At 39.5% G+C, this 57,248-nt stretch overlaps 1 protein-coding gene across 2 annotated transcripts; it reads left to right on the forward strand.

The window, feature by feature from the left end:
- Positions 1-18,026: 18,026 nt before the first annotated feature.
- TMEM64 (transmembrane protein 64) lies at positions 18,027-56,394 on the forward strand. Of its 2 annotated transcripts, XM_027561592.1 has the most exons (4): positions 18,027-19,052; positions 37,443-37,598; positions 42,907-43,005; positions 52,402-56,394. In XM_027561592.1, exons 1-4 carry the CDS (start codon positions 18,252-18,254, stop codon positions 52,588-52,590), a joined length of 1,245 nt encoding a protein of 414 aa, XP_027417393.1. In that variant the 5' UTR covers positions 18,027-18,251; the 3' UTR covers positions 52,591-56,394. The 2 variants fall into 2 exon arrangements, with proteins under 2 accessions (XP_027417393.1, XP_027417394.1); XM_027561593.1 differs by lacking the exon at positions 42,907-43,005 and having other exon boundaries at positions 18,033-19,052.
- The last annotated feature ends 854 nt before the right edge of the window (positions 56,395-57,248 follow it).

Here is a 57,248-nt window from a genome sequence, read left to right on the forward strand (position 1 = left end):
GCTTTTCTCCCTTCCTTTTTTTTTTCCTTTTTCATTATTTTTCATTATTTTTTTAATTTTTAATATAAATTTATTTATTTTAATTGGAGGCTAATTACAATATTGTATTGGTTTTGCCATACATCAACATGAATCCACCACGGGTGTACACATCCTGAACCCCCCTCCCACCTCCCTCCCCATCCCATCCCTCTGGGTCATCCCAGTGCACCATCCCCAAGCATCCTGTATCACGCATCAAACCTGGACTGGCAATTCATTTCATATATGATATTATACATGTTTCAATGCCATTCTCCCAAATCATCCTACCCTCTCCCTCTCCCACAGAGTCCAAAAGACTGTTCTATGCATCTGCGTCTATTTTGCTGTTTCACATACAGGGTTATCGTTACCATCTTTCTAAATTCCATATATATGTGTTACTTCACTCTGTATAATAGGCTCCAGTTTCATCCACCTCATTAGAACGGATTCAAATGTATTCTTTTTAATGGCTGAGTAATACTCCATTGTGTATATGTACCACAGCTTTCTTATCCATTCTTCCATCTGCTGATGGACATCTAGGTTGCTTCCATGTCCTGCCTATTGTAAACAGTGCTGTGATAAACATTGGGGTACACGTGTCTCTTTCAATTCTGGTTTCCTTGGTGTGTATGCCCAGTAGTGGGATTGCTGGGTCATAAGGCAGTTCTATTTCCAGTTTTTTAAGGAATCTCCACACTGTTCTCCATAGTGGCTGTACTAGTTTGCATTCCCACCAACAGTGTAAGAGGGTTCCCTTTTCTCCACACCCTCTCCAGCATTTATTGCTTGTGGAGTTTTGGATAGCAGCCATTCTGACTGGCATGAAATGGTACCTCATTGTGGTTTTGATTTGCATTTCTCTGATAATGAGTGATGTTGAGCATCTTTTCGTGTGTTTGTTAGCCATCTGTATGTCTTCTTTGGAGAAATGTCTGTTTAGTTCCTTGCCCCATTTTTGATTGGGTCGTTTATTTTTCTGGAATTGAGCTGCAGGTGTTGCTTGTATATTTTTGAGATTAGTTGTTTGTCATTTGCTTCATTTGCTATTATTTTCTCGCATTCTGAAGGCTGTCTTTTCACCTTGCTTATAGTTTCCTTTGCTATGCAGAAGCTTTTAAGTTTAATTAGGTCCCATTTGTTTATTTTTGCTTTTATTTCCAATATTCTGGGAGGTGGGTCATAGAGGATCCTGCTGTGATATATGTTGGAGAGTGTTTTGCCTATGTTCTCCTCTAGGAGTTTTATAGTTTCTGGTCTTATGTTTAGATCTTTAATCCATTTTGAGTTTATTTTTGTGTATGGTGTTAGAAAGTGTTCTAGTTTCATTCTTTTACAAGTGGTTGACCAGTTTTCCCAGCACCACTTGTTAAAGAGATGGTCTTTTCTCCATTGTATATTCTTGCCTCCTTTGTCAAAGATAAGGTGTCCATAGGTGCGTGGATTTATCTCTGGGCTTTCTATTTTGTTCCATTGATCTATATTTCTGTCTTTGTGCCAGTACCATACTGTCTTGGTGACTGTGGCTTTGTAGTAGAGCCTGAAGTCAGGCAGGTTGATTCCTCCAGTTCCATTCGTCTTTCTCAAGATTGCTTTGTCTATTCAAGGTTTTTTGTATTTCCATACAAATTGTGAAATTATTTGTTCTAGCTCTGTGAAGAATACCGTTGGTAGCTTGATAGGGATTGCATTGAATCTATAAATTGCTTTGGGTAGTATACTCATTTTCACTATATTGATTCTTCCAATCCATGAACACGGTATATTTCTCCATCTATTAGTGTCCTCTTTGATTTCTTTCACCAGTGTTTTATAGTTTTATATATATAGGTATTTAGTTTCTTTAGGTAGATATATTCCTAAATATTTTATTCTTTTCATTGCAGTGGTGAATGGAATTGTTTCCTTAATTTCTCTATTTTCTCATTATTAGTGTATAGGAATGCAAGGGATTTCTGTGTGTTGTATTATATCCTGAAACTTTACTATATTCATTGATTAGTTATAGTAATTTTCTGGTGGAGTCTTTAGGGTTTTCTATGTAGAGGATCATGTCATCTGCAAACAGTGAGAGTTTTAGTTCTTCTTTTCCAATTTGGATTCCTTTTATTTCTTTTTCTGCTCTGATTGCTGCGGCCAAAACTTCCAAAACTATCTTGAATAGTTGTGCTGAAAGTGGGCACCCTTGTCTTGTTCCTGACTTTAGGGGAAATGCTTTCAATTTTTCACCATTGAGGATAATGTTTGCTGTGAGTTTGTCATATATAGCTTTTATTATGTTGAGGTACGTTCCTTCTAGTCTTGCTTTCTGGAGAGTTTTTATCATAAATGGATGTTGAAATTTGTCAAAGGCTTTCTCTGCATCCACTGAGATAATCATATAGCTTTTATTTTTCAATTTGTTAATGTGGTGTATTACATTGACTGATTTGCGGATATTGAAGAATCCTTGCATCCCTGGGATAAAGCCTACTTGGTCATGGTGTATGATCTTTTTAATGTGTTGTTGGATTCTGATTGCTAGAATTTTGTTAAGGATTTTTGCATCCATGTTCATCAGTGATATTGGCCTGTAGTTTTTGTTTGTTTTGTTTTGTTTTGTTTTGTGGAATATTTGTCAGGTTTTGGTATTAGGGTGATGGTGGCCTCATAGAATGAGTTTGGAAGTTTACCTTCCTCTGCAATTTTCTGGAAGAGTTTGAGTAGGATAGGTGTTAGCTCTTCTCTAAATTTTTGGTAGAATTCAGCTGTGAAGCCGTCTGGACCTCAGCTTTTGTTTGTTTGCTGGAAGATTTCTGATTACAGTTTCAATTTCTGTGCATGTGTTAGGTCTGTTAAGATTTTCTATTTCTTCCTGGTTCAGTTTTGGAAAGTTGTACTTTTCTAAGAATTTGTCCATTTCTTCCAAGTTGTCCATTTTATTGGCATATAATTGCTGATAGCAGTCTCTTATGATCCTTTGTATTTCTGTGTTGTCTGTTGTGATCTCTCCATTTTGATTTCTAATTTTATTGATTTGATTTTTCTCCCTTTGTTTCTTGATGAGTCTGGCTAATGGTTTGTCAGTTTTATTTATCCTTTCAAAGAACCAGCTTTTGGCTTTGTTGATTTTTGCTATGGCCTCTTTTGTTTTTTGTTTTTTTGCATTAATTTCTGCCCTAATTTTTAAGATTTCTTTCTTTCCTTCTACTAACCCTGGGGTTCTTCATTTCTTCCTTTTCTAGTTGCTTTAGGTGTAGAGTTAGGTTATTTATTTGACTTTTTTCTTGTTTCTTGAGGTATGCCTGTATTGCTATGAACCTTCCCCTTAGCACTGCTTTTACAGTGTCCCACAGGTTTGGGGTTGTAGTGTTTTCATTTTCATTCGTTTCTATGCATATTTTGATTCCTTTTTTTATTTCTTCTGTGATTTGTTGGTTATTCAGCAGTGTGTTGTTTAGCCTCCATATGTTGGAATTTTTAATAGTTTTTCTCCTGTAATCGAGATCTAATCTTACTGCATTGTGGTCAGAAAAGACGCTTGGAATGATTTCAATTTTTTTGAATTTACCAAGGCTAGATTTATGGCCCAGGATGTGATCTATCCTGGAGAAGGTTCAGTGTGCACTTGAGAAAAAGGTGAAATTCTTTGTTTTGGGGTGAAATGTCCTATAGATATCAATTAGGTCTAATTGGTCTATTGTATCATTTAAAGTTCGTGTTTCCTTGTTAATTTTCTATTTAGTTGATCCATCCATAGGTGTGAGTAGGGTATTAAAGTCTCCCACTATTATTGTGTTATTGTTAATTTCCCCTTTTATACTTGTTAGCATTTGTCTTACATATTGTGGTGCTCCTATGTTGGGTGCATATATATTTATAATTGTTATATCTTCTTCTTGGATTGATCCTTTGATCATTATGTAGTGTCCTTTTTTGTCTCTTTTCACAGCCTTTGTTTTAAAGTCTATTTTATCTGATATGAGTATTGCTACTCCTGCTTTCTTTTGGTCTCTATTTGCATGAAATATCTTTTTCCAGCCCTTCACTTTCAGTCTGTATGTGTCCCGTTTTGAGGTCAGTCTCTTGTAGACAACATATATAGGGGTCTTGTTTTTGTATCAATTCAGCCAGTCTTTGTCTTTTGGTTGGGACATTCAACCCATTTACGTTTAAGGTAATTATTGATAAGTATGATCCCATTGCCATTTACTTTATTGTTTTGGGTTCGAATTTATACACTCTTTCTGTGTTTCCTGTCTAGAGAAGATCCTCTAGCATTTGTTGGAGAGCTGGTTTGGTGGTGCTGAATTCTCTCAGCTTTTGCTTGTCTGTAAAGCTTTTGATTTCTCCTTTATATTTGAATAAACCCTTGCTGGATACAGTAATCTGGGCTCTAGGTTATTTTCTTTCATCACTTTAAGTATGTCCTGCCATTCCCTCCTGGCCTGAAGAGTTTCTATTGAAAGAGCAGCTGTTATCCTTATGGGAATCCCCTTGTGTGTTATTTGTTGTTTTTCTTTGCTGCCTTTAATATTTGTTCTTTGTGTTTGATCTTTGTTAATGTGATTAATATGTGACTTGGGGTGTTTCGCCTTGGGTTTATCCTATTTGGGACTCTCTGGGTTTCTTGGACTTGGATGATTATTTACTTCCCCATTTTAGGGAAGTTTTCAACGAGTATCTCCTCAAGTATTTTCTCATGGTCTTTCTTTTTGTCTTCTTCTTCTGGGACTCCTATGATTCGAATGTTGGGGCATTTAACATTGTCCTGGAGGTCTCTGAGATTGTCCTCATTTCTTTTGATTCGTTTTTCTTTTTTCCTCTGATTCATCTATTTCTACCATTCTATCTTCTACTTCACTAATCCTATCTTCTGCCTCCATTATTCTACTATTTGTTCCCTGAAGAGTGTTTTTGATCTCATTTATTGCATTATTCATTATATATTGACTCTTTTTTATTTCTTCTAGGTCCTTGTTAAACTTTTCTTGCATCTTATCAATCCTTGTCTCCAGGCTATTTATCTGTGATTCCATTTTGATTTCAAGATTTTGGATCATTTTCACTATCATTATTTGGAATTCTTTATCAGGTAGATTCCCTATCTCTTCCTCTTTTGTTTGGTTTGGTGGGCATTTATCCTGTTCCTTTACCTGCTGAGTATCCCACTGTCTCTTCATCCTGTTTATATTGCTGTGTTTGGGGTGGCCTTTCTGTATCCTGGCAGTTTGTGGAGTTCTCTTTATTGTGGAGTTTCCTTGCTGTGGGTGGGGTTGTACAGGTGGCTTGTCAAGGTTTCCTGGTTAGGGAAGCTTGTCTTGGTGTTCTGGTGAGTGGAGCTGGGTTTCTTCTCTCTGGAGTGCAATGAAGTGTCCAGTAATGAGTTATGAGATGTCAGTGGGTTTGGAGTGACTTTGGGCAGCCTGTATATTGAAGCTCAGGGCTGTGTTCCTGTGTTGCTGGAGAATTTGTGTGGTATGTCTTGCTCTGGAACTTGTTGGCCCTTGGGTGGTGCTTGGTTTCAGTGTAGGTGTGGAGGCGTTTGATGAGTTCCTGTTAATTAATGTTCCCTGGAGTCAGGAGTTCTCTGGTGTTCTCAGGATTTGGACTTAAGCCTCCTGCTTCTGGTTTTCAGTCTTATTTTTACAGGAGCCTCAAGACTTCTCCATCTATACAGCACTGTTGATAAAACATCTAGGTTAAAGATGAAAAGTTTCTCCACAGTGAGGGACACCCAGAGAGGTTCACAGAGTTACATGGAGAAGAGAAGAGGGAGGAGGGAGTGAGAGGTGACCCAAATGAGATGAGGTGGAATCAGAAAGAGGAGAGAGCGAGCTAGCCAGTAATCACTTCCTTATGTGCGCCCCACAGTTTGGACCGCTCAGAGATGTTCATGGAGTTATATAGAGAAGAGAAGAGAGAGGAAGGAGACAGAGGTGGCCAGGAGGATAAAGGGGGGAATCAAAAGGAGAGAGACAGATCAGTAATCAGTAATCGGACAGCCAGTAATCAGTTCCCTAAGTGTTCTCCACCGTCTGGAACACACAAAGAGATTCACCGAGTTGGGTAGAGAAGAAAAGTTGGAGGGAGGAGATAGAGGCGACCTGGTGGAGAAAAAGGAGAGTCCAAAGGGGAAGAGAGCAGTCAAGCCAGTAATCTCACTCCCAAGTAAAAATGGATACTGAAGATTGGGTCCTTAAAAGTACAAAATGGATAACAAATACCAAAAAGCAAAGATTAAAAATCTAGAGTAGAGGTTGGATTTTCAAAAATACAATATTAAAGAAAAAACAACAACAACAAAGTCACAAAAATTATAAAAAATATATATATATGAAGTTTGCTTTAAAAAATGGGGTCTCTTTTTTTTGCAAAGTAATAGTAGGTTATAAAAATGAAAATTAAAGAAGTAATAGAGGACTTAAAATTTTTTTAATTAAAAAAATGATAGTAAAAATATATCTAGGACTTTCTCTGGTGTTGTTGTGGGCAGTGTGGGGTCAGTTCATTTTCGGATAGTTCCTTGGTCTGGCTTATATTTCTCAAGGTCTATAGGCCCCTTCCTACGTAGTCAGTATGAACTACAGGGTTTTAATCTATTGCACCTGTCACTTCAAGGCGGTTCCCTCTGTTTTAGCTTCTATTTGCTGGTCTCTTCAGTGTCTGACTTCCGCCCTGACACAAGGGGGCAGTGGTGAACACTTTTTTAGGCTCACTTGTTCAGTCTCGCTGTGGGGAGGGAGGGCCGCTGCAAACAAATAACACTGGCGTGTGCTCCCAGTGTCTCAGCCTCACTGGGCCTGCCCCTGCTCACTGTGCATGTGTCCTCCCTGCGCACACTGCTCAGGCTCTAGGTTGCTCTGCTGGAACCGTCCGAGGCTGGCCCTGGGTTGCATGCACCTCCCAGGTCTAAGCCGCTCAGGTTCAGGAACTCAGGTAGTCCTCAGAGGCGCAGACTCGGTTGGGCCTGCGTTTTGTGCCCTTCCCAGGTCCAAGCAACTCAGGTGATGAGGTGTTTGGCAAGTGCCATCGCTGCAACTTATCGCCTCCCCCGTCCCTGCCTCTCGGTTTTCTGGGTGTACAACTGACGCACCTTCTCAGGTGGATGTTGACTGTCCAGAACCCCAAGAAGCCTTAGTTAGCAAAGAAGCCTGCTTGCAGTTTGGTAGATAATGCCTCTCTGGGGCTGCGATTGCCCACTTCTGGCTCTGGCCTCCTGTCACCGGAGGGGGTTGGTCTGCAGCTGGCTGGCTCTGTTCAGTCCTTTGTTCTGTGAACGGGCCTGAGGTGTCTTAGGTCAGGGTTTTTCGCGTGGTAGCTATCCCACAGTCTGGTTTACTAGCCCAAGTTAGTTTCCTCAGATTGCCCTCAGGACATTCAGGCCTGGTCCTTACTCTAAGCATTGCAGCCTGCGCCTCCCTGCCCAGCCCCCGCTTGCTACTGGTGCAGGCGTCTGCACTGCTTCTCTTCTGGGGGAGTTACCGTTGGGCACGTAATCTGTGGGTTTTAATTATTTATTTTTCCTCCTGGTTTATGTTGCCCTCTGTGGTTCCAAGGCTCGCCGCAGACTCAGCAGTGAGAGTGTTTCCTGGTGTTTGGAAACTTCTCTCTTTTTAAGACTCCCTTCGCAGGATGGAGCTCCGTCCCTACCTCTTTTGTCTCTCTTTTTGTCTTTTATATTTTTTCCTACCTTCTTCCGAAGACAATGGGCTGCTTTTCTGGGTGCCTGATGTCCAAATAGGAAAAGGAGTATGTCAAGGCTGTATATTGTCACCCTGCTTATTTAACTTATATGCAGAGTACATCATGAGAAATGCTGGGCTGGAAGAAGTACAAGCTGGAATCAAGATTGCCGGGAGAAATATCAGTAACCTCAGATAAGCAGATGACACCACCCTTATGGCAGAAAGTGAAGAAGAACTAAAGAGCCTCTTGATGAAAGTTAAAGAGGAGAGTGAAAAAGTTGACTTAAAGCTCAACATTCAGAAAACTAAGATCATGGCATCTGGTCCCATCATTTCATGGCGAATAGATGGGGAAACAGTGGAAACAGTGTCAGACTTTATTTTGGGGGGCTCCAAAATCACTGCAGATGGTGATTGTAGCCATGAAATTAAAAGACGCTTACTCCTTGGAAGGAAAGTTATGACCAACCTAGACAGCATATTCAAAAGCACAGACATTACTTTGCCAACAAAGGTCCACATAGTCAAAGCTATAGGTATAATGCTCAAAGCATTCTTCCAGTTGTGACCACAGGACAATTTGTTGCATTGTTTTAACCTGAAAAATGGCTCCAGTAAATGTTAGTGTTAGTCGCTTAGTTGTGTGCAACTCTGCCACCCCATGGACTGTAGTCCACCAGGCTCCTCTGTACATGGGATTTTCCAGGCAAGAATACTGGAGTGGATTGCCACTTCCTTCTCCAGGGGATCTTCCCAATCCAGGGATCAAACCCAGCTCTCCTTCATTGCAGGCAGATTCCCTCATGGGACATGAGGGAAGGCCCAAATATTAAAAGGTGGATTTTATAAACTGGGATGTGAGGAGGAATTATGAGCAATAATTCCTTCACTTAAGAAAAATTCTCTTTGTTAAACAGTTTTAAACCTTAAATTGGAGATTTTCACTGGTTAGAAGGGAATGTTATTTCATCAACTTGTAAGAACAAATATACAAAAACAGGAGTCCAGATCCACAATAATCCTAACTTCTAATCTTTTGTATTCCATTTTAAAGGAGATAGGTAGGTCAGATTATTTTGTGCAAACCAACAAAAATTTAACCATAGTATTTTATTTTAAACTTCAGTTTTCTTATACATGGCAGTATTAGTTCTTGTACTTATTGATAGTTATTAACTAAATTCAAGACCTATTCACCTTTATTTAACCAATTATTGAAGAAACTGTTTTCCAAAGAAGAGAGGAATTAACAAACATATTAAAAGTGTTCATATGATTTCTTGGTACTTAATAGTTATTGCTAAAACATATAGAATGTTTGCCCTTCAAGTTCTTTTCTTCTTGTTATAAGTTTTTAAATTGAAGTGTAGTGGATTTACAATGTTGTGCCAATTTCTGTTGTACAGCAAAGTTAGTGTTATACACATATATGGATTCTTTTTATGTATATATTTTCCTTTATGGTCTATCACAGGATATTGAATACAGGTTCCTATGCTATACAGTAGGACCTTGCTGTTTATCCATCCTATATATAATAGTTTAATCTGCTAATCCCACACTCCCAAGTCCTTTCTTCCCCTACCCCAGTCCCCTTTGGCAACCAAAAGTTTGTTCCCTAGGAGTCTATTTATTTTGTAGATAGGTTCATTTGTGCCAATATTAGATCCCATGTATAAGTAACATCATACAGTATTTGTCCTTCTCTTTGACTTACTTCACTAGTATGATAATCTCTAGTCATCTCTATGTTGCTGCAAATGGCATTATTTCATTCTTCTTCATGGCTGAGTAGTATTCCCTTGTGTATATTCATCAAAGATATTGACCTGTAATTTTCTTTTTGAGTGGTGTCTTTTTCTGGTTTTGGTGTCAGAGTGATGATGGCTTCATAGAATGTCATTGGGAGTGTTCCCTCCTCTTCAATTTTTTGGAAGAGTTTGAAAAGTATTGGTATGACTTCTATGTTTGGTAGAATTTGCCTTTGAAGCCATCTGGAACTGGACTTTTGTTTATAGGGGTTTTATTATTATTATTATTGCTACAGATTCTATTTCACTTATAGTGATCAGTCTGCTCAAATCATCTATGATTCAATTTTGATGGGCTTTATCTTTCTACAAAGTTGTCCATTTCTTCTAGATTGTCAATTCTGTTGGCATATAATTGACCATAGTAATCTCTTAGGGTTTTCTGTATTTCTGTGGTATCAGTTGAGAGTTCTCCTTTTTAAATTCTTATTTGATTTGGATTCCCTCTTTTCTTGTTGGTGAGCCTGGTCTGAGGTTTGCCAAATTTATTTACCATTTCAAAGAACCAGGTCTTGGTTTTATTGATTTTATTCTATATTTTTAAATCTCTATTTCATTTATTTCCTCCCTGATCTTTATCATTTCCTTCCTTCTACTGTCTTTAAGTTTTGTTTGTTCTTTTTCTGAATCTTTTAGATGGTAGGTTTGGTTGTTAACTTGAGATTTTTCTTGGGTTTTTCTTGAAGGCCTGTAGTGCTATGAACTTCCCTCTAAGAATTTCTTTTGCTGCATGACATAGATTTTTTTGGTTGTGTTTTCATTGTAATTTCTCTGATGGTATTTTTTAATTTCCTTTTTGATTTCCTTGTTGGCTCATTGGAATTTTAGTAGCATGTTGTTTAGTCTCCAAAACAGGCATTTCCCCCCCTCATTTCCTGTGGTTAATTTCTAATTTCATACCATTTTGGTTAGAGGGGAGAAGGAAATGACAACCCACTCCAGTATTCTTGCCTGGAGAATCCTGTAGAGAGAGGAGCCTGGTGGGCTACTGTCCATGGGGTTGCACAGAGTCAGACACGACTGAAGCGACCTAGCATACATGCATGCATTGGAGAAAGAAATGGCAACCCACTCCAGTATTCTACCAGGGACAGAGGAGCCTGGTGGGCTGCTGTCCATGGGGTCACACAGAGTCGGACATGACTGAAGCGACTTAGTATGCATGCATGGTAAGAGGAGAGGCTTGAAATTTCTTAAATTTGTTGAGGTTAGTTCTGTGCCCAAGTATGTGGTCAATCCCAGAGAATGTTCCCTTTATCCTTGAAAAGGTTTGTATTCTGGTTTTTTAAAATGTAATATCCTGAAAATATCAATTAAATCTAACTGTTCTATTATATCATTTAATATCTGTTTCCATATTAATTCGCTGTCTGGAAGATCTGTCCATTGATGTGTTCAGTTCAGTTGCTCCATCATCTCCAACTCTTTGCGATCCCATGAACAGTAGATGTCAGGCCTCCCTGTCCATCACCAACTGCCGGAGTCTACCCAAACCCATGTCCATTGAGTTGGTGATCCCATCTAACCATCTCATCCTCTGTTGTCCCCTTTTCCTCCTACCCTCAATCTTTCCCAGCATCAGGGTCTTTTCAAATGAGTCCGCTCTTCGCATCAGGTGGCCAAAATATTGGAGTTTCAGCTTCAACATCAGTCCTTCCATGAACACCCAGGACTGATTTCCTTTAGGATGGACTGGTTGGATCTCCTTGCAGTCCAACGGATTCTCAAGAGTCTTATCCAACACCACAGTTCAAAAGCATCAATTCTTCAGTGCTCAGCTTTCTTCACAGTCCAACTCTCACATCCATACATGACCACTGGAAAAACCATAGCCTTAACTAGACGAACCTTTGTTGGCAAAGTAATGTCTCTGCTTTTGAATATGCTATCTAGGTTGCTCACAACTTTCCTTCCAAGGAGTAAGCATCTTTTAATTTCATGGCTACAATCACCATCTGCAGTGATTTTGGAGCCAAAAAAAGTAGTGTTTGACACTGTTTCCACTGTTTCCCCATCTATTTGCCATGAAGTGATGGGACCAGATGCCATGATCTTAGTTTTCTGAATGTTGAGCTTTAAGTCAACTTTTTAACTCTCTTCTCACTTTCATCAAGAGGCTCTTTAGTTCTCCTTCACTTTCTGCCATAAGGATGGTGTCATCTGCATATCTGAGGTTATTGATATTTCTCCCGGCAATCTTGATTCCAGCTTGTACTTCTACCAGCCCAGCATTTCTCATGATGTACTCTGCATATAAGTTAAATAAGCAGGGTGACAATATACAGCCTTGATGTACTCCTTTTCCTATTTGGAACCAGTCCATTTTTACATGTCCAGTGCTAACTTTTGCTTCCTGACCTGCATACAGGTTTCTCAACAAGGCAGGTCAGGTGGTCTGGTATTCCCATCTCCTTCAGAATTTTCTACAGTTTATTGTGATCCACATAGTCAAAGGCTTTGGCATAGTTAATAAAGCAGAAATAGATGTTTTTCTGGAACTCTCTTGCTTTTTCCATGATCCACTGGAAGTTGGCAATTTGATCTCTGGTTCCTCTGCCTTTTTTAAAACCAGCTTGAACATCTGGAAGTTCATGGTTCACATGTTGCTGAAGCCTGGCTTGGAGAATTTTGAGCATTACTTTATTAGTGCGTGAGATGAGTGCAACTGCAGGGGAGTTTGAACATTCTTCAACACTGCCCTTCTTTGGGATTGGAATGAAAACTGACCTTTTCCATTCCTGTGGCCACTGCTGAGTTTTCTAAATTTGCTGACATATTGAGTGCAGCACTTTCACAGCATCATCTTTTAGGATTTGAAATAACTCAATTGGAATTCCATCACTTCCACTAGCTTTGTTTGTAGTGATGCTTCCTAAGGCCCACTTGACTTCACATTCCAGGATATCTGGCTCTAGGTGAGGGTGAGTGATCACACCATCATGATTATTGGGTCATGAAGATCTTTTTTGTACAGTTCTTCTGTGTATTCTTGCCACCTCTTCTTAATATATTCTACTTCTGTTAGGTCCATACCATTTCTGCATTTATCGAGCCCATCTTTGCATGAAATTTTCCCTTGGCATCTCTAATTTTCTTTAAGAGATCTCTAGTCTTTCTCATTCTAATGTTTTCCTCTATTTCTTTGCATTGATCGCTGAGGAAGGCTTTCTTATCTCTCCTTGCTATTCTTTGGAACTCTGCATTCAAATGAGTATATCTTTCCTTTTGTCCTTTGCTTTTCATTTTCCTTTTCTCCTTTGCTTTTCACTTCTCTTCTTTTCACAGCTATTTGTAAGGCCTCCTCAGACAGCCATTTTGCTTTTTTGCATTTCTTTTTCTTGGGGACGGTCTTGATTCCTGTCTCCTGTACAATGTCACGAACCTCTGTCCATAGATCATCAGGCACTCTGTCTATCAGATCTAGTCCTTTAAATCTATTTCTCACTTCCACTGTATAATTGTAAGGGATTTGATTTAGGTCATACCCGAATGGTCTAGTGGTTTTCCCCAGTTTCTTCAATTTAAGTCTGAATTTAGCCATAAGGAGTTCATGATCTGAGCCACAGTCAGATCCTGGTCTTGTTTTTGCTGTCTGTATAGAGCTTCTCCATCTTTGGCTGCAAAGAATAAAATCAATCTGATTTTGGTGTTGCCTATCTGGTGTTGTCCATGTGTGGAGTCTTCTCTTGTGTTTTTGGAAGAGGGTGTTTGCTATGACCAGTGCGTTGTCTTGGCTGAACTCTACTAGCCTTTTCCTTGTTTCATTCTGTACTCCAAGGACATATTTGCTTGTTACTCCAGGTGTTTCTTGACTTCCTACTTTTGCATTCCAGTCCTCTATTATGAAAAGGACATTTTTTGGGGGGGTGTTATTTCTAGAAGGTCTTGTAGGTCTTCATAGAACCGTTCAACTTCATCTTCTTCAGCATTACTGGTCAGGGCATAGACTTGAATTACTGTGATATTAAACGGTTTGCCTTGGAAATGAACAGAGATCATTCTGTTGCTTTTGAGATTTCATCCACATACTGCATTTCAGATTCTTTTGTTGACTATGATGGCTACTCCATTTCTTCTAAGGAATTCTTGCCCGCAGTAGTAGATATAATGGTCACCTGAGTTAAATTCACCCATTCTAGTCCATTTTAGTTTGCTGATTCCTAAAATGTCAATGTTCACTTTGCTGTCTCATTTGACCACTTGCAATTTACCTTCATTCATGGACCTGTGAATCAATATTGCAGGTTCCTATGTAATATTGCTCTTTACAGCATTGGACCTTATTTCCATCACCAGTCACATCCACAACTGGGTGTTGTTTTTGCTTTGGCTCCATATCTTCATTCTTTCTGGAGTTAGTTCTCCACTGATCTAGCAGCCATAATGAAGTGTCTAATCGAAGGAGTATTACAAGGGATGAAGCATCAGGAAACCATTACCAGAGTTGGGAAAGAGCTAGAAACTAAAAGGCCACTCAACAAGACCTTTGGACATGGAAGAATTCAGTTACTAAGAAAACATAGTGAAGCTGGGTTAGACAGAGATAAATACCTTGATCACCACTGTACTTTCTTCCAGTCTTCTGGTGCCTCTCATTGGTCAAACCTAACTGGAAACCCAGAGCACAATGAAGATTGAGTGATGGCAAACTCCAGAAGTCAACCCCTGAGATTCACATCAAGGCAGGAAAGAGTAGAGAATGAATCCAGATGGAGGATCAGCAACAAATAACCAGCAGACAAGCACAGTCCCTATCATCTCCTTCATTCACTTAAACAGTATTTTGCATACCAGGGACTATTCTCAGGATATAGGGGATCATAAGACAGGAAAAGATGCTCATTTTCATGGTGTTTTCATTCTCCTTGGGAAGACAGATGGTAACACATTATCCACACAAGACTGTCTCAAATGGTAGATGCAATGAAGGAAAGGAGTATTATGACTAACATATACGAGGTGATGGCAGAAGAGCTTAAAGTGAATAATAAGAAGAAAGGAATAATAAGAAAGCTTTTTAAGAGGAAGGGGAAGAATACTGACACAAGAGAGATCAGCCAAGAAAGACTGTAAGCTTCTGAGGTTGAAACCAGTTTGGTTTATTTAAGAGAGAGAGAGAAGGCCATTGTGACTGAAGGAAGGGTTGTAAGAGAGGAAGTAGGAATGTAGGCAAAGGCTAGATCATAATGGTCTTTGTAGGCCAGGCAAGGAGTTGGGTGTTTTTGCAAAAGCAACAGAAAGGTTTTAGGCAGAGGGTGGGAAGTTAGGGTGTTTGCAGGTTAAGACATATCTAATTTCCATTTGTAAAATATAACTTTCTTAATTTCACAATTTATTGAAAAATAAATTGTAGTGGGACAAGAATGGAAATGTCCCATTATAGTTTACACTGCCCTGACCAGAGTTCCCATCTTCAGAAGTGGTATTTCCAAAGTGGTGGCACTGTCTGGATCACGATGGGCACCTGATACAAGAGTGGTTCAACCACAGGCTTGTTGGCAGCCCATGACATGGCTTAGAGCTATGAACTCTTGCAACTGAATTGTGCTCCTATGAAATGCAGATTATAGGATAAGAAAAGGGTTAACTAGCACTCAGTAGAGTGAGAACTGATCAAAGAGGCAGAGAAAAACAGAGATACAATGGGAATAAAAGAACAGCTTTTCTTTAGAGGTGCTTCAGTTCCTAATAGCTGCTCATATATGTATATAAATACTCCTGCTTCCAACCCTTTTAATTAAAGTGGCTTTTTGGTCTCTCTTTCTTGCATGCAAAATAATTTAATGAGTACAATAGTGTCCCCAAGGTTTCACTCTTCTCATTCACTAAGAAGTGACAAAGATTTACTCTGAGACAAACAACAACAAAACCCCTCAAATCTCAGTTACTTAAAACAACCAAAGTTGCCTTCTCACTGACTTTAAATAGCCCATCACAAGGTGGATGCAACACTATTCTGCATTATCCTTCCAAGACCAAGATTAATACAGCAAATACTATGGAACATTGTTGATTGCCATGGCAAAGAGGAAAAGGGTTCTGGAAGGTCTTGCATCAACAATTAAATGTTGTGTTCATAATTCAAGGGCAGAATGAGTCATGTATCTCATCCCAACCACAAGGAGGCTGGGAAATGCAATTTTACCATGAACCTGAAAGACAACAGAAGATATTTGGCACATCCACCACCATTGACTCACGCAAACCATGGCTTAACTGCTGTCTATATACCAATGTCAAAATTTCTAGGAGAGATGCCCCATTTTCTCTCTTTATCCACATTGTCAACCATCTACCAACATGTCACAACTGGATGATATCATAGACATTTCCAGTTTCACCTTTCTCACAACTTTCTGTACTTTCACCTTTCTCAGAAACTTTCTGTACTTTTTCTCTTGGTCATTGGCTCCATTATCTATCCACTACCTCAAATAGAAAACCCAGGTATTAGCTTTGACTCTTTCTCTCTCCTAACACCCAATCGGTGGCCAAGCCTATAGCTTCTAATTTATCCCCATTCTACTAACTCCATGACCATTACCTTACTTTAGTCCATCATGGATTCTTGCCCAAACAATTCTGTTAGCCTCCTGTCTGGCTTTCTTATCCTCCCCTGTAAACTGTAACTTATTCATTCAGAAAAACATATAGAGTACTTACTGTTTCTTTACTTATTAAGATTAAATAAGTAATGGGCCCATGTTAAAGAAATCCAGTCTAAAGAGGGAAACAGTGATGCAAACAAAAAATCTCAACATAATGGACAAATATAATAAGTAGAAAGAAGAATGAGAATGGGAACGAAACAACAAACTGGGTGTGACTGGGTAATGGGAAGGTAGTGTTGGAAGTTTCTAGAGAGGAAGTATAACTTTAGCTAAACAAGGAAGCTGCTCCTCCAGGTGAACTACAGGAATTAAAAAAGGTGAAGCAGCTTGTGCCTGATACCTTTGAAAAGCTTTAACTGACTCTGGCCAAACCCAATGGCTTGAGAGGAATGACATGAAAGAGAAAGCAGGTACCTAATCAGTAGGTCTCAAAGTGTCCTGGTGGCTATTTGGCGGGTAATTGGAAGATCGTCCACTGAGACAAGAAACTCAAAAGAAAGAGCAAATCTATGGGGAACAACACTTTAAACTATGAGATACCTTCTCATGGCTGAATACTGATTCCAGGAATAGTGTCAAGTATCTTTATTATTTTATTTAATCCTCACAACAGTTTTATGAGGTAAAATTGTACTATGATCTTCATTTTGCAGTTTAAAAACAAATACTGAGATTCAGGGGTTAATGACTTGACCAGTTCAGATCAGATCAGATCAGTCGCTCAGTCGTGTCCGACTCTTTGCGACCCCATGAACCGCAGCATTCCAGGCCTCCCGGTCCATCACCAACTCCCGGAGTTCACTCAGACTCATGTCCATCGAGTCAGCGATGCCATCCAGCCATCTCATCCTCTGTTGTCCCCTTCTCCTCCTGCCCCCAATCCCTCCCAGCATCAGAGTCTTTTCCAATGAGTCAACTCTTCGCATGAGGTGGCCAAAGTACTGGAGTTTCAGCTTTAGCATCATTCCTTGACCAGTTCCTACGTCCTTTTTGCACCAGAGCTATGCTGAGTTTGAGGTACCTACAGAAATTCCATCTAGGTGTGTCCACAGGCTGGAGTGCAAGGGAGGGACGGAAGAGATAGACTTGGGGGTTATACCAAGTGGGATCAAATCTATGAGCTCAGATGAGAGGGCTCGGCGAGCTCTAAATAGAAGGAAAGAGCGCCTGAGGAACACTAACCTTAGAGTCTAGGCAAAAAGAAGAAAGGAAAGCAGCATGAGAAGGAGTCATCTGGTACGGCTAATCCTTAAGAATGTTCTTCGGTGTATCTTTTCGAGAAGTCGCTAGCCCAGGTGTCTGGCGCTCAATTAAAGACTTCTGGGTCAGAAGTGGCATTCTGTCGAGGTTGGGCTTTTATACTTAATTCCTTAAGTTCCTTAAGTACCAAACGACGACCTGAAACCTGCACGGAGATTTCACTACCTGGGGAGGTAAAAATGAGCAAAGCCTCCTTAACGCAGATGAAGAACTCTTTTCCCTCTAATATCACCACAGTGGCTGTGGATATAAACGATCAGAGGTTACTGCAGAAACAGCCAACAGGTATTGGGCGAGAATCCAAGCGGCTGGCTGACTGGGACCGGGCCTGTCACTGCCCTGACAGGCAGGCACGCCTGCGCCTCCTAGGAAGGCCGGGAAGGCCCCTGCAGGGTTCCTCGCGCATTACCCAACTCTCCACCTCACTGCAGCCCCTGTCCTTCTCTGGCGCCCCCATAGTCTCTGCGGTTTCTCTCCTCCCAGAGGCTCCCTCAGCGCGTCAGCCCTCCAGACGCCGCCGCTACCCAGCCTCCTCATTACCCTGGCGGGGGCGGGGCGCTGTCCGTCACGGGGGCGGGGCCAAATATAGCTCGAGCCAGGCCCCGCCCCCGCGTGCTGACGCCCCGCCCCCTCGGCCCCCGGAGAGGCGGCCTCCACTGTGTGGCGTCGGGAGTTTTCTCCCTCTTCACGGCGTCATCCTTCCGTCAGCGAGCCCTCAGCTTTTTTTCCCTGAGGCCCTCTCCTGCCCCTCGAGAGAACGCGGCGAGTCAGGCCACGCGCGCGGGGCGCTATGAAGGTCCGCCGCCTGACTAGCGCGGCCGCCGCGGCGGCGGAGCCGCAAGCCGGTTGAGGAGGGCCCGGCGCTGGGCCGAGGCATGTGGAGCGCCGGCGGCAGCCTGCTCCAGTCGCTGCCCCGGCTTCTGCAGTACGCCGCCGCCCTCCCGGGCCACACCGAGCCGCCGCCGCCAGCCGGCTGGGCCCTGCCGCGGGCGGCCGGCGGGGACGGCCCGGCGGAGCGTCTGCCCCCGCGCGGGGGCGGGGCGAGCGCGGCGGCGGTGGCGGCGGCCGCCCCGGGGGCGCTGCTCGGCGCCTGTCTGGAGCGCCACGCTCCCTCCGACGCCTCAGAGCTGCCGGGGCCGGGCGGGGCGTTAGCGGGCGGCCCGGGGGGCGGCGGCGTGGTGGTCGACGTGGCCGAGGTGAGAAGCTGGCGCTGCTGCTGCCTCGGCAGCACCTGTTGGTGCCGGAGCCTGGTGCTGGTCTGCGTGCTGGCCGCCGTGTGCTTCGCTTCCCTGGCCCTGGTCCGCCGCTACCTGCAGCACCTCCTGCTCTGGGCCGAGAGCCTCGACTCGCTGCTGGGGGTCCTGCTCTTCGTCGTGGGCTTCATCGTGGTCTCGTTCCCCTGCGGCTGGGGCTACATCGTGCTCAACGTGGCGGCCGGCTACCTGTACGGCTTCGTGCTGGGCATGGGGTTGATGGTGGTGGGCGTCCTCATTGGCACCTTCATCGCCCACGTGGTCTGCAAGCGGCTGCTCACCGCCTGGGTAGCCGCCAGGATCCAGAGCAGCGAGAAACTCAGCGCCGTCATCCGCGTCGTGGAGGGGGGCAGCGGCCTCAAAGTGGTGGCGCTGGCCAGGCTCACCCCCATACCTTTCGGGCTGCAGAACGCAGTGTTCTCGGTAAGTGGCGTGCCACTGGGCTGTTCTCCCAAGTCTTTTTGTTTGTTTTGAGCGATCTTGGGGCGGCCCTGGGAGAGTGCTCCGTCCTGTGGAATGCCGGCAGAGGAGTGACATTAACAGAAGAGGAAATTACTTTCTGACGTACCCTGAGACATTTCAAACAGATAAAGCCAATCTGTGTCGGGCCCTCTCAATAGGAGATTTGGTAGAGAAAGAACTACTCCTTTTTTGACATATGAATTTGGTTAGAAATGAGCTCTCTCAACTATGAGAGGAGAGGAGTAGAAATATCTATTTTAAACATTTGTCATCTTACTCTGTAGCAGCTGTCGCACCAGTCAGGGAATAAATAAAGGCTGGCTTTCCCTCTAACTTGCCAAAATGCATCCAGTATTTTAGCTCAGGTTTTTAACAATGTGGGGCTAACGGAAGAGTTTGGGTAAATAGAGGAGAAAGTAGACTCTATTTTGGAGTTTCCTAAAATTTTTAATAGGATTTTTTTTCATCGAGTAATTTGCTTTTTTAATACAGTGTAATAAGGGGGGAAGCCTCCTTTTTACCTTTCTTTGGAGGAATTCATTTTAAAATCACTTGGTAGTGGATAAAGCAAAATTGGACAGGTAACCTTTTTCCCAATTGAGAATATATGTCTTTTTATACACCTTGTACACTTTTTTTTTTGTCTTGTATTCATATCCTTTGCTTATTCAGTTAAGGTGGTTTTAACTAATGTACATCGCGTTGTAAATGATTGAGTAATGGAAACACTGCTAGTAAATGATTGAAGAATGGAACTCTGCTACTGAGGACCATCCCATTGGGGAAAAAAAGGATCCAGTGTTTACAAACTTAGTGTCTTCAGCGCATGCTGTATGCTAAGTCACTTCAGTTGTGTCCATGGACTGTAGCCCACCAGGTTCCTCTGTCCATGGGATTCTTCATGCAAAAATGCTAGAATGAGTTGCCATTCCCTTCTCCAGGGTATCTTCCTGACCCAGGGATCGAACCTGTGTCTCTCATGTCTCCTGCATTGGCAGGCAGGTTCTTTACCACTGGCTATGTGCCCTTGCTTTCCTCTTTTTTAAGGTGAAGGGGTTAAACTAGTTACTGTGTTCTTCAAATTCAGTGATTCTGAAGTTCAAAGAATTTTCATATACATGCCCAGAAACTCAACCCAACTAGACCTAAAAAAAAACTCTGTGTGAAGAAAGAGTTTTAGCACTCAAATCCACAGGAATCATTAGTGAACCTGACAAATTTGTTTCAAAAATAGTTATCTCTAGAAACTTTCTCATTTTGTTTTATGTTAAGAATATTTCTAACCAACCTACCCTTTTCTTTTTAAATGCCTTTTGCAAATCTCATGTTGATTCTAACCAACTGCAGCAATGACTAGAGTGAGGCTTGAGGCGACATGGAAATAGATAAGGAGTTTTCTGTACACGGAAAGTTTGATGTTTACAGGTGGTTTAGTAAGTTCTCTTCCTTAAATTTTTACCTTTTCACAGCTTCCTATAAGCTTGAATTTTGACCCAGCCTTGGCTAATAATCGATCAAGTATCCTTAAACTTTGAAAGAGGGTTGGAACTAAGGAACCTGAATAGTTTCATTCTGTTAGTTTGCATCCTCTCCAGTATAGCTTATTTCCTTGTGCATTTTCTTGTCTACCAACTGTGTGCCTACTGTCCTGGACTGCTTCCACATATTATTTCTAATCTTTAAACTAGTTCTATGGAGAGTGATTATACGTATATTATAGATTATTATATAATAGTCCGGAACACAGGGCTGATGATCTGAAATTCTGCTGTCTCCATAGAATTCGCCATAGAATCTGAATCTGTTGCCCCTCGGTCAAGTTGCTTATCCTCTTTATGGTTCACGTTCTTATATGCAAAATGGGAAGGTAATGTTACCTTCTTTATAGGATTATTGAGACAATTGCTTAAATAAATGCTACTAAGCCTGGAATAACAAACATTCTGGCTTTTGTCGTCATTCAGTTCAGTTCAGTTCAGTCACATCCAACTCTTTGCAACCCCATGAACCGCAGCACACCAGGCCTCCCTGTCCATCACCAACTCCCAGAGTTTACTCACGTCCATCGAGTCGGTGATGCCATCCAGCCATCTCATCCTGTGTCATCCCCTTCTCCTCCTGCCCTCAATCTTTCCCAGCATCAGGGTCTTTTCAAATGAGTCAGCTCTTCGCATCAGGTGGCCAAAGTATTGAAGTTTCAGCTTCAGCATCGGTCCTTCCAATGAACACCCAGGACTGATCTCCTTTAGGATGGACTGGTTGGATCTCCTTGCAGTCCAAGGGACTCTCAAGAATCTTCTCCAACACCACAGTTCAAAAGCATCAATTCTTTGGCGCTTGCTCAGCTTTCTTTATAGTCCAACTCTCACATCCATACATGACCACAGGAAAAACCGTAGCCTTGACTAGACAGACCAAGTAATGGTCGACTAAGTAATGTCTCTGGTTTTTAATATGCTGTCTAGGTTGGTCATAACTTTCCTTTCAAGGAGTAAGCGTCTTTTAATTTCATGTCGTCATTACTGTTGTTATTATCCAGGATCACCTAGGTACTAAATAATTGTTTGCAGATAGAGTCTTAACCCATGACTCCATTTCTTCATTTTATATTTTGTCCTGGGTATATAATGTGGGCTCATTATAATTTGTTAATTAAAACTATATAAGTTTTAAAAAATAATCAAATATATTAAACATGTAATTTATACTTTGTACTTGGAAGTAATTTAAGGTAATTAATTGAAAACGAACTTGACAAGAGGCAGATCTCAGTTTGGCCTTGTGGGGTCAAGAGAAAAGAAGGAAAAAAGAAAACTGGCCTCTTGAAATAGGTATTATTGGCATAGTTTAACTGAGGAAGACATGGAGGCATCCGGGAGCTTGTTCAAGATCACCCAGCTACCAAGTGGTGATGGTGGTGATGGTTCAGTAGCTAAGTCATATCCGACTGTTTGTGACCCCACATACTGCAGCATGCCAGGCTCCTCTGTCCTTCACTATTTCCTGGAGTTTGCTCATATTCCTGTCCGTTGAGTCATTGATGCTATCTAACCATATCATGTTCTGCCATCCCCTTCTCCTTTAGCCTTCAATCTTTCCCAGCATCAAGGTCTTTTCCAATGAGTTGGCTTTTCACATCAGGTGGCCAAAGTATGGAAGTTTCACCTTCAGCATCAGTCCTTCCAATGGATGTTCAAGGTTGATTTCCTTTAGGACTGACTGGTTTGATCTTCTTGCAGTCCAGAGGACTCTCAAGAGTCTTCTCCAGCACCACAATCCAGGTTCCTATGTAATGCTGTTCTTTATAGCACTGGACTTTACTTTCACCACCAGACACATCCACAGCTGAGCATCGTTTCCACGCTTTATTCTTTCTGGAGTTATGAGTAATTGCCCTCCTCTCTTCCCAGTAGCTTATTGGACTCCTTAAATGGCAACCCACTCCAGTTCTCTTGCCTGGAAAATCCCATGAACAGAGGGGGCTGGTAGGCTATAGTCGATGGGGTCGCAAAGAGTTGGACACAACTGAGTGACTTCACTTTCTTTCTTCTCTTTCTGACCTGGGGCGCTCATCTTCCATTATCCTGTCTTTCTGCCTTTTCATACTGTTTATGGGGTTCTCATGGTAAAAATACGGGAGTGGTTTGCTGTTTCCTCCTTCAGTGGGCCACGTTTTGTCAGAACTCTTCACTGTGACCCGTCCATCTTGGGTGGCCCTGCACAGCAGGCTCACAGCTTCACTGAGTTACATAGGCCCCTTTGCCTTGACAAGAGTGTAATCCATGAAGGGTCTCTAAGGACCAAGTGGTGGAGCTGAGTTATAAACCCCAGATTATCTGAAAAAGTTCATGGTACTGTGTCAAACTCTCACTCTTGGCCTTAAGCAAGGTGGCTTGTGGACCTATTGGATATAGTCTATATCTTGTTCATTTCTTGTTTTTAACTATCTACATAATAGCTTCTGCAACTGAAACTGTTTACTGAATTCACCCAGGGTATGTGAGTGAAAAAAAAGCTTAGTTAATGCTGATTTTTATTTTAGCTTGGCTTTTGCTTCTGCCTTCTAGAACCTCTTTCTGATTCTATCCTTTCTGTCCTTATACCCCTATGGCTACCCAAAGCTGCCCCCTTTCCAGGCATATTTCTTTTTCTTCTTCCCTACCTGTCTTTTAAAATTGTCCTTCCTCCTCTCCATTCCAGTTAAAACTCATCTTCAGTGTCCATGATTGACTGACCTTTAATCAATGCTCATGAGGAAAGGTAGTGGTCATGAGAGGCACAGGGTTTGGAAATAGACAGTCCTTGACAATCTATGCTGAGTTATGAGGCTCAAATAAGCTAATGCAGGGAAAGCATTGAGTATTTGCCTGGCACATGCTCATTTCTCAAAAATTAATAGCAATTATTATTATGGTGGAGGTAGTTTTTATATTTTAGAGGCAGGAGCCGATTGTAAAAGATGAATATATAGAAGAAGGAAAAAGGCTCTCCCTTGCTTGCTGTCTGTTCTTAACTTTCTTTCCTGCTCCCATGTGCGCTAAAAAGGGATGAACAAATTGACACTTCACTTTTGAAATGGAAATTAAATACATAACACTTTATAGTATGAATTGTTAGATCATAAGAAATATAATTTCTGAAGTACATTTTAGAATCATTTCTACTTTTTAAAATGTACTCATTTTTCCTGTGGGAAATAAAGGCCCCCATCTACCAACGTTTTTGATGTAATCTTGAATCTGTAGGTATTATTGTACATTAAGACAGATTTCTAGATGTGTTGTCTGTGAGTGTTTCTAAGTACTGTTCTTATCTGGGCACATATCTAGAATGACTGTTTCTTACTGCTTCACTCAGGATAGGCTAAATGGCGCTACAACAACAACCCCCAAACCTCACTGGGTTGAAAAGCAAAAGATTTGTAAAAAGTGCAGCTTATATTATTATTTATAGTGAAGGGAGATAAATTTAATTTATATTTTGAATTCCACTTTTATGATTTGGAGGGCTATATATGCTCCTAGCATTTATGATATATCCTTTAAAAAATGTTTTAATTAAGTAGACTCTATATTGCATATGATGCCATATTTTTCCTCATGATTTCTCATAAATATATGTTCCTTAAGTATTAAAAAAAAAAAAAAAAAGCAAAGGTTTGTTTCCTTACTTGGCGCAGATCCAGGTTCAGCTTTGGGGAAGGAGTCGGGAGTCTCTGCTTTATGTTATTTTTATTTGGGGATCCAGGTTGACGGAGCCACCATCTTTCACTTGGTGTATGTGACATAGTGAATTCTGTACTGATTTTTAATGCTTTCACCTAGAAGTAATCTCACTCTTTACTAGCCTGAACAAGTGACATGGCCACAGCTGACTTCACAGAGGCAATGTGTGTGCCGGGAAGGAGCGAGAAGTTGAGTGTTTGGCAGTAGTCTTTGACTCTGGCCCTTGACTTCTGGATCCTGCCTCCCAGATCCTTCAGTCCAGTCCACGCCACAACCCTGGCAGCATTTCAGCCTCAGCCTCCTATCTAGTCTCCAGTAAGGATTTCCAGTTTTTTCTCCCTCCAGAATGATCTTTGTAGAATGCAAATCTAATCTTGGTACTCCATGTAGGGAAACCGTCAAGTGGGTTTCCCAACCCTCAGCTTACTTCTAGCCTGTCTCTTGCTGCTGCTGCTGCTTGCTAAGTCGCTTCAGTCATGTCTGACTCTGTGCGGCCCCATAGACGGCAGCCTACCAGGCCCTGCCATCCCTGGGATTCTTCAGGCAAGAACACTGGAGTGGGGTGCCATTGCCTTCTCCAAGCCTCTCTCTCTTATCATTCCACAATTACTAAGTACCCCTTAATATGTTAATGTATTTCATCCTCAACATTCTAAGAGGTAAACATGATTATTTCTGACTTAAACATAGCAGATTTTGTCTGTAGCCTCAAAACTTCAGGATTTCCTTTTTGTTGATAAAGTTGAAAACTGTAAGCATTCATAAAAATAACTATTTAGAAAGCATTAATGCATCATTGTAAAGTCTCTTGTAAGATACTCCCGTGGAGATATCTGGACTTCAACAGTTTAAAGCTACCACCTGTGAAATATCAACTTTAATCCAAATATGGTGGTTTGGTGGCGGTTTAGTTGCTAAGTCATGTCCAACTCTTGTGACCCAATTGACTGTAGCCTGCCAGGCTCCTCCGACCATGGGATTCTTAAGGCAAGAATACTGGAGTAAGTAGCCGTTTCCTTCTCCAGTGGATCTTCCTGACCCAAGAATTGAACCTGAGTCTCCTGTATTGCAGGCAGATTCTTCACCGCCTGAGCTTGGAGGGAAGCCCCTGTTAATCCAAATATATTACGTAATAAGTGGTTCTAATGGGTAACAGTATGCATATTGGTGCTTGCAACTTCTAAAAGGGTTTGATGTTGTTGTTACTGTTGTTCCACAGGAGAGCCTAAAAATTATTCTATTTTTTCACTTTGATCATAGAAAAACTTAATTCCACATGGGAAATGTTTTCATCGTTGAAACCTCAAATAAAAGCATAAAACATAGCATGGAAGATCCTCTTGATCATATGTTGTATAGCACTTTACAGTATGTAGAGAAAATTTACATATATTTTACATATATTCTATCGCTTAATCATCACAACAGTCCTTTGAGGAGTTACCAGTGACTTACAGGCAGTTACATAGAGGACAAAATATCACATACTTGAAGTCAGACTTAGTTCTGACCTTTACTCTGACATCTTGAGCTACTCTTCGAGCCATGCTTTCTGTTGTGAAATGTGTTTGCCATTACCTGCTGCATAGCTGTGATAAAATGTATAGCTTGCTCATTACTTACTATTTCCTTCTCTCCATTCTCTGCATTCCAAGATAAGGACATTGAAACTGAGATAATTTTTTTTTCTTCTTAAGTTAACCATTTTTTTATGTTGTACTTAGGTAGTTGCCAGGCACTGTTGTTCTAACATGTACACATTACTTACTTAATGTTCATATGAACCCTAATTCTCATATTAAACTAAGGCAGTTGAGGCAGAGTGGTGAAATAAATAGCCTAGGACCCATTTACCTAGCAGCTGGTAGGTACCATTTACCTAGCAGTTGGAAAATGGTAGAGCCATGAACTTACCTGAGGCTCTGTTGTTAATCTGAGAAGATCAGCAGAGAGCTTTCTGGTTTCTCAGAGATCTCCTGGTTCTAATTCCAGAGCACTAGCCCTGGGACCTCCCATGTGTCACGCACTGGGCCAGGTTCTCCACAGTTGAATCAGGCATCATCCTAGGGAGATAACTGGAAAAAATATCAAAAGAATAATGTTTTGTGTGTGTGTGAGAATTACATGAAATTCAGATTTCAGCATCTGTAAATAATGTTATTGGAATACAGCCATGCTTATTCGTGGATGTATAGTTGGTAGCTCTTTTTAAGCTAAAACATCAAGGTTGAGTAGTTGTGACAAAAACCCTATGGCCTGCAAAGCCGAAAATAGTTCCTACCTTGGACTTTACAGAAGTTTGCATTAGAGCTATAAACAGTCACTGTAGTAAAATAACCACCAAGTCCAAGCCCCTGAAACTGTAAGAAGAGTCCCATAAGCTCCCATATATATCTTTTTACCTTTGTATTTAACAAAAGCCTTTAAATAAATATATATATATATATATATATATATGTATATATGTATGTATGTATGTATTGTGGGTAAAATGAAAAAATAAATAAAAGGAAAAAAAAAAAGAAATGAGTAAATATAAAAGTGGAAGGCCTGACCCATCAGCCTGGCTCACTTCTCAGTAGAACCATTTTGAAGAATTTTATGTTACCAAACTGTTAGTTACTTTGGCTATTTTTATTAGCCCCGAGTAGGTTAGAAGCAGCAACAGAGAGTGTTTTTGCTTGTTTGGGGGGAGGGCAGGGAGCTGTTAAACTGGTGTAGTGGCTAAAATAATGATGGTAAAATAAGATTAAAAACAGAGTTGAAGCAAATATAACTAAACTGTATTGTATTTCCCTAGAGTTTGCCTTGAGTAATCAAGAAAAAGATAAATTGCTTCTAATAATTTAGTTCACAATTGAACTGAAATTTACTGCAGTTAAATAAAAATATTTTTTTGACGAGTGACTATGAGACCAGAAAAATGGTAAAATCTTAGTCTCATGGACTGTTTGGGGACATTTAGTTCTGTCTCAGGTCCTGTGTGACTTTGGTGAAGTCATTTAATGATCTGGCCTCCAATTATCATTATTTGTAAAATTAGAGAGGTTAGACAGGGTCTCAGAGTTTACTCTTAAAAAGACAAATGTTCTGAGTAACTATTTAACATTACTTTGTATTTAACAGTTTGGTGATGGTATGTTTTATAAAAATGTTTTTTCATCTTAAAGTCTTATTCTGTGTATGAGTCACAATACACACTGTGCCAGCTTAACTAATGATTAGTTCTTCTTGCTGTTAAAGCATACTGATTCTTCTTACTATTAAAGTATCCTGATTCATTGCCATTGGTACAGTTCAGATGGAATAGATGACAGAGACACAGCCTGTTTTGAAGGAGCTTGGAGTCATTAAGTCTGAAGGTTGAGATATAATGACCAAGTTGAAAAATGCCTTGCCACCTCATCCGTAGACCTCACAGAATCACTGAATATAGCTGGCTGTTACTTCCTTAAAACTGTGTTCTCTTTGTGTCTCTTCAGTCATCTCACCAGCTTCTGTGGTTTTCATGGTCGTATATAGGGTTAGAATTCACAAACCTGTATATCTAGCCTATTGTATCATAGTAACAAATAGAGTATATCTTATTACCCCTTCCTAGATTAAAATGGCTTTGGAGGCAGAGAGTCTTATTAAAAATTATTTTAAAAGTGTTTTTTTTTTCTGCCTATGAATAAGTATTCATTGTAAAAACTTTGAAAAGTATAGTAAGTATAAGGAGGAAAACATTCAGCATTTTAGTGTTTATTTTTCTAGTCTTTTCACTTTTAGTGCATGTGTTTTCTTTATATAACATTGTGAGTGAATGTTGTAAATGATTTCTGAGACTTTTTACTGGATGTAATGAACATTTTGATCATTAAGTATAGTACAGAATGACTTTCATGACCGCACAGTAATTTTGTACTTTGCATGTTGATGAATCTGAACTTCATTCTTATGGCAATAGGAAAAAGTTTAAGCGGGATTGGATTTGCCCTTTTTTAAAAGATATCTGCAAAATTTAACTTAGGTTGTGAGTGGTGGTGGGTAGATCTAACGTATCAAGACCAGAGAGGAGGAGACTGAACAAGAATAGAACAGATGACGGGTAGATTTCTCACGGACGTAGAAGGTAGAATCTGTGAGAAAGAGTAGATGATTGGTTGTGGGGATGAGGGAAGAGTGCTGTCTGTCTAGGTAGGGCAGCTGAGATTGGAAACATGGAAAGGAGTATTTTGAGGAGGGAAGAGAATGATAGTGTTTTTCCTTAAAGCAGTTTTTAAAATTTCATGTTTCTAGAAGTGAAAGCTGGTTGCCATTTGTTAACTCTTTCTCCCTCCTTTCTGTTTCTGAAATACTGATAGTATTTTGAGGATATACATTATAAAATATAATTCATCAGTAATAAGTAGATGAAAAGATCAAACTGCAGTCACTTTAACTTCTTTTGACCATTCCTTAAAAATTATTATGGGGATTCATGATTTTTTCTGCATAATATTACTAAATATATGTTTTAATTGAAATTTATACTAATATAACTTTGTCAAAAACCAACATTGCTTTTATATAAACTAGGAAACACACCTCTACAGGAAGGTGTGATTTGCCAAAACTAATGTCGTTTCACAAAACTATGGATAAAATTTGAGGTCTTCCATACACAGATCACCTTTATATTCTTCATTCGATCTGTGTCAAGATATTCTGTGTAAAAATGATAAAGTTTTTTAGTTTGTTAAAGCCTGTAAAGCCATTGTGTAAACAGTTGTAAATGGAGAAGGTAGAGGAACTGTGTAGGCAGGGTTGCCAGAGGAGCTGTGCTTTGTACCGTGTCTGAGGTTCAGTGCGCATTCAAGTGATCATCTGTACATTCAAGTGATAATAAGAATAATAAGAGTTCTCTTATTATCAGCTTCAAAAATGTGTGTTCAGTGAAGAATCAGTTCTTACTCTTTAAGATTAAGGGTTTTTTCCCCTCTTTTTTCTTCCCTTCAGATGGGCACTTTGTTTTCAGGATCTGTCTGGTATGTGGTAATATTCTACAGTAACCCTTACCCACCAAGGCAAGTGAATTACATCTCCAAGTGAATCACAGTACTGCTGGGCATAAGAATGTGTGTGCTTTCACGGTGCTTCTGGAGTTCTGAAAGTATGGGAGGGTGGCAATCAGGGAGCATTCACCATCCCTGAAAGCCACACTGAAGTATTTCTGATCATAGAAGCTAACCAGCAGGATAACACTGACATCCTAGATTGAGATTTCTGAGTCTTTGGAGTAGGAAAACAGTCCTGAGTCAAGTCCCCAGGGTATAATAGGCAGGACTTCCCAGTAGGATTATTCTGGGTTCACATTTAATGTCTTTTGGGAAAGTAGGATAAGGAGACATATTTTTTTAAAGTCAGTGGGTAGGACTTCCCTGCTGGACCAGTGGTTAAGAGTCTGCCTGCCAGTGCAGGGCACACAGGTTCGATCCTTGGTCCTGGAAGATCCCACATGCTGTGGGGCAGCTAAGCCCATCTGCCACCACTGCTGAGCCTGTGCTCGGAGCCCATGGGCAGCGGCTGCTGCAGCCCCCGCACTCTAGAGCCCATGCTCCCCAACAAGAGACGCCCCCACCGCACGGCAAGGACTGCCCCCACTCACCACAGCTAGAGAGAGCCAGTGTGGACGAAAGATAATAAATAAATGATTTTACAGAATGTCCATGGGTAAAGGCTTTCTAGGGAAAGAAGGTTGGATGGATCTCTTTGTGAGATCAAGTGCTGTACGTTAACTATGTTTGTCCAAGATTGGATGCAGATGTCTGAGTATGATCTTGGCTTATAGGAAATGTGATATTAGGATAATTTAAAATTTGTTTATCTTTAATACACTTAGTTTGAAAACTGTGTGTGCCTGTGTACATTATTATTTTGATATATTGGCTAAATTATTTGATGTGCTAGCAAAACAGTTTTACTGTGATTGGCTGAAATTAGTTTCTTTGCTTTATTTAGCTATGCAGCTTTTCAAAAAAGAACTATATGTAAATCATAACACTTCCTTTTTCTGTAGGGTGAGATTTGGTAATGAAAGGTTTGGTAAACTTTCATGTATGCTTTGGACAAAGGTCTCATTAAAAGAGTTAAGTGGCAGAGTTGTTTCAGATTTATAATATCTGTTCTTAAAATAGCCATTTAGATGTTATTGCTGTCATCCATAAATGTCAAATATATATTTTCTTTAGGGAAACTTTAATTACATTTAAAGATTATGAACTGAAGCTTTGCATTCTGACATTTTAAATACTTACTTAGAAAATAACTTGCATAACACATAATATTACTATAATATAATTTTATGACATTGATTTTTGTCATATTTACTTACTTTATACATTGGACATGTTTAATTCTAAAGAAAGTTTTTCCATTACTGCAAGTGCCCCAAACTGGCAGAGGAACTTTCCTAAAACTTAGCCCCGTTCATGTCATTCTTGGATTACGTTCCTCAGAGCTTTTCTGCTGAGTACAAACTCATTCCCCAAGTGTCCTCTCAAAGACTTGCCCTGTCTTTGTTCTGCAGGAGCGCCTTGCACTTTAAACACTCCAGACTACACTGCTGACTACTGATAACCCTGCATTGCCCTCACCCTGAGTGCCATGCTGACCCCATTCATTCCCTTCCTGGAACCCCTTCCCTTCTCCATTCCACCGTCTTCCCCTGTGAAGCCCATGTTCAGCTTGTGACGTTCAGTTCAAATTCCTCTTATCCCACAGTGTTGCCCTTTGGCCCCCACTCCTACAGAGATTTTAGTCCCTGTTTACTCTGTAATACTTCCCACGCAGTTCTTCTCAAGGCTCCCCTTCTGCCTGTGTGTACTTGTCAGTGTGCAAATTCTTCAAGGTAAAAGTTGTGTCATTGTGTCTATCTCTGGCAGATACCTTCCAGAGCATCTTGCAGTCACTGAGTCAGTCATTGTTTAGCAGAATCTTAACAACCAGTCACACTGCAGAATTCTTTCTAAATCAGCAGTGGTGTGTCTGCTACTAATCACCTATGAGTAGAGGTGAATGTAGCTTTACATAATTTTAGGTTAGACTGCAGTTGTAGAATAACCTATAACTCATTAAAACACCAGATTTTAATATTAATAAAAATAAAATTTAATAAAGTGGCCACTAGCTTTCTTATATAACAGCAATACCCAGATAAAGATATGGAAGTTATTCTCAAAATTAATGGCTGTAGTAACAACTATGGGCTTCTCAGTTGGTGCTAGTGATAAAGAACCCACCTGCCAATGCAGGAGACATAAGAGATGCAGGTTCGATCCCTGGGTCAGGAAGATCCCCTGGAGGAGGGCATGGCAACACACTCCAGTGTTCTTTCCTGCCTGGAGAATCCCACGGTCAGAGGAGCCTGGGGGGCTGCAGTGCATAGGGTCACAAAGAGTCAGACATGACTAAAGTGCCTGAGTACACACACACAATATCTGTAACGTAAAATATTTAGAAATAAACTAATAAGAAATGCTTGATATATATAATAAAACCACCAAATTTTAGTAATAAATATGGAAGATTTAAAGTTATTATAAAAACATTTCTTGATAAAAATACTGAATATTCTGGAGGTTGCATCTCTATCCAGATTAATTTATAAATTTATCTTAATCCTAGTATAATATTTACTAGTTTTTTGAATGACAGAGTGATCCTAAAAAGTATTCGCAAAAATGAATAGGTAAGAATAGTTATGGAAGTTTTAAAAAGAAGAGTAAGAAAAGGAATTTGAAAGTTAGAAATTCCTTGTGAGATATTAAACTGATAGTCTTTACAATAATTTGGTTTCAACACAAGATTTAAGATATCAGTAGACATGTTGATGTATGGCAGAACCATCACAATATTGTAATTATCCTCTAATTTAAAATATATATAAAAGATTATCAGTGGACAGTATTAGAACCCCAAATAGGCTCCTTTAAATACAGTAACTTTATTTATAATAAACATCACAAGTTGCTGAAGAAGTTACTGATTATTCAATACATGATACTAGGAAAATTGGCTACTGGGGAATGGGAGGAGTAAGGATATATCATCAACCTTTAATTCTAATAAATTGCAGAAGGAATTGGTGGTAAATATTAAAGAGGAAAATATACTGAGAAAAGAAATATAGGGAGAAATTTAATAATGGGATCTGAAAAGACTTTCTGAAGCTAAAAGCAATGGAAGATCAGAGGAAACAATAATATTTGGTTATATAAATTTAGAAATGTTTGTATGTCTAAACAAAAAATAAGAGACAGTTCAGAGGAAAATACTTGCTACATATTATGGACAAAAGTTGGTGACAGTAGTGGTAAAGAACCTGCCTGCCTGTGCAGGAGACATAAGAGATGTGGGTTTCATCTGTGGATCTGGAAGATCCCCTGGAAAAAAATATGGCAGCCCACGCCAGTGTTCTTACCTGGAGAATCCTGTGGACAGAGGAGCGTGGCAGGTTGTGGTCCATAGGTTTGCAAAGAGTCTAACGCAACAGAAGCAACTTAGCACACAGCATGGGCAAAGGTTGCCTTTTTATACAAAGAATAAATGTCATGAATAAATAAGAAAACACTTTAACATTTCAGTAAAAATGAATAAATGTGAACAAATAAAGCCATCAAAGAAATGTAAATAGAAAAGTGCATATTTAAAACTAACATAAATTAAAATTACAGTAAGGAAGTGTTAGTCGCTCAGTTGCCCCCAACTTTGTGACCCCGTGGACTGCAGCCCACCAGGCTCCTCTGTCCATGAGATTTTCCGGGCAAGAATACTAGAATGGGTTTCCATTTCCTTCTCCAGGGGATCTTCCCTACCCAGGGATCGAACCCAGATCTCTTGCACTGCAGGCAGACGCTTTACTGACTGAGCTACAAGGAAAGCCAGATTAAACAATAATTGAAATCATTTTTACCCCTCTCAAACTAATGCATGTGTGCATGCTCAGTCATGTCTGACTCTTTGCAACCCCATGGAACTAAGGAGGATTAAAATTTAAAACTTTTAATTGGCCAGAGTATGATGAAATGGTCACACATACGTTACTCACTGATAAGAATGTCAGTCAGTGTGAACTTTTTGGGAAAGCAGTTTTTACTGTTTGATCTAGTTACTCCATTCCTAATGATCTATCCTAAAATATGGAGTTGCATATTCTATTATTCTTGCTGTGTAACAGATGACTCCAAAATTGAATAGCTTCAGATCAGATCAGATCAGATCAGTCGCTCAGTCGTGTCCGACTCTTTGCGACCCCATGAATCGCAGCACGCCAGGCCTCCCTGTCCATCACCAACTCCTGGAGTTCACTCAGACTCACGTCCATCGAGTCAGTGATGCCATCCAGCCATCTCATCCTCTGTCGTCCCCTTCTCCTCTTGCCCCCAATCCCTCCCAGCATCAGAGTCTTTTCCAATGAGTCAACTCTTCGCATGAGGTGGCCAAAGTACTGGAGTTTCAGCTTTAGCATCATTCCTTCCAAAGAAATCCCAGGGCTGATCTCCTTCAGAATGGACTGGTTGGATCTCCTTGCAGTCCAAGGGACTCTCAAGAGTCTTTTCCAACACCACAGTTCAAAAGCATCAATTCTTCGGTGCTCAGCCTTCTTCACAGTCCAACTCTCACATCCATACATGACCACAGGAAAAACCATAGCCTTGACTAGATGAATCTTTGTTGGCAAAGTAATGTCTCTGCTTTTGAATATGCTATCTAGGTTGGTCATAACCTTCCTTCCAAGGAGTAAGTGTCTTTTAATTTCATGGCTGCAGTCACCATCTGTAGTGATTTTGGAGCCCAGAAAAATAAAGTCTGACACTGTTTCCCCATCTATTTCCCATGAAGTGATGGGACCAGATGCCATGATCTTCGTTTTCTGAATGTTGAGCTTTAAGCCAACTTTTTCACTCTCCTCTTTCACTTTCATCAAGAGGCTTTTGAGTTCCTCTTCACTTTCTGCCATAAGGGTGGTGTCATCTGCATATCTGAGGTTATTGATATTTCTCCCGACAGTCTTGATTCCAGCTTATGTTTCTTCCAGTCCAGTGTTTCTCATGATGTACTCTGCATATAAGTTAAATAAGCAGGGTGACAATATACAGCCTTGATGAACTCCTTTTCTTATTTGGAACCAGCCTATTGTTCCATGTCCAGTTCTAACTGTTGCTTCCTGACCTGCATACAAATTTCTCAAGAGGCAGATCAGGTGGTCTGGTATTCCCATCTCTTTCAGAATTTTCCACAGTTTATTGTGATCCACACAGTCAAAGGCTTTGGCATAGTCAATAAAGCAGAAATAGATGCTTTTCTGGAACTCTCTTGCTTTTTCTATGATCTCTGGTTCCTCTGCCTTTTCTAAAACCAGCTTAAACATCTGGAAGTTCACGGTTCATGTATTGCTGAAGCCTGGCTTGGAGAATTTTGAGCATTACTTTACTAGTGTGTGAGATGAGTGCAATTGTGTGGTAGTTTGAGCATTCTTTAGCATTGCCTTTCTTTGGGATTGGAATGAAAACTGACCTTTTCCAGTCCTGTGGCCACTACTGAGTTTTCCAAATTTGCTGGCATATTGAGTGCAGCACTTTCACAGCATCATCTTTCAGGATTTGAAATAGCTCAACTGGAATTCCATCACCTCCACTAGCTTTGTTCGTAGTGATGCTTTCTAAGGCCCACTTGACTTCACATTCCAGGATGTCTGGCTCTAGGTCAATGATCACACCATCGTGATTATCAGGATCATGAAGATCTTTTTTGTACCGTTCTTCTGTGTATTCTTGCCACCTCTTCTTAATATCTTCTGCTTCTGTTAGGTCCATACCATTTCTGTCCTTTATCGAGCCCATCTTTGCATGAAATGTTCCTTTGGTATCTCTGATTTTCTTGAAGTGATCCCTAGTCTTTCCCATTCTGTTGTTTTCCTCTATTTCTTTGCATTGATTGCTGAAGAAGGCTTTCTTATCTCTTCTTGCTATTCTTTGGAACTCTGCATTCAGATGTTTATATCTTTCCTTTTCTCCTTTGCTTTTCACTTCTCTTCTTTTCACAGCTATTTGTAAGGCCTCCCCAGACAGCCATTTTGCTTTTTTGCATTTCTTTTTCATGGGGATGGTCTTGATCCCTGTCTCCTGTACAATGTCACGAACCTCATTCCATAGTTCATCAGGCACTCTATCTATCAGATCTAGGCCCTTAAATCTATTTCTCACTTCCACTGTATAATTGTAAGGGATTTGATTTAGGTCATACCTGAATGGTCTAGTGGTTTTCCTTACTTTCTTCAATTTCAGTCTGAATTTGGCAATAAGGAGTTCATGGTCTGAGCCACAGTCAGCTCCTGGTCTTGTTTTTGCTGACTGTATAGCTTAATAAACATTTAATATCTCACAGCTTCTGTCAGTCGAGAATTCCTGTACAGAATAGCTATGCTGTGCTTAGTTGCTTAGTCATGTCCAGCTCTTTGCAACCCCGTGGACTGTAGCCCACCAGGCTCCTCTGTCCATGGAGATTCTCCAGGCAGGAATACTGTAGTGGGTTGCCATGCCCTCCTCCAGAAGATCTTCCCAACGCAGGGATCGAACCCAGGTCTCCCACATTGCAGTCAGATTCTTTACCAGCTGAGCCACAAGGGAAGCCCAAGAATATTGGAATGGGTAGCCTATCCCTTCTCTAGGGGATCTTCCCAATCCAGGAATCGAACTTGGATCTCCTGCATTGCAGGCGGATTCTTTACTAACTGAGCTACCAGGGAAGCCCACAGAATAGCTAGGTGCCTCTAATTCAGGTTGTCTCACAGTACTCAAGATGTTGACCAGAGCTGCAGCCACCTTACAGAGACCTCTCCAAAGAGCTACTTACAGCATGGTAACTTACCTTCCTGAGGGAGAGATGGAGGTCTTGTTATTTTTGTAACCTAATCTTGGAACTAACATCTCATCACTTATGTGATAGTCTATTTGCCAGAAGAAAGCTCTAGGTCCAGCCCACACTCTAGGGCAGAGGATTACACAAGGGCATGAATACCATGAGATGGATTTACTGGAAATAGTTTAGATACTGACTCCCATACAGGTTATACACAAAGGTTTTCATACAGGTTTTAAACAATTTGTAATAGCCAAAGAATACATAGTCACATGTACACAAAGAAACAATTAAGGAAGCAGTTTAAATGTTCCACAGGAAAAGAATGGTTAAATTGTGCTATGTAGTATAAATGTATAATGATACTTTGTACCTTTTTGAGTGCTGATCATGTGCCAGGCATTTGTTAAGATATTTACACATATCGCACGTTTTACAGATGGAAAAACTGACATTCAAAGACTGTACTTAAATGTCATTTTAGAGTTAGAGTTACCTGGCTTCAAAACCCAGTGACCACATTGCTGTTTAGGTTTATGAAGAATATTTAGGGGCTTCCCTGGTAACTCAGCTCGTAAAGAATCTGCCTGCAGTGCAGGAGACCCCGGTTTGATTCCTGGGTCCGTAACATCCCCTGGAGAAGGGTTAGGGTACCCACTCCAGTGTTCTTGGGCTTCCCTGGTGGCTCAGATGGTAAAGAATCTGCCTGCAATGTGGGAGACCTGGGTTCGATCCCTGGGTTGGGGAGATCCCCTGGAGAAGGGCATGGCAACCCACTCCAGGATTCTGGCCTGGAGAAATCCTCGTGGACAGAGGAGCCTGGCGGGCTACAGTCCATGGGGTCGCAAAGAGTCTGAAACGACTGAGTGACTAAGCACAAAAACAAGCATGAAGAATATTTAATGACATGAGGAAGACTTTAAAAACTGTTTCTACAAAGTGATGTGTGTGTGTCTGCACCTTTTTATTTATGTGTAAGAAAAAAACAATAGTCACACATGTCAGCTTTCAATGACAGAGCAATAGAATGTTAAAATTTTTCTTTAACTTTTATTTCATTGTAGATCTTTTACATTCTGTATATATTCCATGTATAATCATGTTTAAAAATCAGAACGCTTTGAAAAGTAGTTCAGCTCTCTCTGCTTCTGAAAGAAAACTGCTAGGAAGACTTGCATGCACAGTTCTATGTGACACTGAAGTTTTACTTGGTAATGAATCATCCCGTTTAATGCTCCTCTAGATCACTGACCTCTCCTTACCCAACTATCTGGTGGCGTCTTCAGCTGGCCTGCTTCCTACCCAGCTCCTGAATTCTTACCTGGGCACCACCCTGAGGACCATGGAGGATGTCATTGCAGAGCAAAGCGCTAGTGGATATTTTGTTTTTTGTTTACAGGTGAGTTTAAGGCCAAAGCTTGCCTTTTTTTGTTGTCTCTTAGTTTAAATCTAAGAAATTTCACTGAAAATAATTTGATTTTTTTCTTTTTCACATCTTTTATTATTCTTTCAACACTATTTCATATTTTGACATTTACATTTTTAATCTTGTGAATATGTGGAAATACATAGAACTGAATTGACACTTATTGAAAATTTTCTAAGCACAAAAAAGGGAATGACAGAAATAGGGTTCTTTTTGCAGTGATTATTTTTAAAATCATGACTAAATCAAATATTCTGAATTTATATGAATTATTGTTAATACTGTGTTTCTAAAGGTAGTTTTAATGAGATTTGATGAAGTTGGGTTTTTAATCTTAGTTACTTTATATCTTTAAATTTTGAAGATACTGAACTTTTCTATTGATATTTTTTAGATTATTATACTGGCAATGTAAATTTCTTTCTAGAATAATTTGATGTGAACAAATTTTTTTAGAAACTATTGCTTTATATAAAGTATAAAAGTATTATTCTATTTCAAGTTCAAATAATATTTATATAATAGATTAGTACTACTGTGCAAATTATAATATAGTTTGAGGTACGTATAATTTCATATAAGAGATTGATAAAAGGGGAAAATCTTGCTAAGTAGGCGGATTTATTCAGTGCCTTAAATTACATGCTGAAGGAGTTAAAACTTCATTTGCTTGTAACACATTTCATTCCTAGGATTTACCAAAATATAAAATTATTATTTTTGATAATTTATTAAGATGGTGATGATGATGATAGCTAATATTTATTGAATGCTTTATATGCCATATATTTAAGCTCATTTAATGCCTACCAAAACCTTAGTAGGTATATACTTATTATTTATTATCAAAGCCAATTGTGTGTTCAGTAATGTTACATTGGTAGCTTGAAATTGGTCATGACAGGGGGTATTTACAATTATGGAAATTGGCAAGTGTTCTAAATCAAGCCTGCCACCTCTGATCCCTAAGATCAGAGGTGTGTGTTTACCAGCACACCATTAGATAGTAATTTGTGCAAGGGGTAGAATTAGGATTTGAACAAAGGCAGTTGGTTCTAGAGACCATGCTCGTAAGTCTACTGAGCAGATAATACCAGTTAGATAGCTGACTTAGTGATCTCCTCAACTGTAAGTTTTAATTTATACTGCTTTTGAATATATGGTATCATGTTACAGATTTACTCTTAATGCTATTATTCTCAAGTTTTTGAGGCACTATATTGTTTCAAAAATACTATGATAAAGTTAGAGGTAATTTTCTTTGTGCTTAGACAGTACAAATTTAGTAAACAAAATGAGCCCAGGAATATTTACATTAAACTATAAATAAGCTTGTCAGAGAAGACTTGCTTTAACATAAATTTTGTAATATTTATGATATTCAGAAAATCAGTTTTTATTTTCCTTTACTGTTTTTTTCTTCACAGCTACATTTTCTAAAAGATAACCTGCTCTACGTTTAGAGTTTTTGTTATAGTTGGTTTATTTTTATTAATGTAACATGCTAATCACATATTAAACTTTCTATGAGTTATGTCAGTCAGTCAGTTCAGTTGCTCAGTCATGTCTGACTCTTTGCAACCCCATGGACTGCAGCACACCAGACTGTGTCCATCACCAATTCCCAGAGTCTGGTATCCCACATCCATTGAGTCAGCTTCCCTGTCCATCACCAACTCCCAGAGTCTACCCAAACCTATGTCCATTGAGTCAGTGATGCCATCCAGCCATCTCATCCTCTGTCGTCCCCTTCTCCTCCTGCCTTCAATCTTTCCCAGCATCAGGGTCTTTTCCAATGAGTCAGTTCTTCGCATCAGGTGGCCCAAGTATTGGAGTTTCTGCTTCAGCATCAGTCCTTCCAATGAATATTCAGGACTGATTTCCTTTAGGATTGACTGATTGGGTCTCCTTGTAGTCCAAGGTACTCTCAAGAGTTTTCTCCAACACAACAGTTCAAAAGCATCAATTCTTTGGTGCTCAGCTTTCTTTATAGTCCAACTCTCACAGCCATACATGACTACTGGAAAAACTGTAGCTTTGACTAGATGGATGTTTGTCGGCAAAGTAATGTCTCTGCTTTTTAATATGCTATCTAGGTTGGTCGGAGCTTTTCTTCCAAGGGGCAAGCATCGTTTAATTTCATGGCTGCTGTCACCATTTGCAATGCTTTTGGAGCCCCCAAAAATAAAGTCTGCCACTGTTTCCACTGTTTCCCCATCTATTTGCCATGAAGTGATGGAACCAGATGCTGTGATCTTAGTTTTTTGAATGTTGAGTTTTAAGCCAACTTTTTCACTCTCCTCTTTCTCTTTCATCAAGAGGCTCTTTAGTTCTTCTTCACTTTCTGCCATAAGGGTGGTGTCATCTGCATATCTGAGGTTATTGATATTTCTCCTGGCAATCTTGATTCTAGCTTGTGCTTCATTCAGCCCAGCATGAATGAATTCACATGATGTACTCTGCATATAAGTTAAATAAGCAGGGTGACAATATACAGCCTTGATGTACTCCTTTCCCAATTTGGAACCAGTCCATTGTTCCATATCCAGTTCTAACTGTTGTTTCTTGACCTGCATAGAGATTTCTCAGGAGGCAGGTAAGGTGGTCCAGTATTCCTATCTCTTGAAGAATTTTCCAGTTTGTTGTGATCTACACAGTCAAAGGCTTTGGTATAATCAATAAAGCAGAAGTAGATGTTTTTCTGGAATTCCCTTGCTTTTTGATGATCCAGCGATTGTTGGCAATTTGATCTCTGGTTCCTCTGCTTGAACATCTGGAAGTTCACAGTTCATGTACTGTTGTAGCCTGGCTTGGAGAATTTTGAGCATTACTTGGCTAGCATGTGAGGTGAGTGCAATTGTGCGGTAGTTGAACATTCTTTGACATTGTCCTTCTTTGGAATTGGAATGAAAACTGACTTTTCCAGTCCTGTGGCCACTACTGAGTTTTCCAGGTTTGCTGGCATATTGAGTGCAGCACTTTCACAGCATCATCTTTTAGGATTTGAAATAGCTCAACTAGAATTCCATCGTCTCCACTAGCTTTGTTTGTAGTGATGCATCCTAAGACCCACTTGACTTCACATTCTGGAATGTCTGGCTCTAGGTGAGTGATCACACCATTGTGGTTATCTGGGTCATGAAGATCTCTTTTGTATAGTTCTTCTGTGTATTCTTGCCACCTCTTCTTATCTTCTGCTTCTATTAGGTCCATACCATTTCTGTCCTTTATTGTGCCCATCTTTGCATGAAATGTTCCCTTGATATCTCTAATTTTCTTGAAGAGATTTCTAACCTTTGCCATTCTATTGTTTTCTTCTATTTCCTTACACTGATCACTGAGGAAGGCTTTCTTATCTCTCCTTGCTATTCTTTGGAGCTCTTCATTCAAATGCGTGTATCTTTCCTTTCTCCTTTGCGTTTACTTTCTCTTCTTTTCTCAACTATTTATAAGGCCTCCTCAGTCAACCATTTGCATTTTTGCATTTCTTTTTCATGGGGATGATCTTGATCACTGTGTTCTGTACAACATCACAAACCTCCATCCATAGTTCTTCAGGCACTTTACCTATCAGATCTAATCCCTTGAATCTGTTTGTCACTTCTACTGTATAATCGTAAGCGATTTGATTTAGGCCATAGATGAATGGTCTAGTGGTTTTCCCTAGTTTCTTTGACTGGGAGCTGACTATGGCTCAGATCATGAACTCCTTATTGCCAAAGTGTTATGTAGTATCTATGTTAATGATTTATGTTTATAATCATCCCAAGGTACTCTAAGATTCTGATGTATGCTACATTCTCAGATACATTTTTTAGTATATTTAAGTAATTTTATGTTTTTCTAGTTTCCTGAAAACAATTTAAAACATTTTTTTATGACATTGCAATTAGAATTCCTCATATTAGTAGCTTTCAGAAGATTTTCACTATTTGATACTTTATATTTCCATGCATCTTAGTAGGTTACTCATATAATCAGTAAAATTGTAATAGAACAAAATAGTTCATGCATTTGTCAGTGTACTTCTTAAAATATAGGATCTTCTTTTTCTAAGGGATTTCTTACCCTTTAGCTTGAGTTGGAAAACTTAAGCTTAGGATACAAAACAAAAGGGAAAAAAAAAACACGTTTCTTAGCCCAGACATTTACAAAAAGCAACCACCACAAAGAAAATGTGAAGACATATTTATGTCTTGATTTGATACATTGATGTTATTTATAGTTTATTTCAGGGAGTATTAAGTTTAGCTTAAAGAAGTATAGAACTCTGAACAAGGAACTCTGCTCAGGGTTTTGTGGCAGCCTGGATCGGAGGGGAGTTTGGGGGAGAGTGGATACATGGATATGTATGGCAGAGTCCCTTTGCTGTCTTCCTGAAACTACCACAACATTGTCAATCAGCTGTACTTCAATATAAAATAAAAGGTTTAAAAGAAAATGGAGAGGAGAAAGATGTCATCTTGAAGGGAAAATTAGCATGGGGGGAATAAAAAAAGAATGAAGCACATGTTAAGGTTGAAAGAGTACAGTATCATGTTGTTCTTGTTGTTCAGTAGCTAAGTCATATCCAGCTGTTTGCAGACCCCTTGGACTGCAGTGTGCCAGACTCTGTCTCCTTTCTGGATTTTCTGTCTTGTTCCTCTGATCGATATTTCTAGTTTTGAGCCAGTACCATACTGTTTTGATGATTGTAGCTTTGTAATATAGTCTGAAGTCAGGGAGCCTAATTCCTCGAGCTGTTTTTCTTTCTCAAGATTGCTTTGACTATTTGGGGTCAAACTTCTTTTCCAGTTTGGATTCCCTTTACTTCTTTTTCCTCTTTGATTGCTATAGCTAAGACTTCCAAAACTGTGTTGAATGAATGTGGCAGTACTGGACATCCTCCTGTTGTTCCTGATCATAGAGGGAATGCTTTCAGCTTTCCACCATTGAATATGATGCTAGCTATCAGTTTCTCATATATGACCTTTATTATGTTGAGGTATGTACCCTCTGTGCCCACTTTCTGTAGAATTTTTACATAAATGAGTGCTGAATTTTGTCAAAAGCTTTTCTGCGTCTATTGAGAGGATCGTATGTTTTTCACTTTTCAGTTTGTTGATACGGCGAATCACATTGATTGATTTGAAGATGTTGAAAAATCCTTGCATCCCGGGGATGAATCCCACTTGACCATGTATTTTAATGTATCGTTTAATATGGATTGCTATTATCTTGTTGAGGATTTTTGCATCTATATTCAACAGTGATACAAGCCTGTAAATTTCTTCTTTTGAAGGTATCTTTGTCTGCTTTTGGTATCAGGGTGATGGTGGCCTCACAAAATGAGTTTGGAAGTTTTCCTTCCTCTGCAGTTGTTTGGAACAGTTTCAGAAGGGTAGGTGTCAACTCTTCTCTCAATGTTTGGTAAAATTCACCTGTGAAGCTGTCAGGTCCTGGGCTTTTGGTTTTTTGGGAGGTTTTTAATCACAGTTTCAGTTTTAGCGCTTGTGATTAGTCTGTTCATATTTTCTGTTTCTCCCAGGTTCAGTCTAGGGAGATTGTGCCTTTCTGAGAATTTGTCTGTTTCTTCCAGATTGTCCAATTTATTGGCCCATAGTAGTTTCTTGTGACACTTGCTTTTCTATGGAATCAGTTGTAACTTCTCCTTTTTCATTTCTTATTTTATTGATTTGAGTCAACTCCCTTTTTTTCTTGATGAGTCTGACTAAAAGTTTACCAATTTTGTTTATTTTTTCAAAGAACCAGCTTTTAGTTTCATTGATCTTTGCAGTTTTCTTTTTCTCTATTTCATCTATTTCTGTTCTAATCTTTATGATTTTTTTACTTCTAGTAACTTTAGATTTTGTTTTTTCTTTCTCTGGTTGTTTTAGGTGTAATGTTACATAGTTTACTTGAGATTTTTCTTGTTTCTGGAGGTAAGATTGTATTGCTGTAAACTTCTCTCTTAGAATGGCTTTTGCTGCTTCCCATAAGTATTGAAGTGTTATGCTTTTGTTTTCATTTGTCTCTAGGTATTTTTTATTTCCACTTTGATTTCTTTGGTGATCCTTTGGTTGTTTTGTAGCATATTGTTTAGCTACCATGTGTTTTGTTTTTTTAGATTTTTTTTATATAGTTTATTTCTAGTCTCAGCATTTTGATCAGACAAGATGCTTGATTTTGATTTTCTTAAATTTACTAACACTTGCCGTGTGGCCCAGCTTGTGATCAGTCCTGGAGAATATGCCTGTGCACTTGAGAAAAATGTGTAGTCTGCTGCTTTGGGATGGAATGCTCTATAAAGATCAAAAAAAGCCCAGCTCATCCGAAGTGTCATTTAAGCCCTTTGATTCCTTGTTAGTTTTCTGTCCAGATGATCAGTCCATTGATGAAAGTGGGTTATTAAAGTCCTGCACTGTGATTGTGTTACTGTTAGTGTCTCCCCTTATGGTTGTTAATATTTGCCTTACATATTGAGGTGATCCTATGTTGGGTGCATATATGCTGCTGCATCACGTCAGTTGTGTCCAACTCTGTGCAACCCCATAGATGGCAGCCCACCAGGCTTCCCCATCCCTGGGATTCTCCAGGCAAGAACACTAGAGTGGGTTGCCATTTCCTTCTCCAATGCATGAAAGTGAAAAGTGAAAGTGAAGTCGCTCAGTCATGTCCGACTCTAGCGACCCCATGGACTGCAGCCTACCAGGCTCCTCTGTCCATGGGATTTTCTAGGCAAAATTACTGGAGTGGGGTGCCATTGCCTTCTCCGGGTACATATATAGGTATTTATAATTGTTAAATCTTCTTGGATTGAACCCTTGATCATTATGTAATGTCCTTTGTCTCTTATAACCATCTTTTTATAAAGTATGTTTTGTCTGATATGAGTATTGCTACATCAGCTTTCTTACGATTTCCATTAGCGTGGAATACTTTCTTCTCATCTCCGTACTTTCAGTTTGTAAGCGTTCCTAGATCTGAGGTGGGTCTCTTGTAGACAGCTGTGTATATTGGGTCTTGTTTTTTTATCTACCCAGCCGGTTTATGTCTTTTGGTTGGTGCATTTAGTCCATTTACATTAAGGTAATTATTGATATGTATGACCCTATTACCATTTTCTTAATTGATTTTGGGTTTATTTTTTGTAAGGCTTTTCATTCTCTTGTTTGCTGACTAAAGAAGTTCTTTAGCATTTGTTGTAAAGCTGGTTTAGTGTTGCTCAATTCTCTTAACTTTTGTCTGTAAGGCTTTTGATTTCTCTATTAGATCTGAATGAGAGTCTTTCTGGGTAGAGTATTCTGGGTTGTAGGTTCTTCCCTTTCATCACTTTGAACATATTGTATCATTCCCTTCTGGCTTGTAGAATTTCTTTTGAGAAATCAACTGATAACCTTACAGGAGTTCCCTTGTATATTTTATTATTTTTCCCTTATAGCTTTTCATATTTTATCTTTATCTTTAATTTTTGATTACTATGTGTCTTCATGTGTTCCTCCTTGGGTTTATCCTACCTGGAACTCTGTGCTTCCTGGATTTTGTTGACTGTTTCTTTTCCCATGTTAGGGAAGTTTTCCACTGTTATCTCTTCAGATATTATCTCTGGTCCTATATCTTTCTCTTCTCCTTGTGGAACACCTATAATGTGAATGTTGGTATGTTTAATGTTGTCCCAGAGGTCTCTTAGGCTAGCCTGTCATCATTTCTTTTTATTATTTTTTCTATATTCTTTTTTGCAGCAAGATTTCCACCATTCTATCCTCAACATCACTTATCTGTTCTTCTGCATCAGTTATTCTGCTATTAAATCCTTCTAGTGTATTATTCATCTCTGTGTTTGTTCTTGAGTTCTTCTAGGTCTTTGGTAAACATTTCTTGCATTTTCTCCATTCTTTTCCGAGATCCTGGATCATCCTCATTATCACTATCCTGAATTCTTTTTCTATAAGGTTGCCTAACTCCACTTCATTCAGCTGTTTTTTGGGAATTTATCTTGTTCCTTCATCTGGGATGTAATCCTAGTTCTTTTCATTTTAATTAGCTTTCTATGATTGTGTTTCTCATTCTGTACCCGCAGGACTGTAATTCTTGCTTCCTCAGTCTGCCCTTTGGTGGATGAGGTTAAGAGGATTCTGCAAACTTCCTTATGGGAGGGACTGGCTGTAGGAAATCTGGGTCTTGCTCTGGTGGGCAGAGCCTGCTTAGTAAACCTTTAATACAGTTGTCTGCTCCTGAGTGAGGCTGTACTCCCTCCCTGTTAGTTGTTTGGCCCAAGGTGACCCAGCCCTGGAGTCTGCAGGGTCTGTGGTAGGGCTAATGGTGATTTCCAAGAGGACTTAACGCTACCAAGGAGCACCTCTCATGACTGCCGCCGCCAGTGCCCTCATCCCCGCGGTGAGCCCCTGCCGACCCCCACCTCAGGAGACCCTCAGATACTCCCGGGTAGGTCTGGCTCAGTGTCTTGTGGGGTCACTGCTCCTTTGTTCTTGGTCCTGGTGAACACAAGGTTTGTTTGTGCCCTCCAAGAGCCGAGTCTCTGTTTCCCCAGTCCTGTGGAAGACCTGCAGTCAGATTCCACAGGCCTTCAATGTCAGATTCCCTGGCATCTCCTAGTCCATTTCCCAGATGCCCAGGCTGGGAATCCTGATCTGGGCCTAGAACTTTCACGGCTGTGTGGGAACTTCTTTGGTATTATTGTTCTCCAGTTTGAGGGTCATCTGCCTGGTGGTTGTGGGAGTTTGATTTCATTGTGATTGTGCCCCTCCTACCATCTCGTTACAGCTTCTCCGTTGGACATGGGGTACCTTTCTTTGAGGGATTCCAGCATCCTTTTGTCAATGATTGTTCAAAACATAGTTGTGATTTTTTATGCTCACGCAGGAGATCTCATTGTTGCTTCTTGACCCACATACAGGTTTCACAGGAAATGAGTAAGGTAGTCCGGTACTCCCATCTAAGAATTTTCCATGGTTTGTTCTGAGCCACACAATCAAAGGCTTTAGCATAGTCAGTGAAGCAGAAATAAACCTATCTCTGGAGCTCCTCCCTTGCTTTCTCCATGATCCAGTGAATGTTGGCAGTTTGATCTCTGGTTCCTCTGCCTCTTCGAAACCCGGCTTATACATCTGGAAGTTTTCAGTTCATATACTGCTTTAGCCTAAAGTGAAGAATTTTGAGCATAACCTTGCTGTCCTGTGACATAAACACAATTGTACAGTAGGTAGAACACTGTCTGGCATTGCCCTTCCTCGGGATTGGAATGAAAACTGACCTTTTCCAGTCCTGAGAGTAGCCACTGCTGAGTTTTCAAAATTTGCTGACATATTGAATGCAACACTTGAACAGCACTCAGTCTAAAACCTTTCAGGATTTTAAATCACTCAGCTGGAATTCCATCACCTCCAGTAGATTGTTCATAGTAGTGCTTCCTAAGGCTTACATGACTTCATATTCCAGGATGTCTGGCTCTAGGTGAGTGATCACACCATCATGGTTATCCAAGTCATTAAGACCTTTTTTGTCTAATTCTCTTCTTAATTTCTTCTGCTTTTGTTAGGACCTTACCATTTCTGTCCTTTATTGTGTCCATCTTTGCATGAAATGTTCCCTGGTTATCTCCAGTTTTCCTGAAGAGATCTCTAGTCTTTCTGATGCTGTTATTTTCCTCTGTTTCTTTGCACTCTTCATTTAAGGGGGTCTTATCTCTCCTGCTGGCTTCCCTGGTGGCTCAGAGGATAAAGCATCTGCCTGCAAGGTGGGGAGACCTGGGTTCAATCCCTGGGTCGGGAATATCCCCTGGAGAAGGAAATGGCACCCCACTCTAGTACTCTTGCCTGGAGAATCCCATGGACGGAGGAGCCTGGTGCGTGGGGTCGACAAAGAGTCGGACATGACTGAGTGATTTCATTATCTCTCGCTGCTATTATCTGGAACTCTGCATTCAGATGGGTATATCTTTCCCTTTCTTCTTTGGCTTTTGCTTCTCTTCTTTCTTCAGCAATTTGTAAAGCCTCCCCAGACAACCACTTTGCCTTCTTGCATTTCTTTTTCTTTGGGATGGTTTTGGATACTGCCTCCTATACAGTGTCACCAACCTCTGTCCATAGTTCTTCAAGCACTCTGCCAGATCTGATGCCTTGAATCTATTCACTACCACCAGTATATAATCATGAGGGATTTGATTTAGGTCATATTTGAATGGCCTAGTGGTTTTCTCTACTTTTCTTCAATTCAACCCTGAGTTTTGCAATAAGGAACTCATGATCTGAGCCACAGTCAGCTCCAGGTCCTGTTTTTGCTGACTGTATAGAGCTTCTGCATCTTTGGCTACAAAAAACATATTTAGTCTGATTCTGGTATTGACCGTCTCATGATGTCCAAATGTAGAATTGTCTTTTGGGTTGTGGAAAGTGTGTGTGCTGTGACCAGCGAGTTCTCTTCACAGAACTCTGTTCGCCTTTGTCCTACTTCATTTTGTACTCCAAGGCCAACCTTGCCTGTTTCTTCAAATATGTCTTGACTTCCTGCTTTTGCATTCTAATCCCTTATGATGAAAAGGACATCTTTTTTAGTGTTAATTCTAGAAGGTGTTGTAGGTGTTCATAGAACTGGTCAACTTCAGCTTCTTCAGCCTCAGTGATTGGGGCATAGACTTTGATTGCTGTGACGTTGAATGGTTTGCCATGGAAACAAACCGAGACAATTCTGTTGTTTTTGAAACTGCACCACAGTACTGCATTTTGGACTATTTTGTTGACTATGAGGGCTACTTCATGTCTTCTAAGGGATTCTTGCCCACAGTAGAACAAAAAAAATCTGCCTGCAGCGCATGCAACCCAGGCTTAATCCTTGGGTGAAGTAGGTCCCCTGGAGAAGGGAATGGCTGCCCACTGCAGGATTCTTGCCTGAAAACTTCCATGCACAGAGGAGCTTGATGGGCTACAGTTCACAGGGTCAAAAAACATTTGAAGTTCATGTGCAATATTGTTCTTTATTGTGTTGGACTTTACTTTCACCACCAGACACATCCACAGCTGAGCATCGTTTCTGCTTTGGCCAGCCTCTTAAGTCTTTCTGGAGCTATTTCATTGCCCTTTACTCTTCCCCAGTAGCATACTGGACACCTTCAAACCCGGGGAGCTCATCTTTCGTTTTGTATCTTTTTGTCTTTTCATACTGTTTATGGGGTTCTCCTGGCAAGAATACTGGAGTGGTTTGCTATTTCCTGCTCCAGTGGACAGTAGTACTCTTCACTGTCATCCGTCATCTTGAGAGGCCCTGCATGGCATGGCTCATAGCTTTATTGAGTTACACAAACCCCTTTGCCATGATAGAGCTATGATCCATGAAAGGGTTAGTATCATAAGCTTCCTCATACTTGGTAGAAGTAAGCCACAAATTTGCCTCCCAGTATAGCCACCTAAGCCACCGAAAGAGAATCCAGAGTGTCCATTAACATTAGAGCAGTACCACATAGATATTCAGAGGAAGGCACAACTCTTCATTGTACTGAAATCCAACATAGATTCCATGGTTTGTCAACTTAGTCTTTTCCATATATTTTTGTGTGTACTCATCAACCAAAACCCAATCCTGGATAAATCCAAGTTTTGATCTGCTCTTGCACCTGCTCTTTTGGGGAAGTAATGCATCTAAGTAGACTGGTGATATTTAATTCATGGTTGCAAGCGTTCAGCTGGTTTCTCAACACTGCTGTATATTCTGTTCCCTTCGTCTTCCCATTTCCCCATTTTCCTTATGACTTTCAAACTTATCCTCACTCCCCTCACAAATTCTTCCTCCTGCCCCAACTTCCTTCTTCATTCACAACAGATTACCTTTCTTGCTTAACAGAAAAATCAAAAGCCTTCAAATGGGAAACCCCTCAATTTACAGCTATGGAATCTCCTAACCTTATGTTCTGCTTATACTCTCGGCCTGCTTTTCAGTTAACAGTGGAAGAAATCACTTTCTTGTATAAGGCTGTCTTTCTACTTATGTTTGATTCTTTTGTTTTAGTAGGGAAACTTTGTAAAAAGGTTTGGTTTTGTTTTGTATTATTTTAACACTTCACTGGGCTGTTAGGAAGAGTCAGTATAAATTTCCAACCCCTGGGCTCCAGAAAGACATCTGGAGAAAATCCCATGTAAAGATGAGCCAATTCACCCTTGCGGGGAACCTGAAAAACTTTCTCACTAGTTGTAAACTTACTTTCTATGGCCTTGCCAAATCCTTCCCTCGAGCTTTCATCACTAACCTTCTGTAAATCAGATACACTTTCTAGTTCTCATCTTAGCAAGCTAAGACTCACAACTATGCTTTTTAAAAATGTTTTCTTCTCTTAGCTTCTTTGACACCACTATCTTGAGCTTTTTCACTGTTTTCCTGGCTCATTTATCAGCACCTCCTCCTTTTACTCCTAACTTGGTCCTCCTCAAGACTCTAGCCAAAGCTTTTTAGTCTCACTCTGAAAACTTTTCTTCTTGGCAAATGCAGTTACTATAGTGGCTACTATTATTAAGGACATTGTGAGGACTCCCTAATATGCGTCTTCAGCTTAGTCTTCTTTCCATACCTTTAGACCTATTCACTGAATTGCTTTGGATATCTAATTGGCACCTCAAATTCAGCATATCCAGAGCAGAACTTAGCATCTCATTCACACCCTCTCCCAACTAGGTAACTAACTAACATTTTTCCATCTCTTTTTATGGTATTACCATCCACATAGTATCAGACTTAGGGTGTTCAATAAGTATAACTTATATTTTCCAGAGAGATAACATACTAGAGAACAATGGCAAGATTTAAAGGCCTACGTTTAAAATAACTGATTTGAAGGGAACCCTTCTGCAGTGTTGCTGGGAATATAAATTGGTGCAGCCACAACACAGAACAACATGCGTGCTAAGTCGCTTCTATCACGTCTGACTCTGTGCGACCCCATGGACCATGGCCCACCAGGCTCCCCCGTCCCTGGGATTCTCCAGGCAAGAACACTGGAGTGGGTTGCCATTTCCTTCTCCAATGCATGAAAGTGAAGAGTGAAAGTGAAGTCGCTCAGTTGTGTCCTACTCTTAGCGACCCCATGGGCTGCAGCCCACCAGGCTCCTCCATCCATGGGATTTTCCAGGCAAGAGTACTGGAGTGGGGTGCCATTGCCTTCTCTGATATTCCTATGTGGAATTTAATTTTTAAAAAAAGATACAAATAAACTTATTTACAAAATGGAAACAGACTTACAGACATTGAAAACAAACTTACAGTTACAAAAGAGGAGATGAGTAGAGGATAAATCAGGAGCTTGGGATGAACACACAAACACTGCTCTGTATAAGGTAGAGAACCAGCCAAGGACCTACTGTACAGCACAGGAAACTACTCAGTATTCTGTGATAACCTATGTGAGAAAAGAATCTAAAAGAGAATGAGTAGACACCTGAAACTAACACGACACTGTAAATCAACTATAGTAACATTAAAGAAAGAAAAATGTTAACTATGGGTGAAAATTAATTATCTTTGTCTCCTGTAGCATAAAAAATAAGATAAAATAACTACTTTGCTTAGAATTGTATTGAGTAATGGGTACTCACTTAATGTACATCCCTTGTACAAGTTCCAGATTCCTTCATCTCCTTAACCTGCCTCACCATCAGTGTGAGGTAGGTCACCACCTTCCCCCTCCACCCTCAACATTTGTACCTGGAGTATTTCTCCCATAAAAATATAGGTAGGCTTAATTGAAACAGTATTGTATTTCAGGATCACTATGCTTAGAGCAGCTTTTGAAAGCATGCTGAAACATTAAACATCTACTGAGAATATTTTGCTCCAAACCCTGAAGAACTGCTTTACAAATGAACTTTGGAATAAATATCATTTAGAAGATGTAGACTGCTTAGACAGTCATTGAGCTGAATTGTCTGTAGAATGTTTTAAGTACAGAGGGAGCACAGCTTCTGGACAGCGGGAGAAGCCCACGTGGTTCCCAGGCGCTTACTTGAAATCAGATCACTAAGTGAGCGGCTGAACTGAGACTAGAGCCTTGGTGCTTTTTCTGTTCCTTTTACTGGAATTTTTCCCCTTATCACGTTTCTGTGTTTTTATTTTGAAAAGTGTAGACAACTTCATGTTCACAGTCTCTTGTTAATTTCTTTTAAAGCTTATTGGCATTTCATTTTTCAAGTGTTTTAATATTTTTCATTTCAGCTGTACCAGGTAGGTCATTTGCAAATAGTAGTGTTTCTAAGTCAACTTAAAAATACCTACAGACATTTATAGTTTTGCACAGAAGTAATACTACATGAATTACATTAACAAAGTTTAGCCAACTTTATTGTAGAAATATATATTTTTTTATTCATTGAAGGAAACTTTTTGATACAAAGAAAGAAGCTTGACATCAAACAAACATCATTTAATATGGACTAAAAGGGATATATGCTTGCTTTGTGTTAACCTGACACTGTTATGAATACTGTGTAGATGTTGGCCCTCTACACCCAGCAGACAAGAAATAAATGACACCTTTGTGTAAACTATTTAAAAATGTTACCTTACTGTATTTGAAAACTGCCCTGTTTGAAACATTTCTGACGATATTTATTGGCTTGGAAATGTTCTGCCTTTTTACTATGTAAAACATTGCTAACTGTAATGTTTTATTTTTATTCACAGATTATTATAAATATCCTGTTTGCAATATTTCTAAGACAACATTTATTGGCTTAGAAAGTTCTCCCTTTTTACTATATAAAATATTGTTAACTGTAATTTTTATTTTTATTCACAGATTATTATAAGTATAGGCCTCATGTTTTATGTAGTTCATCGAGCTCAAGTGGAATTGAATGCAGCTATTGTAGCTTGCGAAATGGAACTGAAAACCTCTCTGGTTAAAGGCAATCAACCAAATATCAGTGGCTCTTCATTCTACAAGAGAACCCTAACATTTTCTGGAGATGGAATCAATATTGTATAATTCTAATGAAATGTGTAATTGTCAAGAGCCTAGTGTGCTGTCCAAGATCTAGCAGTTCCCTTACTACTGGGCAGGGATGCAAGTTTTAATTGTCTTATGGCACACACACACACACACACACACAAATGACTAGTTTTTAAATTGCACAGTTTTTAAAAACAGGAATCATTTTCTGGATATGTAAGTGTAAATGTCGATGCACCTTTGGCTGCAGCTCTTTATCATTTATTATGCCCTTAGTGGCCTATAAGTCTGCACTTTAGGTTTTGGGCCTTTTTTTTTTTTTTTTTTTGTCATTTTCTTTATGAGTACTTACGAACAGAAAAATAATCCAAATATTTTTCTGTTTAGTGTCTTCATTTATAAAGACTATGAATAGTTGTATGTGTCTTTCCTGCTTATAAAAATGAGTAAAAGTATGCAATTTTAAATGTATAATATTATTGGATGTTCTTTGCTTTTGTAGTGTTTCCAGAAAGGATAAATGATGTCTTGTTTTGTTTTTTTTTAATGTTTTAGTTGGAACTACTTTGCTTTCCTTTTCCTTGCTAGTTAGAAAATAGACATGAACTTTTGTTTAAATGTATTTTTGCAAGGATCAAATTGTTACACCTATACACACAAGTTTAAATCCTACATTGTGGGACTGAAGTGCTCTTAAGATACCTTTTTTATTTTTGCTGTGTAATATGCAAAGCGAAAGGGAAATTATTTAATGCGTAGTGGCTCAAATTAGAACTTGTGTTCTAATTTCACATCATTGGCTTTAGCCTCCTTAGGTCTTCCATCAAAGGGCTGTCCTATTACAGTCTTACTGAAGATTTTATTAAAATAAACTTCTTTTCTTTTTGTATTCATTATTAGGCTTTGAAATAAAGATGTTATTCCTTTAAAGTGGTGGGCTTACAATCACTGAAGATGTCACTCTGATGGCCTTGTTTGATCAAAATGCCTATCTAAAAAATTAAGCTTTAAAATCAGGTTTATAATTCTGTTGAAGTACATATATATTTGTCCCCATAGTCTTCAGCTTTACAACTGTAAGTAATGTTATCTTGATGCCCAGATTTGTATTATATATTTGCCCTACTATAGAGTAGGCTTATTTTGTTTGTTTTTTGGTACTTGTTTTCCTCTGATAAGACTCAGGAATTCTGAAATGTGAAATTAAGTCTCAGTTCTTTTTCCTGTAGAATGAATTGAGTGTATTTATTAATAGTACTTATGTGTATAGAATATAATAATTTGGTATATGATTCATATGACATTCATTTATCACCTTATATTTTTAAAGTAGCTTAATTGTGATCTTGATTAGTTTATTTTACAGTGGAGATTATTGATATGAATGCAGATTTTCTGGTATGTATCTGTTTTTTAGCTATGAAGGTGCCACCTTATCAGAGACCTCCCATTTGCCTTTTCATTAGGGTAAAATCTTTACCCTGATTTACTAAAGTGCAAAAGAATTATTTAGAAGCAATTATTTTAATTTTATGCTACAGATACATTTAATCATTTTAGTATATAAATTTTTGCCCTGCTGCAGGTATAATTATTTCCCTTTCCTTCATAATGAATAAGTTTTCTCACCTTTGAATAACAGTGAATTTTGTTTTTATGTCTATACCAAGTTCTTTTGGTATAGTCCAGATGATTTTATAGGGACCTGGGTCTATAGCAGTCAACTGACCTACAAATCTTTCCTTCTTTTATTGATAGAAAAATACCATTGAAATGTTATTCTTTTTTTAAATCCTAATTAATTGTTTCGTTTCTTTAATAATTATTTTAATTATCCTAATAAACAATGATTTGATTTATTCTTGTCTAACTTGAAACTATCTTGTGCTTTCTGTTTGTTTAGTTTTTTTATAAAGAAATTAATAATTTAAGATCACTACTTTCATACACTTGTATTACACTTCATGTATTTTGAAGTGCATTTATTTACTTTGGCATTTTGTAACTTGAATAATTTTGCCAAATGAAAAACTATTGGTAGTTTGTCATGAGTTTTTCCAACTGTTGCATTTTGCTTAGTACTTAAATATGTAAAGGTAAAAGAGAAGTAACTTTTCTATATTCTGCCAACATGATTTTATATAATAAAATCATCCATTTTTACTTAAAATAGTATGGATGTACTATTTTTAAAACATTAATCTAAAACTGCAGTTTTCCTTTTGTTCATTGTTTCCAGCCTCCACATAAACTGTTATCCCTTATAGTCATGCTGTTTGATAGCTGCATTTGGTTGCTGTCTTTTTATTAATATATGTGCTGTCTATAAATTGTACAAAACATGCTGTATTGACAAAACATATACAATGTTATATTCATTCCATCTTTAATCCCACATGCCAGATTTCTGGCAGCAACAAATTTCTATAGGATCCTTTTTATGTTGCCCTAATATTGCCTCCAGTCATAGAGTATATATTAATATATATATTATATATTAGATTTCTTAAATATATATATTTACATATATATAAATAATATATATATATTGGATTTTTTTATTTCTCAAATCATTTAAGATTTGGATTCTCAAATCATTTAAAGTACAGTTAAAGTTGCTTTATGCTTATTTTTAAAAGCTCGCAAAACACTTGTTTCAAACCTTTTGAAAGATATGTGCTGTTTTTAATTCTTTGGACCTTTTTCTTAGTTTTCCACATTTTCTGGTTTATTATTAATGATTTTGTTTACTCTTTGCCAAGTTTTGTCTTGTGAATTATTTTTAAACAGCAACATCCCCTTTTAAAAACATGTACATAATAATTTACTACATGTTTTCATGTCCATTTTCATTTGATCATGTGATTTGTGAAATAACTTGAAATCTATACTTTGGTTTGTGAAAATAATAGAACCAAATCTCTGTCGTTAGAATGTATATTTTGAGTTTATGTTCAGAAGTGAGTTTGTGGATTTGTTCAGAGCCAGCCATACTCTCCTTGTATGTACTTTGTAACCAGTGCAAACCTTTCTAAGAAGACTTTCCCATGATCAGGTCAAGCTTATGACTATAAAGCATTTCCTTCCTTGAGAAGCTATAGAATTCAGTATCTACTCTGATTTACCATTGCTCTAACTGAGCTAAGTGGTGGAGACTATTAGCATATACCAGTATGCATTTGTTAATGTGCAACGCTGATTGGAACTGGTCTTAGGAAGGGTGCTGTGGCTTATGTACATCTACAGTTGTAGGACTGTCTTTAGAATGCTGAAAGTTGCTATGTATATGCTAGGTTGATACAGGTAAATTCTGAGGTACATGGTAAATCCATGCTGTTCAAAACCAGTCACCATGTGCAGAGGAAAAGAGAGGTTTAATGAGGACCTCAGGAATAATGATACTAAGTTATTGACTTCAGTGATGGAATTTTGTTTCAAACACAAGCCACTTAGTGTACCAGAATGGTCGTCAGAGTAACACTAGTTGGTTTTTATATTTTACATTGCTAATTTTGTTAATAATAAACTGCTTAGGATATACTTTTTTAGTGGTCATGTCTTTAACCTGAAAAACTTAAAAGAAGTGGAAAACTTGTTCCACAGGATATTTAAAACTAAGGAATTCCAGTAACCTCGCATATGTTGACTATAAACTGTTAACTGATTCAGCAACTGAATTATAACTTGGTACTTCTGAATGGCAAAGTGATTGCTGTAAACTATTTTCTAAGGTAGCTAAAGGTTTAAAATAGATAATTCTAAAGGTAAATCAGTAAAATCTCTTGATAATTGGTATCCTAAATCACTTGTGTGCCTGAGAAAATAAAAGGTTATGTTTTATTTTCCTTTTCTCTTCTCTTACTTCCCCTGTGTAATTTAATGAATTTAGGGCCATTTGCAAGGGGAGGGAGCAATTTAGGAGGAATGGTGGACATGTTTCTAAAAGTGATAATGCTCATAATTGACCCTAGATGAGGGTGGTTATGGTTATGGCAGAGGCCCTGTGGAGAAATGATTTTGGTGTCTTACACTGGCACTCAATCTTCAGTGTGCTTTTTTTCTAACATCCCCAAATCATGAAATGCTACCTGCCAGTCAAATAACAGTTAGTCATTTGCCCAGGCTATAGAAATCTTTATGATGCCTTTCATAATGTTAAACGACTTTTACCAGTCTTAATTTCCTATTGACGTCTACCCTGTTTCTATGACTATTTCCTAAGGGCCCGTTCCAGCCACCATAAAACTTTCTTCTTAGTACTTGGAATGACATTGTCCTTGTTGGTTTGTTCAGTTCAGTTGCTCAGTCGTGTCTGACTCTGCGACCCCATGAACCACAGCATGCCAGGCCTCCCTGTCAATCACCAACTCCCGGAGTTTACCCAAACCCATGTCCATTGAGTCAGTGATGCCATCCAACCATCTCATCCTCTGTTGTCCCCTTCTCCTCCTGCCCTCAATCTTTCCCAGCATCAGGGTCTTTTCAAATGAGTCAGCTCTTCACATCAGGTGGCCAAAGTATTGGAATTTCAGCTTCAACATCAGTCCTACCAATGAACACCCAGGACTGATCTCCTTTAGGATGGACTGGTTGGATCTCCTTGCAGTCCAAGGGACTCTCAAGAGTCTTCTCCAACACCACAGTTCAAACGCATCAATTCTTCGGCATTCAGCTTTCTTTATAGTCCAACTCTC

This window comes from Bos indicus x Bos taurus, chromosome 14, assembly GCF_003369695.1.
Source record: "Bos indicus x Bos taurus breed Angus x Brahman F1 hybrid chromosome 14, Bos_hybrid_MaternalHap_v2.0, whole genome shotgun sequence".
Classification (NCBI taxonomy): Eukaryota; Metazoa; Chordata; class Mammalia; order Artiodactyla; family Bovidae; genus Bos; species Bos indicus x Bos taurus.

Bases quoted from the DNA above. Each gene is read 5' to 3' on its own strand.
- TMEM64 (XM_027561592.1), top strand. From the start codon at position 18,252: ATGTGGAGCGCCGGCGGCAGCCTGCTCCAGTCGCTGCCCCGGCTTCTG. The intron at 19,053-37,442 runs GTAAGTGGCGTG...ATGCTCCTCTAG, and splicing joins TGCAGAACGCAGTGTTCTCG to ATCACTGACCTCTCCTTACC. The intron at 37,599-42,906 runs GTGAGTTTAAGG...CTTCTTTTGAAG, and splicing joins ATTTTGTTTTTTGTTTACAG to GTATCTTTGTCTGCTTTTGG.